Source organism: Pseudopodoces humilis, chromosome 2 (assembly GCF_049639895.1).
Source record: "Pseudopodoces humilis isolate 2021_Gansu_Grassland_sample_001 chromosome 2, ASM4963989v1, whole genome shotgun sequence".
Classification (NCBI taxonomy): domain Eukaryota; kingdom Metazoa; phylum Chordata; class Aves; order Passeriformes; family Paridae; genus Pseudopodoces; species Pseudopodoces humilis.
Genome location: NC_142201.1, coordinates 47,148,695 through 47,220,783, shown reverse-complemented (window position 1 = coordinate 47,220,783; position 72,089 = coordinate 47,148,695). Strand labels below are relative to the sequence as shown.

At 37.4% G+C, this 72,089-nt stretch overlaps 1 protein-coding gene across 3 annotated transcripts; it reads left to right on the top strand.

Annotated features, from left to right (window-relative positions):
- The first annotated feature begins 26,342 nt into the window (after window positions 1-26,342).
- Window positions 26,343-71,528, top strand: NDFIP2 (Nedd4 family interacting protein 2). Of its 3 annotated transcripts, none has more exons than XM_088052161.1 (9): window positions 26,343-26,526; window positions 44,642-44,798; window positions 46,187-46,314; window positions 50,057-50,116; window positions 52,933-53,020; window positions 61,457-61,581; window positions 64,557-64,623; window positions 67,953-68,058; window positions 69,976-71,528. In XM_088052161.1, exons 1-8 carry the CDS (start codon window positions 26,491-26,493, stop codon window positions 68,054-68,056), a joined length of 765 nt encoding a protein of 254 aa, XP_087908287.1. In that variant the 5' UTR covers window positions 26,343-26,490; the 3' UTR covers window positions 68,057-68,058; window positions 69,976-71,528. The 3 variants fall into 3 exon arrangements, with proteins under 3 accessions (XP_087908287.1, XP_087908288.1, XP_014107852.1); XM_088052162.1 differs by having other exon boundaries at window positions 69,874-70,080; XM_014252377.2 differs by lacking the exon at window positions 50,057-50,116.
- Window positions 71,529-72,089: the final 561 nt, after the last annotated feature.

Genomic DNA, 72,089 nt, shown 5'->3' with positions numbered 1-72,089 from the left:
TGAGTGGTCCAAGTTCCCTGGTTGTGACTAGCAGTTGTGTATTCCTAGCTGGAAGTGGCCATGACGCAGAAATGGAGTCATTACTATGGGATTTCTCCTCTCTGACCAAATTGGATGAACCACTTTCGCTACTTGAGCAGTGTGTGAACACAACACTAATGCTTGCATTATCAAACCCAGGAATATTCTCAAGTTTCTCAGGGAAGATGCACAGCCAGCTTCAAGGCAGAGGCAGATCGCGGCATCAATTTATAATCCATTTATGAGGGCAAGAAAGAGGTACTGAGACTAGGCAAAAAGCAGACACCCACAGTGCCTCCATGTCTGTTCTGTCTGGGATTCAAGACTGCACACGACCCCAGCAGGTCAGGCTAGACATAGACACAGAGACTTACATGGCTGTTTGGGTCTTATCCTAAGCAGAAATATTTTTTGATTTGAGGCTTTTTGTGCCACCACTTAATCCGTGTTTTTCCCTATGTTTAGCCCCTTCTTGCTGCACACACTGATTGGTGGGCTACACAGAGAATTTATGATGCCCAATTCCCAGAAGAGTTCAAAGCCAGGCTTGATGGGGCTTTGAGCAACATGATCAGTGAAAGGTGTCCCTGCCCACAGCAGGGGGAGTTGATCCAGATGGTCTTTAAAGGTCCCTTCCAGCTAAAAACTTCTATGGTTGTGTAAATATTGCATTTAGTTTTAGACTCCTTGGTACAGGAAATTGAGGTGAGTTTAATGTAAAACCGCCAGGGTGGCTGGGGCCTGTGAGAAGATACTGCAGACAAGAGCTTTTTGATCCTGAAGAAGTCATGGGTTTTGGGACCTAACAGAAACCCTCACCTAACAGTGCCTGTGGGGAGGTGAGCAAAGCAATGAAACCTTGCTCTTTCCAGTGGTGCATGGTGAGGTGAGATGACAAGCATAGAGTGAGACAGACTGGACATAAGAAATCATTTTTTCAACATGAGTACAGTCAGACAGGGAAGCAGGCTGGCCAGGGAGGTTTTGCCATCTTTGAAGGTTGTCATGATTTGACTGGCCACAACACTGAGCAACCTGGTCTGACTTCAGTGAGCAGGAGATTGGACTGGAGACTTATTGAGGTCCTTTGCAGACTGGATTATGCTGTGTGTTTATGATCTGTGTCTCTGTTAGTCACCTTGGTCTCCCTTTATAATTAACAACATTTCTAAGAAATGATTACTTGGAACTATTTATTATGAGTATTTATTTTAACTGAGAGGAATGGTACCATACAACTGTTTCTTCACTATGAAGACAGTTCAGACAGCTAACTCAGATCTAATTGTCAAGATGTTAAGTGTCCAAAACTAGGCCAGGTGGATCCCATCTGGGTGTGTATGCTCCCTGAAAGGCCCAGTTAGATTCCAGGGAGGGAAGGAAGGAGTTATTTATGTGCAGCATTACAGCAGTTAAAACACTTACTCCAAAAGAAAGATATCTGAAATCTGGACTGCATTCCTCAAATCCTTATATTTTGATCCAAGACCTCTTTGCTACCAAACTCATAAATGTGTAGAGCATGGAATTTTCTATCTCTCTGTTAATTCTGTCTGATTTTTTTCCCTTTTCCATCTCTGGCCCTTATACCTCGTACAAAGCTGTGCTTTTAGCTCCTCCCTTCTGTGGATGCATGGCTTCTTCCTGAACCAACCACAGGGCCAGCTCTGTTCCTCGGGGAATGGTATGGCTGATGCTAAACCTAGCTTCTGTTGGCACCAGAAAAATTATAAATAGCTTATTTAGGTGCTTCTGCTGGGACTTTGATTTATAACAAAGGGACACAGTCTGATTTTTAAATTGAATTATTTAAAAATATCTTTCTTCATGTAATTTGTCAATGGGCTAAAGAAATTACATTCATGCTACCACAGTATCTTGTCCTTTTTACCAGTGTAATAGTAACTCAGCATGAACTCTTTAATACATTTCGTAGGTTTATATATAGACATAAGAAACAGTGGAGTGTTTATTTATGTTACTAGTAATGTGTTGGCAACAAATGATACAATTAAGAACATCAATAAATTATCATAGGGATAAAACTGTTGATTTTTCCCCTGAAAACTCTATTCAGGTTATTTGTATGACAAAGGTCAGTAGTTTTCCATCCATTTCAATGCATGGATCTACTATACAGAAGAAAAATATCCTAAAGTTTAGCTTGCTAGAAGTACCCTTGCCATTCTTGCCTATTTTTATAAAAAAGAGTCCCATCAAGTGTCAATACCACTCTGATTTCCAGGCTTGCCTTCTTAATGTTCTGTGCTTTATGACCTCTGATTTTTCATGTATATTCATTATACCAAGGCACTTTATTTACCAAGATACTTGCTTTTCTTCTATCACTTTGCATGTTATTACTGTTTTCCTTTGTGATCCAAGCAACATCATCTTTGTTGGTAATAATTCAAAGCAAGAATGTGATACTGCATTTGAAAATGTACATCTTCCTGACACAGCTCCTCCTTCTACGTGGTATATTTTGTCTTCAAACATTAGCACCCTGAGGCACATGTGTGGCTGAACCTTGGGAATGTGTACTTCCTTTTGAAGTTTGTTTGCATTGCTAATTCACAAGAGGGTGCAAGTCAGGATTCCTGAGCACAGAAGTAAGGACTGGCTACCATTCTTTTATTCTGGCATCTCACTCACAGACACGTACATTTTGTTTCCATAATTATTGCAAACTCTAGACTTCACACATCTGAATAGATTTATTTTGTACTAGTCTATTATAGAAAACTAACTTAACATAATCTTCTCTATTATTGTTACTTGACAACATTAACGCTGTTGCTAGGTGTTCATTGGGACATCTGCTGTACACAGGAATCTTTCTTTGCTAACGTGCTTCAGTTATTTGCCTGAAGGCCACTGCAGAAGGGTCACATTTGCTCTTTAGGAACTGTAGTTATCACTTGGTAAAATTAGTTACCATTATGTCACCACAATTTTTCTTTCACATACTGGCTCTTGACCATGAATGGCCTAGGACAGATCTGGCCTAGGTTTACTTTTTTCATGCTGGTGTTGTTATGATTATCCATAATGTTGTTATGATATCCATATTTAGGATTAAAAGACTTCTCTTCCTCCTTTGTATTTTTCTTACAACTGTGGTAGGTTAAATGACTGAATGTATTTCCAGACATTTAAAGAAAAAAAAGTCAAGACTTACAGGTTATCATTGTGTTGTCTTTATTCATGATTTTTACTGAACTCAATCCAATTATTTATTTTGAACAGTCTCTAGATATGGAACTCTGCAGTTTCTCTTTCCATAAAATTGAACAAGTCAGTACATTTTTGTGAATATATGCTGAACAATCACCTACTTGAATGGCAGAAATTAAAATAAATGTTAATAAATTGTGCAAGCAATTATTTAATTTCATGCAAGCATTCTATGTTTTTCCTTAAAGACCTGATATGCCTATGCCTCACATGTAAAAAATATTATATATTAAAATAGAAAGTGACCTGTGATTGAGACACTGTCACTTAAATGCCTGTGACTATTTCAAAGAGAGAAGATGTTTAGAAACATACTTTTCAGACTTGTTAAAAACTTGATAAACAGTAAGCTGGAGTAATTAGCTAGATTTTTTGTGTGTCCATGAAGAATAAAAAATACCCCCGTGCTAGATTCTTGCTCGTTTCATTTTTTAGAAAAACAAATGCTAGTGACTGTGTTTGCCACTTAATATTGCATTTTGTGTTTTGATGAGTCGAAATAAAAAAAAAAAATTATTATGACTGTATGAGAATATGTAACCACTTTACACCCTATTCCTAATGCCTTTCTACTTTGCTAGGTAATTTTTCTGTAATTATGTTCCTGCTGTCAGTAACAGTAATATGCATTTTAAGTATTACATACTTTTTCAAATGGAATTTGAAGTCTCAAAATCCATATACAGTCCTTTGCACAGCTGAACATAAAGAATAAAAAGTGAGAAAAAAGGTTTCTGTAGTTATTATTGCATGAAATATCTTTAGTCAGATTGACAACAGTATCACCTATAAAGAAGTTTTCAGTATAATAAATATAAATTATATAACATATATAAATTAGATATTTATATGCTTTGGGAAAAATAATCTCTGGTTCAATTCTGCTTGTTTCACTGGCATAATGAAAGGATGAATTTTATCACCTGAATTATTACCTGAATGTCATCTCAGGGCAAAAAATGAAAAAAAAAAAGAAAAGAGAAGAAAAGAAAGGAAAAGAAAGGAAGAGAAGGGAAAAGAAGGGAAAAGAAAAGAAGGGAAAAGAAAAGAAGGGAAAGGAAAGGAAAGAGGCAAGGCAAAAGGCAAGGCAAGGCAAGGGAAGGTGCGGGAAGGGAAGGTGCGGGAAGGGAAGGTGCGGGAAGGGAAGGTGCGGGAAGGGAAGGTGCGGGAAGGGAAGGTGCGGGAAGGGAAGGGAAGGGAAGGGAAGGGAAGGGAAGGGAAGGGAAGGGAAGGGAAGGGAAGGGAAGGGAAGGGAAGGGAAGGGAAGGGAAGGGAAGGGAAGGGAAGGGAAGGGAAGGGAAGGGAAGGGAAGGGAAGGGAAGGGAAGGGAAGGGAAGGGAAGGGAAGGGAAGGGAAGGGAAGGGAAGGGAAGGGAAGGGAAGGGAAGGGAAGGGAAGGGAAGGGAAGGGAAGGGAAGGGAAGGGAAGGGAAGGGAAGGGAAGGGAAGGGAAGGGAAGGGAAGGGAAGGGAAGGGAAGGGAAGGGAAGGGAAGGTGCGGGAAGGGAAGGGAAGGGAAGGGAAGGGAAGGGAAGGGAAGGGAAGGGAAGGGAAGGGAAGGGAAGGGAAGGGAAGGGAAGGGAAGGGAAGGGAAGGGAAGGTGCGGGAAGGTGCGGGAAGGTGCGGGAAGGTGCGGGAAGGTGCGGGAAGGGAAGGGAAGGGAAGGGAAGGGAAGGGAAGGGAAGGGAAGGGAAGGGAAGGGAAGGGAAGGGAAGGGAAGGGAAGGGAAGGGAAGGGAAGGGAAGGGAAGGGAAGGGAAGGGAAGGGAAGGGAAGGGAAGGGAAGGGAAGGGAAGGGAAGGGAAGGGAAGGGAAGGGAAGGGAAGGGAAGGGAAGGGAAGGGAAGGGAAGGGAAGGGAAGGGAAGGGAAGGGAAGGGAAGGGAAGGGAAGGGAAGGGAAGGGAAGGTGCGGGAAGGGAAGGTGCGGGAAGGGAAGGGAAGGGAAGGGAAGGTGCGGGAAGGGAAGGGAAGGTGCGGGAAGGGAAGGGAAGGTGCGGGAAGGGAAGGTGCGGGAAGGGAAGGTGCGGGAAGGTGCGGGAAGGTGCGGGAAGGGAAGGGAAGGGAAGGGAAGGGAAGGGAAGGGAAGGGAAGGGAAGGGAAGGGAAGGGAAGGGAAGGGAAGGGAAGGGAAGGGAAGAGAAGGGAAGGGAAGGGAAGGGAAGGGAAGGGAAGGGAAGGGAAGGGAAGGGAAGGGAAGGGAAGGGAAGGGAAGGGAAGGGAAGGGAAGGGAAGGGAAGGGAAGGGAAGGGAAGGGAAACCAAAGGCCTCTCTGAAGAATGGAGAAAAAATATAGTAAATATTTTCCAGCTCCTTTTCTATCTGTGTTTGTACAGCTGATGTATTGAGGCAACTCAGCTGGAGATGTTAGCACAATAGATAGCCACTCTAATAATTGTACCAGATGCTTAAAAGCTTCTCAAAGTTCTGTTAAGATTTTTTTTTTCCTTTCTCTGAGAAAGCCTAAGGCTTTCTCAATAGGAAGCAGTGCCTTTTTACTTACTTATGGAGGAAATTGATGCCTTAATTTTAGCTTTTGTTACTATCTAGCTGCTCTCTTTTACAGTAGAACCCAAAAACAGTTTCAACATCTCATGTGTAGATAATTTTCTCCTCAAATCATACCAGAAGTAGACATTTTAGACAAAATACATTTTTTTTAACATCAAACCAGGAGGAATAACAGCTCCTTTTATGAATCCTTGTAGTTTTCATTCAAATAGAAGATAAGAAATATCCTTAATTAAATTTTGATTCAAAATTATTTAATTTAGTTTGAATCAACTTTCAGACTGTAGTTGTCAGCTATGACATAATTAGTCATGTCCTCATTGCCACTTTATGGCCATGGTAGACTTATGTAAGGCAGACCACTGTTCTCTTTCTCAGGCTTTCTAAATATAAAATAGAAGGAATCTCAAAGCAATCAGAGCTCTGAAAGAATATTGCTTTCTTAAAACATGTGATTAGACTCTGAAACAACACTTTAATGCCCATTGGGTAATGGAATTTTCCTGTCTGTAAATTTCCTTTCATATAATTCCAATGGCAGTTCCCTTCTGGTTAGTCCTTCTGTCCTTCCATGGCACAACCCCCATCAGTACCTCTTGTGCCACCCACTCATGCTGGGCAGTGCCTGGAGATATTTGAGGAACTAAGCAAATATTTCTGCTTTACAATGAAACAGAGCAATTCACTAAGGTAACTTTGTAATACTTGTCTTTGAAAAGTTCATGATGTTTTGCCTATCAAACCAAATAACTACCTTTTTTTTCTTCCTAGAAAGCTGAAACAAGCACGAAGATATACAAATACTTGTCTAATCTTTCTTCCTTTTTAAATACCTTTGGTCTTACAATGAGCATCTTCAATTTTTTTACTTTTAAACCAGCATCACAATTTGTTTTTCCTTTTCTTTATTGATTTACTATCTTGTGAAAGCTCCAAGTCTCAACTACTGTGTGACAGAGATCAGAAAAAAAAATCACAAACCCATGGAAAATAAGGTGGGAACTCACTCCTAAGAACTACACATACCAGTGGTTTTTACCATTGTTATTTATTTCCAGAAGAGGTAATCATACTGATGCCAGTGGACTACTCAGAGTAAGATATTTTTTAATACAATCAAGAGGATCATAGTCTGCCTGCCTAAAAAATACAGTGCAAGGAACAAGGAATCCACAGAGGACTGCACATCAAAGTCTAACTTTCATGGGTTGATGTGTTACCACCATATCTGAGAGAGTGAGGTGCTGAGAAACTGGAAAGAATATCCTAGTCTAGTGGGAAAGGTATTGTGGGAAGGATATAATGAGAAGGTCTTTTCTCACTCAGTATAAATGAACAAAGTGGATTAGGCTTATCTTTAGCAAACAGGAACAGTGAAATGGTAAAAAAACTCAACCAAATGAGAGGCTCTGTTTCCAGAAATCCTGAGCATCTAGGAGTTTACTAGTCATGACTAGTCTACTAGCTGTGACTGTGCTAGTAATTTCAAAATACTGGTGAGAATCCTCATGCTCTTTAATGCTTTGTATCATTAAACTGCAAGTGTGATCCCTAGGAGAAGTCTGGGCTTTTCCAGCTTTGTAACAGTTCCTAGGCATGGTTTAGGTAACAGCATGGGTAAGGGACCTTTCCCAACAGGCAATTCAGGCCACCCTGTTCAAGATAGCCTACTCACATAGCTATGGGGGTGAGGGCTGCTCCATGCCAATTGCCTTTAGTGCCAGCAAACAGTCCTTGGTACATTTGATTTCTTAATATAGCCCAGCTAGCTGATGTGGAAATTTCCAGGTGCCCGATAATTTAGAAAGTTCAACTGCTTAAGTTGAATGTATGGATTTAGGGCCTAATTATAGACCTATTTTGAAAAATACATTGGCCTGAATAGCTGAATGAGTACAGGGCAAAGAGTTCTTCCTTAATGTGGGAGGAAACTTGACGGCTAGGAGACATGCCAGACGCCACTTGCCAGCTGGATCACTCCTTCTGAGCACTATATTGGCTTTCCCCTCTGGCTGCTCAGTAAATGCCCAGAAATGCTTGTTCCATTGCCCATTTATTATAATTTAGGAACACAAAAAGACAGGTTATCGTCAGCAAATAGTTGTGAATAAAACAGCAATACTAATGACTTGACTTGGTTTGCTTATATTCCTTTACCTTCTTTGCTACAGCAGTGCATCTTCCAAGAAGTCATGTCTAAAAACTAATTGATAAACTAACATCCCTCTGGCTGCCAATATGTAAAATACATCCTCATGTCAAATGCTCAAAGTTGGAAAAAAAAATAGACTGCACAGATACTTCAGTCTTTGAAGTGCACAGCTTCTTTTGGCTTCAATGAACCATGAAAATATCAAAGGGATAACTTACAACTCAGTATTTTGATGTTTGTCAGTCCTCAGATTGCTTTACTAAGAAAAACAGTGGCATCAGTATTGTACAGCAATGCATTTCACACTTCAACTTTCTTCTTTCTGTTGTTATGACTATCTCAAATAATTAGTTCTGTTAAAAAACACAGAATCTTCAGTAGTCCTCCTGAAGTGATGACCCTTTAAAACTCAAAGTAGAAAAATTTTCAGGGAAAAGTGAAAAAATCAACTTATTTGATATGAAAATGACACTTGAGTGTATCCTTCCTTTTGAACTTATTTATTCTTTCAAGGTATTCTCAAAGAAGGGATGGAAAATGTAATGGAAAATTATGTTCTATAAATTTATGAAAAATGAAATTCACTGATCCAAATATAAATTGGTGCTTAATTTTATAATATATTGAACTGCCTTTCTTACTCAAATATCCCATCTGTAAAAACAAAACCAAAAAAAAAAAAAACTTATAAAAATCTTTTATATGAGAAAGTATTTCACAATTAATTTTTGGAACTGAAATTATCTGAAGAAAAATTATAAGCATTCCATATTTGCCCCCAGACCTTAATTTACTCTGTTCCCAAATAATTCTCAGTTAATGCTTGTAGTAATTTCAAGTGCTTTAACTTACTAATATTTATGTTTACAGGCTGGTGGCTAATATAATTTATCAGCTTACAATAATAAGTTTCATTTTGTTGCTGTTGTTGATCTCAAATTCTTTTGTCCAAATCCAATAACACCTTTTTTCCCCCACAACCTATGTAACTAATTTCATAACCAAATTATTAGCATATCTAAAAAGATGGCAGAACTCTTCTGTAGATGTGATATTCTGAAAATTTTGTCTTCTTATGAAACCATTTTTTCAGTAGTGATTCTAAAGACGCTACCATATATCCCGGAACACTCCTAAACTGATATACTGAAGAGATTTCCTTCTTTATCTGTATAGTACCTTTTTCAGTTTCCAGTACCTAATTTTGTCATTCAAGTATTTTGAGATTCCTAATTTTTCATCAAAACTCAAGGCTATTTTACAGAATGTCACAATATGCCTTCCCCCCTGAATTTTATAAAATCAATATATTTAACAGTATTTTTCATGTTTTTCTTGAGTAGCTGACAAATATAAAACATTTGATCCCCTAAGAGTAGCTTTATTTTAAATCTCCTGTTGTTGTTGCTTCTCATTTCCTTTGATTTTGGGATTGTGTAATGAAGATGGCATTAATAACAGACATGCCAAGATAGTCTTTCAAATTAATCTAATCATGCTTTCTCCAAAGTTATGTCTAACTGTTCATCTGTTCCACTGAGAAATCTTCCAGCTGCTAAACCTAGCTTGTTAAGTCTTTTTGTTATCTTTTGCATTTTATAATTAAATATTTACCAGTATTCATTTTGCTGTTCCCAACTAGTATGATTTCCTCTTGTTCATTTAAAAAAAAAATATTTCTGCCGTATTTGTTTCCAGAAAAAGCTGTTTGCTTAAGAGATAATTAAGAAGCTGACTCAAATATTCTCTCAATTTTTCTGTAACTATATTCTTTGAAATAAAAAGACATGCATTTTCATTCTCCATCAGATCTTCTCCACTTCATTGATAGTATCTTTCATATTTCCCTCTGCCCCATTCCATCTCCTTCAGAGCTATACAGCCAGTGCTTCTACCACCAGCTCCTCACTAACCTGGAGGTCCAAAACAGAGAAGGAAGCAGTCTACATAAGCAGGCTGAAATGTATGGATGGAAATCAACTGCTGATTATCTTTTTATAAAAAAATAAAATAAAATTAGGGGTATAAAATAAAGTTGATGAGGGTCAGATTAAAAAAAAAGAAAAAAAAAATACCAAACAGAAAAGGAAATACTTCTTCACACAATGTAGAAGTTTTGGCCATGTGGCACTGGAGTATTAAAATGTCACGAGAGATTGAAAAGCAATGAACAAATATATTGAAGGAAATTCTGTGGGGACTGTTAGGTACAAAGACAGTGCTTACACTTTGCAGATGACACGCTGAGCAATTATTCTGTGATGTGACATTATGTGCTTGTCTAGTTCTTACTCCTCTTTCTGAGCATCTGGCAGATTTTGGGAGCCAGATCGAGGCAGTCAACTTATCTTATTAGTATTCTGACAGACAGAAGCTAAGTGGCCACCAGCTAACATCATAATTTTTTTAAGCATCTTATGAACTCATAATTTTGAATATGTAAAGCATATCTATAAATTCTACATATCTGATACAGAAAAAAATATGAGTAATGCAAGCTACAGATATCCCGCAAATATTAAATGCTTGGGAGATAGCAGCTATTAGGCTAGTGTAATTACTATCCATGGTTTTTACTTCTTATCAATACTTAATTGCAACACAGTCAGATTCTAGGAAGGAATATTATAGAACCAAATGCAAGATTATTATACATCAAGTGCAAGGTGCTGCACTTGGCTCTGGGGCAATCCCTGGTATGAGCCCAGGCTGGGGATGAACAGATGGAGACAAACCCTGCTGAGAAGGGTTTGGGGGTGCTGGTGGCTGAGAGGCTGGACATGAGCCAGCCATGGGCACTCCCAGCCCAGAGAGCCAAAGGTGTCCTGGGCTGCATCCAGAGCAGCGTGGGCAGCAGGGCCAGGGAGGGGATTCTGCCCCTCTGCTCTGCTCTGCTGAGACCCCACCTGGAACCCTGCATCCAGCTCTGGGGTACCAGCACAGGAAGGACATGGACATGGGGGAGTGAGTCCAGAGGAGAGACACCACAATGATCAGAGGGCTGAATGAAGCAGCTCTCCTATGAGGAAAGGCTGAGAGAGTTTGGATTGTTCAGCCTGGAGAAGAGAAGGCCCAAGTGAGACCTTATTGCAGCCTTACAGTGCCTAAAGGGGACCTAAAAGAAGGCTGGAGACAGTCTTCTTACAAGGACATGCAGTGACAGGATAAGGGAGAATGGCTTCAAAATTAAAGAGGAAATGTTTAGGTTAGGTATTTGGAAGAAATGGTTTAGTGTGAGGGTGGAGAGACACTGGAACATGTTGTGCAGAGAAGCTGTGGGCACCCCATCTGTGGAAGTGTTCAAGGCCAGGTTGGATGGAGCTCTGAGCAAGTTGGTCTTGTGGAAGGTGTCCCTGCCTAGGGTAAGTGGGTTGGAACCATGTTATCTTTAAGGTCCCTTCAACCAAAACCATTCTATGTTTCTATGATATTTTATTATTAAAAAAAAAAAAAAAAAAAATCCAGGAAAACCCTACCTTCCAACAAAGTCAGATAACGGCTAGAAAAGAAACAGATAGCTCAAGTCCTGGTTGTTCTCTGTATTCTTGATCTCTTGCTCTGCCTTCTCTAGAGTTTACTGTTTATTTCATTTGTAAAATATGTGTGGAAATAGTATTAAGATTTCCTAACTGCTAGATCTGAGAAAAAGGCAGGCATAACTGGTTTTTTTTTCAGGCTATTCTTTCTCTCTACACACTTCCCATGTTTTATCTAATAGCTGCATAATTTAAAATCCCTGTTATTTTTCTGAGCATTTTTCTTATAATAATAGCACATTGTTAATTGATATAGTGGATCTATACAATATTTTACTTATCTGCTGTGCCTTTGTTGTCAGCATGTTTCTGTTTCACTTACATGATTTGTTTCTTCGAAAATTTAAACCACTCTGTCTATTTTTAAACTTTGAGAACTTGAAAAAATTATTTCAGAAAGATAATGTTATCAATTAAAAAAAAATTAATTGCCACTGTGAAAATCTTCGTTTCTTATGAGGCTGCTGTGTGGGTTTAATGAGCAGAGTGGGAAGATGGAAAATAATCAGACAGAAAAAGTACAAAAATGTTGGTTCAGTTGCTTCAACTTTCAGCTGCTATTTCAAAGCCCCTCTGGTTTCTGAGGTAGATGCCTTCAGACACCTCAAAAAGCTGAGGTATCTCCTAGGTTTCAGCCAAGCCTGTAAGGATGTCTTGATTATCCCAGGGAATTTCAGATGAGCCTCAGCTAGAGCCTCAAATGATGGGAAAAGGGTGGGAATCCTTGTTTGCTTGTTTGTTTGTCTGTTTTTAATCTAGCATTTCCAGTTGATTTGGTAACTTGTGTAGCACAACTAAGCACAGGCAGACAATGAAGGGAAATAATTGCTGTCATCCAGCCTTACTTTCCCAGGAACTGGGGCAAATCTAATCTGCCACAAGTTATTTCACAGCATTGCTTTTTTAAAATCCAGTAGTCTGTGTTCTGTTCCATGGGAAAGCAACTCTATTCTAGAAAATAGTATTTTTTAAAAAAAAGTTTTGGAGCAATGTAACAGTTTGATGACACCTGAGTTTATTTCATTTGGATTCATGAATCCTGTTTTTAAAGCTACTTCCTTACTTTGAGCATATGAAAGCAGTTAAGGACATGCAAAGTATCTGGCCCTCACAGTTCAAAGATGTTTAGTTTAGGCTTGCTTATTTTAAACATAGGAAGTTCTACTATTGTGGTAATGTTAGTGCAAAAGGCAGTATTATTTTATTTTAGACTTATTTTAAAATAAATTATAATGACTCACTGAATCAATTATTCATACTTTGCTGAAGTGACAACATGTTATTGTACTATCATACAGGAAAATATAAAACTGTATTTGTTCCTTAGCTTTGGGCACAATGGCATTTTTAAAAGATCAAATACTAATGTGTACTTTGGCACAACATCTTCAGCATTTGTGCCTCCCTCTGATAAAGTGAAATGCAAGAACTTTCATCCAACCTCTGTACAGAAAAGGACACTGCTTCAGGGGAATGCCAGACAATGTAGTAGTTCTCTGAGGTGGCCAGGGAAAACATAATTTCCCTTACAGTTAGCTGCAAGAGTAACCTTGTTTATCATCTTTCCTTAAAAGTAACCAGTTTTGCTCTCATTCAGGCGAATGAGTGTTTTTTCAGGAAAACTGCTTTTGTTACATAGAAATTTACAGGAAGGAAGTGGTCCTTCAGCAAGAGTTCATTCCTGTGCATTTATGAATTTTCTACAGCAAGGTTTACAGCAACAGCAATTTCACTACATTTACCTGCAATTCAAATAACCTTAAACTCTCATTGCTGTCAACTACATGTGTTTGTCTTTAAATCATGACAGACATTTAAATCCTCCTGTGGCCTTAGTAAACTAACTCTATGTGTTTTCATAAAATACCAAGCAAATTTATATATTTTTGTATCCATTGCCATCCTCTTGAGGAGATAACTGGTGCTGAGGGCTGCAGCATGGTGCTTCTGTTTTGCTCTCATAATGGGAAATCAGTTAGTTTGTATCATTGACTATGACTTTGAAAGAAAATTAGATTACACCTTGAAGTAGAAAGAAGAGGAAATTGTGGCAGATTTTAGCCTTTACAAGAGATACTAAACCATAAAGAAACTATTCAAAAGTCACAACTGCAGCTTTTCCTGGTTAATGTGGGCATAAATACATCATGGTTTGGAGGCAGGTACTCCAGATCTTGAACTCTGCATGACATTCAATAAGAAGTCAACATATTTATCTTTCTGAACAACCAAGCTGGAGCACTTGTCTATGAGTATTCCAGCTGTAGTGTACATAGTGCACATATTTAAGACATATTCTAGTTAGCAATGTCATGGGGACTGTGTTTGTGTCCTAAGCATTGACAGACTTCTGTACTGAAAATACAAAGAATGAAGGAAGACTAATCACCACACAGTGGTTTGGTTTTTCCCCTACTCATGCTGTTGGGAAGTAAGCCAGTCACTAACTGCCAGGGCCATCCACGGACTGACTCATTGCCATTTTTGCCTGAGTCATCTGTTTTTGTACAAACAGTATTTTTTTCCTGATAGTGGTATTTCATCTAAGTTTTTCAGATTTATGAGCTCTTACAGCCAGGCTGGGAGATGATGATCACATAAACCAATTCTAATGGGGTTTACAAATAGAGGCACTAAATATAATTATGCACTTTTAATGGCAACAGTACTACTAGTGAAATAAATTAGCAACTTGATCTATTTGATATATTCATTTGCCAGCCAGATCTGGACAAAATAGCCTCTTTATCTTGAAAAATAGAGGCTACTGGCACTGATTTCCTGAACTGCTTCACTATTATTCTCTCTGATATATGAATCACTATACTCTTTCAGTAACATATATCAGGTATAATGTTTAGATACAGCAGAATAACAAGTTACAGCAAAGATCCATCCATCCATACATACATAACAAGGACAAAAAGATATGTCTGTTAAATCTGAACCTTAGTGATAAGCAGCCTTCTCCGAACTAATAGAGGTTAATTATGTGACAGATCCCTAAAGTCTCATAAAAAAAAAAATATTTCCTATTTAAGCAGTACCTTTCTTTCTGGAGGGAAAAAAAAAAAAAAAGTAGTAAAAAAGCCTGAAAAGCAGTATTTTTTTCCCTCTCTGGTCTTATGGACATCTGTTTCAGATGGAATTAAGGGTCTTCTAGCTCATTCAGACATCTGGTGCTAAAAATATTCATGCCCTGGTATGATTCCAAATTTCTTTGTGTCTCTTGGCTTCTTTTGCTAAAAATATATGAGGAGTTTATATGAGAGGAACTTTCCTCCATCTGAGTGCTTGCTCAGAGTTATGACTATATCTCCAAAAATTGCTGAAGAAGGAAGAAAATTGAGGTTGTATAAAAACATTATAACTAGACTGAGTCAGACAAAAAAAAAAAAACAAAAAACAAACCACAAAATTTAGGCCAGCATCCTCTCCATGACACCAACCCACAATTACACATTTGACTGTAATTTTACATCGAGTTCCTCAGTGTTTCATTAATCCTTATCTAAAGTTAGCAGAGAAGCCCTTCTTATAGCCAAATGAGAAAACAGAATTAACATTTTACAGCTGAAAGAGATTCTCCATCCTGGGAGATAGCCAAAATTTGGATATCAGGTTGCTGGGTGAGGCCTGAGCAACCTAACCTTACTGGATCTGCTTTTTGCAGAATTGGCCTAGCTGACCTTCATATGTCCCATATAAGCTACATGACTCTGCTGTATTTAGCCTCCATGAATTGACTGCTAGCACCTGGCATCTCTTCAGTTGTACAATGACAATGTTAAAACATGCGGGCAGTATCTTTTTGAAGGCACATGGGATATAGCTAGATGCCTATATATGAGCTTGACAACCCACCTCTCATTACAGTCTGTGGAAATCGAATCAACAGAGTTGGTAGCTACATCAAGTTTAAGAATCTAGGCCCACAAATTAGGTCCTCCTCAAACTTCCTACTGATTTGTTGCATTTAAATTACAGCTTAGGTCACCCCTGCCAATCTGGTGCAATATAACTTATGCAGTTTATGTGGGTCACATATTTTATACAGAACTGGGAATGTACTGCTAGTCTAATTCATGTCTTGATAGTCTAATCAAAGAATTTTTATTAGTCTGAACATAATTATACTATCAATTTTAATTCCAATTATCCAAGCATTATGCCTCATCCCTATAATCACAGGGTAAAAATCTAAATACTCAAACTTTATAGTAATTGTCTCTTTCTCTGATATTATGCTTCCAGTGTCACTCTGGTGACACAGAGATCATGTCCTAAACTTGATAGCTTCTGTCTGGGAGGTCTGGGTGTGTCATGGCAAGACATCCATGGAAGATGTGTGGTGTGGAGGGTTTCTTATTTCTCTTTACTGAAAATATGATGTTGGTATTGATGGTTTCCTCCTCCTCCCTCTTGAGTCTTCTTAGTGTCATTATTATATACTTCTAACACAATTTGCTTGCTCCTTACTCAATGGTTCACAATTCCATATTACAGCAAAATCTACTATGTTTTAACATATATCAGATACCTGTTTTTTCCTCTCTTTGTCACCCATAAATTGTTTTACCCATCTGCCAAGGCACTATTCCTTTGGCAGCCAATAACTGGCTGGTCTCAATTTGTTTACTACCAGAGGTCTCTGTTACCAACCCGTGTCTCCACCATTAAGTCTCCAGTTATCATCCGATGCCTGTACATCTCTACCCTTATTTTTATTGTAGCATCATCATAGCTTACTAGAGAAAGAAAAATTACATATTGTATTTACTACTTATAAAAATATATACTGCAATAAGCCTGATACCATTCAGCTGTACAAAGCTAAGCAAAGGCTGAAACAAATCAAGTTACTGTCAGCTGGTTATCAGTCAACAGCTGTTGCAGCTAAACAAACTAACCTCAACCTTCAGGCAGGTCAAGGTGAGTCCAGATGAATCCTGGTATGTCTTAGTAACTGTGTTGTCAACTTAAAACACACAGAGCCTGCAGCCTGCTACTCATATTGGTGCTGTATGTGCTGGGCTGCAAGGCTGAAGAATCTGGACAGACAGTTCACTCTGTAGCAGATGACTCCATTTGAAGCACCCAGTCCTGCCTACAATGTCCCGAAAAGGTTTTGAATCCTGGTGACGCATTCCTTGATCTTCAAGGAGAGTGAATTATTAACATTTACTTTATCTAGTTCTAACAGTGCTAAGATAAAATAGTTTCTCAAAGTCATCCTGAAAGGCACATGCTTGGCAAAACTGTTTTGGTATGCAAATACCACGGTCTTATCTCAGATGCTTTACCTCAGCAAGAGCTGACATCAGAACAACTAGTATATTCCACATTTGGAACCAAGTTTTCTATCACTCATAAGTCTGATATCCCAATGAGCCAAACAAATGCCACACTTCCTTCATGACTGGGACATCTGTAGCAGAGTGAAAGTAGTTGAGACCAGCACATCCTGCCAACTGGATGTTTGTGTGCTGAATTGAACAACATTCTGTGTTAATTGTTGATACCTGAGTTGAAGCCCTCTTCCTGTAACACTTCCTGAGTTCTAACTACAGCTGCTACATGCAGAATCACTATTGCTGGGATTCTGGCACAAGTCCAGTTGGAAATACCAGAAAAAGATGCTGTAAAACACTGTCAGTCCCATTCAGCTCGCAAGTCCTGGCTTTGCTTCTATGTCAAATATCAAAGGCTAGGGAGTTTGGTATAATGCATGACTGAGTATGTCCCTCAGATGGAGCTGGGATATGGTAAGAGAAACTGGACCTAGGAAAGCAGCCCTAGATCTCTAAGTATTGGGTGCAAAAGACTATTTCTTAGTCCTAGTCAAACTCTCTCAAAGTATCAGCCAGCATCTTAGGCAATATGGTTTCTCCCATTTGCTGGTTTCCAAGTTTCCAAAGGTTTTTGAAAATTATTTTTCACCTGTTTCTCCTTGTCTGGTGCCTACTCTTTTTTCTGAGACTTAATATTGCCTGTGGATTTTACAGAGGCTTCCATTTTCTGTTCCCACCATCTTAATAGCAGTAATGTCAGCACATGACCCAGCACTTCTGGAAGATCTCACTGACGAGCTTTCCAAATCACATGGAAATAAGCTCACTTAATTGTTACTCAGTGTACTTACAGACTTGTGGCTGGAACATGCCATGGTCCTGATCTCCAGTGACTCATTCTCTTTTCTGTGATATGTACCTGGTTTGGGATTGTTTTTTTGGTTTTTTGTTTTATTTTTTTAATTTCTGCTTTGGCCACATTGCAGAACTAGCATGGTGGTTGATGCCCACAAGGTTTTCACCTCCAAGAGAATATGGCTGGCATGTGAACACATTTCCAGAAGCACAGGAGACTTATCTCCTGTTCAAATTCTTGAATATCCTTTCCCTCTTTCATCTTTCCTTCCTTATTTTGTGGCGAGAAAAGTTAGCCCTTAAATGTCTTTTCCCTCAACTTTCCAGGTAGAAAGGGCTAATCAAATGAGATATTTCAATGATATGAGAAAATAAAGTAAAATAAAATAATATTGAATAAAATAGCTCCAACACTGAGATAAAGTACCTTCTGCTATATTTTTGAGAAACATACCATTATTAAAGATACATTATGCACACTTTGTGGGTCACCTGTCATTTCCCTCATCTCATGCACTTCTTTTTTATATCTGAATTAGTTTAGGAGCTTTGTGTTCATCCCTGTAGGATTCCTGCTGCCTTTGTTTGATCTCTTACCAGTTGGGATGGAGCTGTCTTAAGCTTGAAGGAGGTGATATTGGAATATAAACCAACTCTCCTGGAAACTTCTTCTATCTAGGGTCAAGAGTCATATCCTATGGGACTATTCTAAGAAGTTCTCTGAAGAAGTTGGAGTTTGAGCTCCCAAAATGCAGGCTTGTGGTCCTGACTTTTGCCCTGCTTTCTCCTCTCTGGATATTCTTCCCCCTCTATCCTTCTGGATCCTGTTACCCCAGTGGTCATATGGCCACTGCAGCCAAGGCTGCTCCAACTTTCATATCCCTGACCAACTATTCCTTGCTTGTAACTATCAAGTCCAGGAAAGCACCTCTCATTGTTGGCTGAGAGACTTGGGCATGGGGAAGAGAGGCTGAGGGGAATCCCATCCATGTGTATAAATACCTTCAGGGAGGGAATGAAGAAAAGGTGGCCGTACATTTTTCAGAGGTGCCCAATGAGAAGACCAGGAGCATGTATCTTAGAATGAGATCAATTGCATCATGAAAGTGCCTTTTTTCCTCCACTTGCTATAAAAAATACCCAGATATCTGGATCCAGTGCAGACATCTGTGACAGAAACATCTAAATTTAGGTGAGCTAACTGCTCTGTAGTAGAATAAATTGGGGCAACACAGCTGACAAATATTTCAAGATAAGCGTTCTTCCTTTCAAATAGCTGAACTCACATAAGCTTGTGAAGCTCAAACTCTTACTGAACTACTTGGTTTAGAGCCCTTCTACATACTACCAGCAGCATTTAAGACTTTCAAGCATAGCGCTGCTTTCTTTGCCTCCAAACTGACAGGAATGCTGAAATATCAGGCCTGACACTACCTACACAATGGAACAAAAGCTAGCTTCAGTGGAAATCTCCGCTGAAGATTATTTCTCAACATTTATTTTTTCTTCCTACCACTGCAGCCCTAGGTCAGATCAGATGTTGATGGACACTTCCACTCAGATTCACCGAAGGAGGCATTTTTTCCAGAGAGCTACATACTTTTCAAAACATGAGTATGCAAAAGACCTGAGCAACTTTTATGTGTTTGCATATTACTAGTTCCTGAGCAGTGATTGGATAAAATTTAGGCAACTGCCTCTATCTGAAATAGCAGAGTGTATTCTGACAATGGGACACAATGTTATTTGACTGTTAACATGCTGGACCAGTGAAAAAGAACATTTTTCTCCATGTTTGAGAAATCATCTGTTGAGGTAAGAGATCATATTCTCATGCTACCTAAGCTTACATGGCTAGCTAATAGATAAAATCTATAAACATCAGAAATCCTCTGGAAGTCAATTGAAGAGTCATTTGAACCAAGAAACAGAATGCTTACTCAACAGGAAACTCGAGGCATGGGGCCTTAGCCAGAATTTAGGCTGAGTTAGCTCTGCAGCTGGCTAGGTCATGTTGACAATCTGGTGGTTAACAACATTTCTGTTATATTCTGCTCTATTTCTGTTTGTATTCTGCCTTATGTTCAAGGGAGACTAAGCTGGCATTACAAGGAGCCACTTTAACAGCTCAACAGCTCTGTAACCACTATGTGGTTTTTAATGCAGTTGCATTACAAACACAGGATAAAAGGGGAGGTTCATAATAAAAGAGGCTTATAATTTATGCAGAGCTTTGTTTTATGTAGAAAAAAATCAATTTGGTCATAAAGCCTGTTCAAGAGCTGTATATATGGGGAACATATACAATGATGAACAGACTGAAAGTTATTTAGAAAAACCCACTAACAGTACTGTGCAGGGCAGTGTCACAGCACATCTGATTTGAATGATCAACATAATTTGGATAACTGAAAAATAATTGTCATTTTATCGCTTTTTCAAATAGATTTTTATATTGCATTATAAGTGTTAGGAGAAATTCCAGCACTTCAGACTTACTGATCTAGCAGTAAATTATTGTGAATATATATCCAGCTTCCTTCTGTTCCTTTAGGACAGAGACTGTGCTTTGCAGTTAATACTTACAGCAACATTGGCACTACAAGAACATGGAGTTACTTGTGTATCTATTGTTTGCTCTTTCCTCTTCTAGTTGAATAAGAAAATAATTTTCAGATAACATCAAGGCCTGAACTGATTAGATTTTGTTTTGCATACAGCCAATTTAATATCCAAGTAGCTTTCAAATAAATGGATTAACAAATATTTGAATAATCTTTTTCCTAAGGAATACATGCTAAAACTGTTTTCTACTTAATCATGCCTTATTGATATTACAAAAATGACAAATATTGCCAAGATCAGAATAGAAATATCTTGTCCAAATAAGACTTCATAACAGCATTAGATTTCTTCTTGTAGCTTGCATCTTTATTGACTTCTGATGCACTAAGCCTACAGATGTCTGTATTTTCTACCATTTCCTCCATTTTTTCCCCAAAAAGATTTCAAAGGTTTGGGGATTGTTTTGTTGTTCATTGTTTTTCAGCTGAAGGTATTTTCTCACATATTTCCCACATTCCTTCACAGTTTGATGTGCATTTATATTCTTTATTCTGTATTTCAAATTTACTGTCTCTGATTTTATTGACTCTGACTTTTGCACATTCCATTCAATCTCAATTGTTAAATGAAAACTTCAAAGCCAGAGGGGCATTTTTTTTTTATTTGTTAAACATTATGTATTTACATAACAGGACATGTTGGCAACTGTCAACATCAGGTTTTTAACATCAGATCTGTAGCTGAAAACACACTGAAAAGCTAGGCCATATGAATTGTAGAAAATTATGTTTGTTTCTCGGCTTTTGACATTTGTGGTGTGTTTAGGTAGTGTCCACCATCAGTGTTCATAACACAAAAATATTTAAAGTATTATATTTTATTACCAGGGATTAAAAACAAATAGTTACAAACTCACAGATTTTTACAAAATAATCTAATTTTAAAATTAACAACTTCAAACTGGCACTTACGTGTCTGTTCCTGTGATTGTTCTTTAAACTAACTTCTCTCAAGTACACGTGCCTCTCCAAAGAGGTGGGACTTGGTAGATCCTTCTTACTCAGTGTTAGACCCTCCTCTGTTACCTGTGTGAAACACCAGCAGCCTTTGCATTCATTCTTCATTCTTAATGCATCACATCATATGGAAATGAGACTTTAAAGAAGAATCTGCTCGGAGAGACAAGCACACATTGCTTCAGCCTTTGTTTATGGACTCTGTACTGTTTGCTCTAGGCTCACAGATTACTGCACAGAAGTGGCTAAGCAATCGCCTCGCAATGGCAGCTCATTAGGCTCTTTTTTTCTCCTTGCAAAGCCATTGAGCTGTACTGAAGAAGCTGTACTACTGCTAATGTAAGCATTGGCTCTCTGAACTTGTCTGAAGCCTTTTTGAAAGATGATGTTCCTTCACTTCTGTGGTGTCCGGCTTTAACTGTGCTTGTAGTTAGCAAAGGTAATTAATGTAGGTTATAAGGGAGACAACAGAGATGTAGGGATCTAACCCTGCTATGAGCTTAGACAAAGTACAATTGTGGCATGCACAGCCATGAGGAGCTTTTTAGAATATATCTGAGCTAGTTCAGTACTGTCTCCATGACTTAGCAGGAAATAGCTGCAGCAGAAAAGAGATCCTTGCAGGCTGCAAAATCTGTCCTAGACCAAGACAAATATTTGAGATATTTCCCAGTCTGAGCTCTGTGTTGCAGTAGTGACTTTTAAACCTGGTTCAGACACACCTGCATGGTATTTGGACATATCCAAAGGGCAGGTTTGCAAAACTGTACACGTGTATATGCACACTGAACACAGATGATTACAGTGTAATTGAAAATCTAAATTCGGCTACAAAAATCTTAAAAGTAGCCCAGTGTTCCTACTAATGGTGGCTGTGGCATTGCCTGTGTTGCCTAAAAAAAGGAGAAGAAAAGAAAACCAAGCCAAAGTTCTGCTGTTTCTTTCTAAGAAATTCAGTCCCAATGATTTGTTTAAACCAACTTCCTGCTTAAAGTAACTATCTAAGCCCATACAGAGATTGGAAATTTTGTGCAGTTTACGTAAAAAGGAACACAGAATTAAAACCAAATAGTTTATAAAAGGAGTTTGAAAATACAGAGGAAAATAGATATGGTCAATAAATTCACAGCCTGATTTAGGATTGGTCCATGAGTAAATTAAGTACTTTAATTTAATTAGATTTACATTTGGAAAAAAAAAATTCTCACTGACATTATCTATATTAGACATTTAAAAACACATGCTTAAGGTGTAAAGCAAAGCTATAAAACCTGAAATTTTACTTTTTGCCCAGGTTTTGATAGGAATGTACAGCTTTTAATTTTTAAATTCTTTATATGGTATAGCAAGTAAAATAGTAACTGCTATATTTACTTAAAATAGTACAAAATTATGTACTATAAATGTAATATAAATATTTGTATTTTAACCAATATAAGTATTTGGTTTATGTATCTTTATTACCATAAAATTAACTTAGTTCTGAAATCTACCTACTCTGAAAGTTCCATAAGAAACCTTAAAAATTTGAGTAGGCTTATACAGGTGAAGAAATGTAAAGATAAATACTGTACTTTCTTATTTGCTGGTCACTGATTGAATAATGAATGAAAAACAAGATTAAAATTGCTAACAGTCCTGGACTGCTTGCCTTCATGCAATTAATTCAGACTTGTCTGAATTCAAATGCCATCCTTCAAGACAACTTTTCACAGAACTGGGCTTGCAAGATCTGTTGTTACCAAGAAGAATATTTTCTTGGCTGATTTTCATGGTGGAACAAAGTTTAAACTGTTGTAAGTTTGCTGACTAACAGCAATTAAGTTTCTTTTTTCCTAAAAAAGGTCTGAAGCAATACTTCCTTTTAAATGTAAATTTGAAAATATTTTGATTACATGTTATTTAGAGGACTATTTCTGTCTCTTTAAATACAGCTCTTTGACAAAAAATAATATTCTGCAGGATCCAGAAAACAGTCCTAACCTATGGATGCTAACTCTGAAACAGAGAGCATGTGAAACTGCAGGCCACATAGCTTTCTCAGTCTTGCCTGAGAAAGTGGCCTGAGAATTCATAAGGAGGATTTGAAACAATCCTCAGAGACAGAAAACAGCCTTGCAGGTGCTGTTTGTCTGTTCCTTGTTTTCTGGCAAGAGAAGGTCGAGGGGTGGTGTATACCACTGACCAATGATGGTGATGTGTTAGTTTACTAGCCAGTAAGAGTTTCTTTTCTGTACCTTTCACGTCTATCGGTCTATAAAAAAGATCTGAAGCAATAAACTGAGAGAAATTCTCCTGACTGACTCCTGAGAGAGTCTGTGTCGTTCATTTCGCCGTTCCTAATAGAGCAACACTAACCATTACTGTTGTTATAGGCCCTTAAGGTTTAAGAATGTTAAAATGAAAAAATAAATCTTAAAACTAGCATTCAAGTGTTTTAGTCAACAGGACAGTCCACTTGATTTGTTCACCTAAGTAATAAAGCCCTAGAATTTCTGAAAGACGCATTTCCTACATTCAATGTATATTCTGTACAGGAGAGTACAGGAGAAATATGAACTCATGGGAGAGAGACCAGCAGAGAGCCACCAGGGTGACGAAGGGACTGGAGCATCTTTTCTGTGAAGAAAGCCTTCAAGATCTGGAGCCCTTCAGCCTGCATCAGAAATGGCTCTGAGGGGATCCCATCAATGTATATAAATACCTGAAGGGCAGGTGCATAGCAGATGGAGCCAGGTTCTTCTCAGTAGTGCTCAGTGACAGAACTATGGGCCCACACAGAAACACTGGAGGCTCCTTCTGGACATTGGAATTTATTTTTTTTTTTTACTGTGAGAGTGACCAAGAACTGACTTAAGTTTCCCCAAGAACTTGTGGAGACTCCATTCTCAGAGATATTCAAAAACTCTCTGGTCCTGGACAGCCTGCTCTAGGTATCCCTGCTTGAGCAGGGGGTGGGCCAGATGGCCTCCAGAGGTCCATTCCAACCTCAACCATTCTGTGGTTCTGTGATTTTAAGGAACCTTAGTGCTTGCAAATTGCTTTGCATTATAGGTTAATATTATGTTATGGTCAAAACCTCTGGAATCAGACAGTTAAATTAAAATATACAGATAACACTATTTTGAAAATACAAAGATCTGAAAGAAATGTGTGATCTCCCTTTTTTTTAATATTTTGATGTTCCAGAAAGAATAAGAATCAAAAGAAGGGCATATTTAAAGCCTAAATTAGTCACATGGCCTGCTTTGGTATAAGTCCCATAACTAAATTTATATTCCCAAAGTAAGTTTGGTCTCTGTATATAAGCTAAACCATCCATCCAAAATTTGTCCCTAAATATGAAGCTCCCTCTCCACACACAACTCTATTATCTCTACTGAATCTGCTCCTGCCTCTACTGACTCTTTTCCCAAGCACTGTGGAATATTTTCCAATTTTCCTATTAAATACACTTTGGTTCTTGCTTATTGTCCTTTCTTCCTTTAAAAGACATGAATTGCATGAGTTCAAAACTGAACATTACGTCTTAGTAAATGCTTACTCAACTGTATTCCAACACTTGCAGTCTCAAATTCCATTTGGCAACTCTTAACCAGTTGGAGTTTCTAGGACAGTGTATCGCAGAGCTCAGACACAACACTTAAAAAGCCATGGAGATCAGGTGACAACTTCCTGAGCTATGTCACATGCAACACTTCACAAAAAGTTTATTTTGGAGATAATTGTTGCTACAGATACAGAAGATGTCAAACTGATTCCATGAATGCTCCAATTTCCACGTCCTGTGAAATCTGGAAATATAATTAAGAGGTTTTGGAAACTGAAACACATTGCAATACTCTGTACAAACTTTCTTAAACTCAAGATGACCTTTATTAATAACTGCTCCTTTTAGGACAGAATAATTAAACATTCAATATATATAGTGAAGAAAAATGAGAAAATCCTGTTAGGAAAATAATATTAATCTGTTGCCTATATTTCTCTGCCAACTTTGTTTCCTAACTGCCGAGGCTTTTGATGTGCAACGGAGTTGTACAAGAAACAAAACAAATGCAACGAAGAGAACAGGCCGGAACTTTCCAAACATGTTTTTCTTTTCATTTGGATAGCTTTAGTAACTGCTACACGAGCAGGGTTTAAGGGCTGCAAGCAAGGTCCCAGACACACAGGCACAAAGTCTCACGCTTCCACCTCCTCCTTCCTTATAATCCTGCCTATCTTCATTCCCACCCCCATCGAGAAACCTAACTCCAACAATGGAGCTGGCTCTCCACTTCTCTGCCCTCCCACGCGCGTACTGCCGCTTCACCCCACTGCCGCAGGTCCTCACCCAGCTCACCAGTGATCACTGCCTGCACAAAAACACTGCCCCTGCTGCTCAGGTCAGCAAGCAGCTACGGAAAGGTGATGGCCTCAGCTGCAGGATAAAGTTCTGCGTGCCGGCCATTAGTGATAGCGGGAAGCCACTTTTGTGGGAGCATTTGCCTTGCAGATCAGCTACAGATCAGCTACACGCGAACACTCCTCTCCACTGCAGCCAAGAGATGCATCTACGGCTATTTGAAATTGTTGCGTGCCACAGCTACACATCTGGCACTTTGGGAACCTAGAAATGAGTCAGCCTCGTCCGATACACCTTTATGGGCGCAGGCGTTTTTAACCGGTTTTACACCAGGAGGTCATAAACATCTGAACATTTAGTTTTAGGAGGAAGAGAGAAGAGGAAAATCTCATTTCCTTGCCATGGAACGGTGCTTTGCCTTCACAGGAACAGCAGGCAAACGGGCTCAGGACTGTTAATCTCTTTAGGTAGACGCCTATACAAAATCGCTCTCCGGGTCCCCAAGATGTCTTCTGTGCCATACTGTATTTCTCATTGCCCCATGGTGATCAATAGTGATAAATATCTAGGCAAGGCCTGGGCTTGGGACGTAACAGCCCCACAGAACAGCGCTGCCGAGCGGAGAGAGGGGAAGGACGAAGCAGCCCCGATCCCGGCAGAGCGGCCCCGAGCCGAGAGCGGCGCAGAGCCGAGAGCCGCCCCGCGGGCCCGGGGGCCGCTCACACCCAGCCCCGGCAGAGCCACCGCGGCTCCAGGCGGGGCGGGGCCTGTCCTGGCCCCGCCGCCGGGGGGGCGGGCGGGGGGCGGCCGCAGCGGGGCAGGGCCGGGCCGGGCGGCGGCGGCGCCGGGCGAACGGGCAGGGGGAGGAAGGAAGAAGGAAAGAAGGAAAGGAAGGACGGACTGAGCGACGCGGCGCCGGCTCGGAGGAGCTGCGGCCGCGCCCGTGCGTGTCGGCGGGTGGCCAGGATGGATCACCACCAGCCCGTCAGCCGCTACCAAGTGGTGAGTGCGGCGTCCCCGGCGAGGCCCCGCTCGCCTCTCCCCGCCCCTCGGGCCGGCGCGGCGGGGCACGGTGCGACCGGGGCGCCCTGCCTCCGTCTCTACGTGCGGGGGTCTGGCAAGGACCGGGACCGGGGCTAAGCGCGGCCCGTCCCACGGAGGGGCTCCTACAGCCGGGCCTTGCTCGGGCGGCGGGGGCTGCCCCCCCTCGGCCCCCGGCTGCCCCGGCCTCGGAGGGGGCTGTTGGTCGGCCAGTTCGGAAAGCCACCTTTGCCCGCCCCCGTCTCTGCTCCCGCGGCGGCCGGTGCCGGGCCGGGCTCGGCGGGTTTTCCCGGGCGCCTCCCCCTGCCGGGAGCGCGGCCGAGGAGGAGAGCGGGGCGCGCCGCGGCAGTGCGGAGCAGCCGGGGGAGGAAGGGGCAGGGGTCCTTGTCTTCGCTAAGTACGTGCCGCTTTCAGAGCCAACCTCTGAAAGCTTGGGATTTCTAGAAGCTAGTAGCTGTCTGGCACAGGGATAGAGTGCAAGGCCTGTGTGAAGATGAGAGGGAGGGAAGTGTGAAATGCAGGGAGGAGACTGACCTTCAGTGTGTGTGTATGTGCATATGCATATGCACGAGCACTCTCTTCTCAAGAGCGGTCTGTAGCTTTGTGGGTCACTGAGACCAATTTTTCTTTAGTTACTGAACTTAACCACAGAAGCAATCACTTAGGATACAAAGATTTTCATCCTGCCCGAATTGATTGTTTCTCGCAGTCATGAGTTTAATGTCAGTTACATAAATCTTTCAGTCACTAGCTTAAGGTCAATTATACTCAAAATATATACGCTTTTCTGACTGTTTGGTGTAAAAATGACTTAGGTGCAGTCAGTCACCCCAAAAGTTTAAATTTTATCCTTAAGTTCCTTGTACTTTATAGCTTTGCTATGAAAGTAAAGATAAGAAAGTCTGAAATCTTTGTTGCTCTCTGTGATTCAAATTTCTACTGCAATCTTCTAGCTAAGTCCTGAATTATTTATCTTAGTGTTTGTGTTTTACCGAGTAGTGAAAACAATGTCCACAGAAGTAATCACACTTAATGTCTGTGCATATGTAAATACTGGTATTTATATTCAGATTGTTCCCAGGTTATGTTTTAAGAAAAAATAATAGGAAACACTTCTATTATATTTGGAATATTTATTGTGATAGTCTTAGAGGATTTAAATTTCTGTCTGCTTTTGGGCACTTAGGTGCAGGGATTGTCATAGGGGTGATGAACACACCATGCACCCTGTGACATATGCCTTCTAGGATGGTAGTTGGTCACCAACTGCTTTATGGGTCAGTGATTTCTAGCATACGTCTTTTCTGGCACTGTGCTTCCATAACTTGAAATCAGTAGAAGTCCTAAAGTCATTCCTTCTTCTCTGCAACAGAGAAGGAAAATGCTGGGAGAGCATTTTCTTGAGAGCCTACAAACTGTCTTCCTTGAGGCCTGAGGTGACCTGGGCATGTTTTAAAAGGCCTTGAATACATGTTCTTAGAGGTCAGGCAGGTAGAAGGGAGACTTTAATTTAGTTACTCAAAGGAGTACAAAAAAAACACATGAAGAACTAATTTGTCTCTGTAATATTTTTATCTTATGCTTGTTAAGAACTTCCAGTGATGATGCTGATGCCCATCTTTGGATAAACACTCTTTGGTGTGGCCTCCCAAAAGTGCTTATCTTAATGTTTAACTCCATGAGTTGGCCTCCTCAGTTTGTTATGTATATTAAATTGTGTAGTCATTTTTTGCTGTGCTCCAGAGTTTAAAATACAGCCTTACTGATTACTGCCCCATAGGAAGGAGTGTATTGTTTTAGTTTCTTTGTTTTATCTGACTGCTGAAGACTGAGATTTTTGTAATGTTGTTTACTTACTGTTTTGGGTCAGAGAAAGGAAGGAACAAGGCAATTGCAGATATACTTAATTAGCAGCTGATTATTCAAGCATGTGATCTTAAGTGTTGTGATGTATTTGCTTACATAATGGCTGTGATAGGTACTGAGCAATAGATCATCGCAGATTTTATGGTAGTGTCCTAGTTTTTGAAGACAAAATGTAGGAAAAAAGATGACTTAATATGGCTAATACCACATTTTATAAATATTTTATGAATTTAATTTATGAAATCTGGCCAGTTCTGCTGTGTTCACTGTATTGTTGTTTTTTTTTTTCTTTCTCCCATGATTAATAATAAATACCTTTTAGCCCTGTTTGTACCCATTCTGCCTTTACTTCTAGCTGATCTGCTTGACTCTATTCAGGTCAAGTTCTCTTGTAAATAGAAAGATTTCCAGGTGTGTATTATTATCGAAATAATTACTGACTTGTGTTTCTGTTCCTGGCATAGCACTTCAATGAAGTTGAAGGAGCTTTCTCTTTTTATTTGTGGTTTCTTCTAAGTAAGTTAAACTAAAAGGCTTTAGACTGGCGGGCAATTTAGAGTTTTAGCACAAAAAGCCAGTTCTATGACTTCTTATGAAAAAGAAAATGTCTCATCATAAAGCTAATCCTCAGCGTTTCTTATTTTTATCTTTGTTGGAAATATCTCTTAAGCTTCTTTCTGTATCTTGTTCTTCTTTTTGTGTCTGCATTTTATTTACAAAGCAGTTTAAAAGTGTTCAAACTGGGCAGCTGTTAAAAGCCTGTACTTGGAATTGCAGCAAAGTAAGTGTTGTGAGCAAAGAGCAGGCAGTACGTCAGCATTACGTAATTATCTGCCGCGGGCATGTGTCATTTGTATTGCTTTCTGGCACTCCTGTTTTGTCTCTCTTCGTAGGGCAAAAAGACAAATAATTGATGGGTAAGAATTTGTCATGCTTCCCTGCAGGAGTATGACATTAGAAGGAAATTAGCCAACCTTTGTTGTCTTGCTTTACTTCCTTTTTTCTTTTCCTTAGTCACTTGAATGACTGCATTCCTGTTGGTAAATGTGTCTTAATGTGTACATTTGATATTTATTGCAGGTATAAGTCAGTTCAGCTGTATCATTTACTTATTGCTGTATTTTTTCTATTTCTTCCCCTATTCTGCTCTTTGTTGGATAAGGCATCAAGGTTAGGAAAATTATAATAAAAATTCTTCAGTAATCATTCTTCTGATTGTTTTTACCTTCTAGTTCTTTGTCATCTGACCTTAATAGCATTGCTATCTTGTCTGAAATGTCTGCTTCTAGTCCAGCCTGTTTGCAGAAAAAGTGATTGCTTTGTGAGTCTGTACTGAAACAAAGAGGAGGAAATGCAGCTGTTTTCTGCAGCACATAAAACTGAGAGAGCAACTAAGCATTAAAGCTCGAGATTGCCTTTTTTTACTTGGAAACATCGCTTTCCAGATAACTGAGTCATGAGGGAAGACTTCACGTGCATGTGAGTGATTTAGGCATGGAAATTGTATTGAAGGCTTCAGGACTTGCAAGCTGTTCTGCTCATGAATTATAATAACCAGTCTTACTTGATTAAAGTTTTGGGTAAGCAGTTTGAGGTCAGGTAGTCTTGAGTCTTTGACTTAGGGTTTGGTCAGAGCTAAATTGGTAAATGGTAAAATGGGAAGGTAACAAACCAATTTGGGTGGAGCCAAAGGCAGCTCTCCACAGGGATGTCAGTTCAGCTGTTACTGAACTTGCCATGCCACTGTAGCACTTGGTTTTGGTGGGGTTTATCAGTGATGGTTGAGGCAAGACTGATGGCAGCCTACTGTTGTGCAGCACTATAAATAAATTGTCTTTTTTAAAGGCATGTTAGTCTTGTATGAGTGGAAGTTGTGTGTGTTTATAGAAATGAGCCTAAGGGATGAAAATTCTACACTATAGCAAAATACAAACTCGGATAAGGCTTTATTTTCTGTATCAGTTACCTTCATTGTTGCTGACTCTTTACTCTCCCAATGTTACTTGGCTAAAAACCTTGTTCAAAGTCAAGTTGTCTTTGTAACTCTCATGAAAGTCAACCTACACAGGAAATGAGAACAAAGAAAAATCTCCTCCTCCTTTCTTTTCTGGGGACTGAGCCTAGTAGTGATTGACAAATAAACTCCCAAATGTAGGTAATTCTATGGCTTTGATGCAAGACTGCTAGCTTATATCTATATATCTACTGTATTTTCTACAGTATTTATTGTCTTATGAAAACTCTTATGTAATTGGTGTTACTGAGCAGCTCAAGCTAGCTTAGGGAAATTCTGTTGCTTTCCACAAATATGGGGTGATGTTGTAACTGGAAGATAAAATTCTGCATCTGAGAAAAGATGCATTACCTAATAAGTGTTACAGTTGTTTGCCTGTGACAGTTGCACAGATACTTTCAGTGATAAGAACCTCAATCATAAGAAGACACAATTTTTTATTACACTGACTTTTTACACATGAAACACCCAGTTTAGACTTTTAATGGCTTAGAAAAGCAAATGAGGATCTCCTGAAATTAGGTAAATAATGCTTTCAGACAAGGATCTGTCATTGCATCTTAGTTGTTTTTTGGACTTAGTTGTTGTTTTTAATATTAGCCATTTAAAATTTTTATTTTTGTAGCACTTAACCTGTTACAATTTTCTCTATTAAACAGTAGTTTCTCTCTTGAAGGAATATTTTTAATATTTTTGTAAACATTTTTTTTTGCTATTTTTAATGAAGAATCCTACTACAAACAAGAAAAAATTTAACTGAGATATTTGCAGATACGGTAGGGATGCAGTTAATACTTAAAGGACTACATTTTACTTTTTTTTCTTTTTTTTTACTTTTTGGTTAAATTTATAAGTACTTTTTCACTTTATTCAAACAAAATAAACTTCAAATCTCTCTAGATGTTGCACCTACGTAAAGGTGCTGAGGTACAAGACAGGTACAATACTTTTTGTATAAATTTAAAGCAAGGGTGTTTAACTGTGTATTACCATTAGTCCTTGATTTTTGAATCTCTTGGAGGGTGACAGGCATAACACCCTGTTCTGCAGCTGATTAATTGGAGGAAACCCTGGCTTACTGATACACCAGGAATATCAGTGGTTACAGTAACTTTCTGGGTTTTTATGTAGGCAGTTTCCTTTCTTTTTGGTGTGGGCACAGAATGACCTAAGCAATTTTGCATGTGAATTTGCTTAGTTTCATAAGCTTTACCATATTGGGGGGGGGGGGGGGAAAGTAAAACCAGCAAAATGTACCTGGGTTGCTCCACTCAGCTTTTTCACCAAAGATCTTGGTAGGCCAGAATCTAAGGTTGGATCTGTGCAAAGGTAGTACAAGAGGAGAGGTTGGCAACAGAACTGACCTTTCTAATGGCAGCGAGATCTTGGTGTGGCTGAGCCCTTCCAGTTGTGAAACTGGGGGATTTTTGGGTTCTTGAAAGATGCATGAAGCCCGAAGAAAGAGGTACCTGATCTGTGCAGTGACATGAAGTCAAGTAATATAAAAAGGCAGCTTCAGACTGTGGCATGCATGTCACATCTAGTAAGTCTTCTAATCCTATTAGGAAAGTCCAGTAACATGAATTAAATGACTTCAAATAGCAGAGTTCTGAGCAGGAGTCAGCTGTGTTATGGCCAAACTATATGTTCTTTCCTTGGTACTTAAAAAAAGAGAAATTAAGCCTTCTCTCAGCTCATTTGTATCTAAAAAATGTGGTAGGGACTACATCGAGATAATCTCAGAAATCAAGCACTGCATTAATACAAAATGCGAGTAATAGTCTTCTAGATGGGGAAAACGAGTTACTTTTGACAAATGGCTAATTACAGGCATATTTTGAAACTTTCCTTCCTGTGACAGTGTTGACAAAACAAGGAAAATGTGGCAACTGGTAATGTCACACCTAACTTTGTGAGAACTCGGTTTCAGAGGTTTCAGTATTTTCTAAATAGCCTCAAATCTCCTAGATTTCTAGCTGTTTTGAAAACGGGAATTAACATATACCAGTACACTCAAATCAGAGAAGCCATTTTCAAATGAAGAAAAGCAATCTGAAGAGATTGAGTAAAAAAAGAAGGAAAAAATTTGCAACTTGTTAAGTTGGAGAGGCACTGCCAACTTTTCCTACTGAAACTGAACTAATGCAGAGCCAAGACTGTGGGTTTGAGCTGCCTCAGGCTTAGGTCTCCCACTTCCTGGGCAAGTACTGTCACAAGTAACTGATTTTAGTAAATTGGGCACCCCCTTCACCAGCTGTGTTTTTAAATGAGAATGACTAACTTTTTCTGGTTTGTGCTTAAGTCTTGTCAGGCACAGCCTGCACTCAGAGCATGTCTGATTTACAGTGAAAGTGAAAAATATATTTCCATTTTAACATTTAACTGTTTATTCCACTTAAGTATTGTTTCTATTACCATAGGCTAAGATTAGCCTAAAACTAAGATAGTCTAATTTATTCCTTAACCACTCCATAGCTAAAACATTAGATATTATGTCCCCCAACCTCATCCATGGTTGTGCCTCCAGCTGTGTTTGGAATACACAGAACAATTAAAAAACAAGTCCACCAGATTTTGAGTGGTGTAGACACAATAATATCTGCAATAAGCTATATATTGCTTTATTTTTCTTTGTAAACCCATCTTTCTTTTTCTTTAGTTGCTAGGTACTTGTCAAAGATTTGTCACCTTCTTACTTGTAAAATGTGGGCTTCCTGTAAAAAAATGGAGAAAAAGTTGGTGTCCCTACTATCGCAGGGTAACTCAACATATTCACAAACGTGGTTTGTCTATTTTAGCTTTGAACACTATTTGAACACTGTTGAAAGTAATCCTATAAATGTTTACTGATTGATCTTGTAGGGGAGGTCAGAATCATGTCCTTGGTAAGGGTGTATACGTAGCTGAAGATATTGAGCATGCTTTTGCTTTTCCCTGGTTGATCTGAAAAGGTTATGTAGAGCAGACTTGAGGAAAGGTTATTGGAAAGAGGATACTTATAGTAGCAGTTGTTTCCTTCCTGCAGGAAAGAAGTTTAGGGTTATTTTGAAGTGGTGCAAACTCGTGGTTAAACATTGCTTTGGTAATGGTTAGTGTAATTAACATATATCTTTGAGGAATAAGTGATACGTTTGGTAAAACGTGAAACAATTGGGATAGGGGTCTTGGGTGATACTGAGGCACATTGTCCATTTTGATCATGGTACTTCCGAATCAATTGTCATATCTTGAAATTTAACAGTCCTTAAGGTATTTTTTAAGGAATGTACTGAAGCATTAAGGCTCTTAACTGAATCTCCAGAGTTGTGGTCATAAAATTGACTTGCATCAAATGCATGGAACAAATGGTTAGGAAAAGGACTTGCACAAGCTGTTTTCTCTTTAAAATCTGTTCCAAATTATAGAATGAGTGCATAATTCAAATAGAGGAGCTGGCCACTAAAACCCTGCAGTGCTAGGCCACAGCTGATGTTGAGCAGTGTAGTTATCTTGCTTTCTTGTGTGCCTCAATATCTAATTTTCTTTATTGTTTTGTTTGTTTTGGTTTTTTTCCTTTCCTCCTGAAAGTACTTTCTATGGTTTAGAAAGCACTGATCTTGTCATGTTCTGATGTCTTCCAAAGAGGTGAACTTCTTGGACTACTGCTTTTTTGTTTTGTTTAGCTGCCTTACAATTACCCAACCTGCTGGAAAGTGCCTGCTTTCAACTGTCCAGAGAATTGTCCCTTGTGCCACATACTTTATAGGATTGCTTTAAAATGCTCAGTCAGGAGTCTAAGAGTAGCTTTGAAAAAATTCCCAATTACCTGTTGAGAACTAAACGTGCTTTTTTTTTAAAGGCAGGACCTTGAATGTTTATAAGTGTTGTACAAGTTGCAAATCAAAATGGAAATCTTTTCAGTGGGCCTGTTCTTGCATTTCACAAGTAGGTGTGTTCAGCTGGTGTTGTGTGTTTTTTTTAAGCTGTTGAAATTTGTCAGTATTATCTCTGTAAGTTGAAGAGCTCAACTACTCTGTTTCCAGTTACTAAGAAAATGGGTTATACTGGAAAAGTCAAGCATAACTGACCTGCTAATAAGAATAGAGTTTGCTCTTATTGATTAATAGTATCCTCTGATTTATATTTTATTTAATTAATGATTTCATTCTGGGCTACTGAGTCATATTTTTGAGTCGGAAACTGTTCTGCTGGGCTGACTTTATTTAAGTACACATGCAATAAAATTCCTGGGTTGTCAATAGACTTAAGAGTTTTTAAGTTTTTCATATTTTTTTAGAAGAATTTTCAATGACACTTATGCATGATACAGGAGACACAAACGGGTCCTTTTTTTCTTACTTCTTTCAAATCAGGGGCTTGAGGTGAAACTATGCTGCTTCTGCAGTTCAATTTCCATAATACATTTCCAGGAAGAAGCTCTTCTTCATCTTTGTTACTTGCTTGTAAAGTTTGTCATGTTAGCTTTCTCTTGCATTGTATTCAAGAATTTTTTGTGCTTGAGCTTTCCCATTGCACTTTAACTGAATGTATAACATTTAGAGTAATATTCAGCTTTTTCAGTCAACATTGAATTTTGGAGCCCAAGTGAATGGCTGCAATGCATAGGCTAAAATGGAAACTGGAACTAATTGTTGAATATTGAGTCTGCTCTTGGTCATGTTTCCTAATTTTACAGGCTTTCCTCTTCCCTCTACTTTTACAGTTTATGTGCTGTGTATGTGCTGTGTGACTTAAGAATGACCAGGATCTACTTTCTGTACTGACTCTATAAAGCTGCTGCTGAGTAAAAACATATCACCACCTGAGACTGGTGGTTTGCTGAAGTATTGGTTAGTGGCAGCTACAAACAAATCCTGACACAACACTGTCCATCATTAGGGAATATAGGGAGAATGAACAGCAAGTATCATTGTATGAAACACAGGACCTGCCTGTGTGTTGGATGCTGTCTGCAGTTTTGGGAGGTACAATGGGAGCTACAGAAAGGAAGGGGAAGCGGACTTCTTAAAAGTGGTATGAAATAGATGGTGGGAATTGGAAGTGACCAGCACTTACAGAGTCACCAAGGCAGTGGGTAAAGCAGTTGTGGAGTTGTTATTCACCAAATTGTGTAATATTAAGATTGTAGAGTGCTCCCAGAGGTTTGATTTAGAAAAGAAAGTCCACAAGGAGAAGCAAACATATGCAGTTTGTTGATACACAGGATTATACAGGCAGATTATATACAGCAGATTCAAGAAAACAAACTCACGTGCATCAAATCCCTAACAGATGTGATTGGAATAGGCAGAGATGTGCACTTTACCAGCTGTAATGGAACTGCTGTGCATATTGAGGAGTCTGAGGAAAATGGACGTCAAAGAAGTGATTAACGCTTCTGTGCTGATGATTGTGTTGGAGACAGAACGCGCCCTTAGACTCACCTCTGGTCTCAGCAATGTGCCTCTGTTTTGTTACTGAGTTTCTTCTATCTAGAAAGTGTTCAGGGAGGAAAATCTCATATTATACTTTGTTTATAGAATTTAAACCAGTTCCTCAAGCAGTTCTCAAGTTACTATTTGACAAACAGAAGGCTACATGATAGGTGATAAAGTTTTTAGTAACTTTTACATTCTGGGATAGATCAGAGTTGCAATACCTCTTTGTGTTCAAGCTTTAGAGTAAGCTTTTAACAACTTTTTTTTTTTTCTAGATTTTTTTTTATAGCACATATATTATACTATATATATGTGTGTGTGTGTATGTGAAGGTTTGAAAATCCCAGCCATTGTTGTTATCACTATTTAGAGACACCAAGTTTTTGATGGCAAATGTCTCTATTCCTATAACTATGCAATAGGAAGAATCCTAGGAAACTGCCTAATTTATAATTTTACAATAAATATGAAGCATGTATGTCTTTGAATCATAACATAATTCCAGTATTCAAAATTATTGTGGCATAATTCTCTTGTAGAATTTTTTTCAAAAAGTGGAGAGAAATTGATATATTTTAAACAATAAGACCATATTTCTCGTATCATTAGTCTTAGGACATTTACTTTTCCAGAAGAGTTCACACATTTACACCAAGTACGTTCTCATATTCACTAATGGCTCTACTTTTACTGTTAATGGGAGGGATTGAAAGGAATATATCTCAATAGAAACCACAGGGAATGAATGCAGATGTGTATGTTGTGCTATTAAATGTGTAATTAATTGGTTAAATCTGAATTGCAATCCATGTAAAAAGAACGAGCATGTAAAATGTTATATGTGAGGCACTCATTGGGATGGACAGAGAGACTTACCTATATAGACCTATCTACACACACATTATAATGTCTTTATTTTCTTTTCCTTCACAAAGTCCTGATTGCCATTGTTGTACTTGGTTTGTGGTTTTTTTTTTTTAAGCAGATTTATAAGATTCTTTTAAAAAAACCTTGAAAAATTTAATAGCCAAAAGATCCCTAGTAAAAAAAGAGAGCTAAAATAATTTAAGTATCATTTAAAAGTGATACTTAAAACTGAAAATAAAGTGTGAAACACTTTCACTTGCTACAGATTATTTTTGTGCAAAGAAATTCGCTGTGGTAGAAAAGCCATTCTTTTGGCACTCATTTTTCAACAACATTCAGTATAAATCTCTAGATTCCTTTCAGTCGAAGTTTGCCTCCAGAGGTTCTGCGTTTCCATGGTATCTAATCCCTGTTTAACAGACACACTTGGTATTTCTATACAGCTGTGGAATGGCAGCAGTGGACTTCAGTTAGCTTTTTTTCTTCTAGTGCTGATTTTACACCTTTGACCTTCTGACATATTAACTACTGTTGGAAACTTTCTGCAGAGATGTCTCATGAAAAAAAACCAAACAAAAAAACAAACCAGCCCGCTTCATTATCATGAAGGGATATTGCTAGATCTGGGTGTTAGAGAGTTGATGCTTGCCAAGTGATGGGATGGTGAGGAAAAGAAAATTATGTGCATCTGTTCTGTGCAGTCAGGAATTCTAATCAGATTTGATCACTTAGTTTTGAATACATGAAAGCAAAAAGTAGCTAAAAAATTCTATACTGCTGCATTTTACTGAAGCGCCTTATAAGCTTAATTGCTTAGTAGTGCAGTGTTTATTAAACTGAAGTTTCACCAGTCTTTAGAGGATGGTGTTTCTCTGGAGTGCTGTGGCCAGGATTATATTGCAGCAGAGCATGCATTTGGTAGAGAACTGGAAATAATTGCTTTCCTGCTACCTGGTCTGCATGGGTTCATGGGAGATTGCTGTTAAAATACACATTTGAAGATAAAGACATGTTGTCAACTACCTTATTTGTGCAGGATAAAAAACTGATATTGAGGAGAAAGCTAGCAAGTTAAAATATGATGTGGTTTGTTAGGCATATTTTCTCAAGAATCCTTGTATTCTAGAAAATTGTGAAGTATTTCTTTCAAAAAGCTGTTGTGGATATGTTTTTTCCAAATGCGCAATAAAATGAAAACACTTATTGTGCAGAAAGATTTATTTAGCTCTTCTGCTCTTAAAATTATTTTCTGAGTGTAATTACAGATTATTGGTTTTAGTTTCGATTTTTCAGTGGCTGCTAGTGACCTAAATCAGAGCTGATTGATCTTAGCACTTGCCCTCAGCAAGTTTGCGGATGACACCAAGCTGTGTGGTGTGGCTGACATGCTGGAGGGAAGGGATGCCACCCAGAAGGACCTTGACAGGCTTGAGAGGTGGGTGTATGCAAACATCATGAATTTCAACAAGGTCCAGTGTATAAGGTCCTGAGCCTGGGCTGGGGCAATCCCAAGCACAAAATCCTCAGCCATGGGCACTGCCAGCCCAGAGAGCCAAACGTGTCCCGGGCTGCATCCAGAGCAGTGTGGGCAGCAGGGCCAGGGAGGGGATTCTGCCCCTCTGCTCTGCTCTGCTGAGACCCCACCTGGAACCCTGCATCCAGCTCTGGGGTGCCAGCACAGGAAGGACATGGACCTGGGGGAGTGAGTCCAGAGGAGAGACACCAAAATGATCAGAGGGCTGAATGAAGCAGCTCTCCTATGAGGAAAGGCTGAGAGAGTTTGGATTGTTCAGCCTGGAGAAGAGAAGGCCTCAAGTGAGACCTTATGGCAGCCTTACAGTGCCTAAAGGGGCTGTGCAAGAAAGCCAGAGAGGGCCTTCTTACGTGGATGTGCAGTGGTCGACATGGGAGAATGGCTTCAAACTGTAGGAGGGTAAGTTTGTATTATATATTATCTTGTATTATATATAGGAAGAAATTGTTTCCTGTGAAGGGTATGAGGCACTGGAACATGTTGTGCAGAGAAGTTGTGAGCACCGCATCTGAGGAAGTGTTCAAGGCCAGGCTGGAGGGGGCTTTGAGCAACCTGGTCTGGTGGAAGGTGTCTTTGTCCATGGTAGGGGGGTTGGAACCCTGTTGTCCTAGGGCTCCCTTCTAACACATGCCATTCTATGATTCTATTCATGGTGATTGTGGTTTAATGAGATAGGTTTTATGTGTTTTTCTAAAAATAATAGCAGATAGTATGACCTGTTGATACTATTAGGTGGCATTCTGAAGAAAGAAACATGTTTTTCTAATGGGTTCAGAATCAAATTTTATTTTAAGCTCTTTTTTTTCTTTGAAAATCCTAAGATTAAGGTTTTGCTATTTACAGATAAATCTTATTTTTAGAATAGTAAAGCTCAAAAATGCAGTATTTGGTTACAAAACAAGCATTAAATTTGCAGCTTGTATTTGTTGAAGTGACGTGAGCTTTATGCAGCAAGAGATCTCTGCTTTCATGCCTCATTTGTAGAGTGGAGTTTATTGCAGGCTTACAAATCACTACCAGTAGGCAAGTATAAAAGTACTTGAATTTTTCAGCAAATGAAAGCATAAGGTGAAACACAGATGTGACAAGCTCCCAGCTAGCTTTTTGAAGAGGATAGGACTTTTTTTAACACACCGTTTGTTGCACCTATCATATTTATAATCTTACGATTTCTGTGGAATAAATACATGTGTACCAGTAGTCATTAATCTAATGCAGAAATTTCAGAGTTTTTTGTACACTGCTCTTGCAATCTTGAGTCTGTCATGCCTTTCCCTCCAATGATAGAAGCTGCAAATGGATGTTTTTGATTGACCTTTTGTCATGATCTGAAAAATTGATAATAGAGGACCAAAGTAACTTCTACCAAGTGAAGAAGATAAATCTCAGTTGGTGAGAGTTGTTGCTCTTTGTGAAGGAATCAATGTATCAGTGGACTATTTTGCATACAAAGGTTGAACTTGCATGATTTATTTGGTTGTCTCCACAGTTTTACTTGAAGCAAAGTATTAGGCCCAACATCATGGAATTTCTGTGTATTGTATTAGTTTTAATACAGCTTGGAGGAACCTATGAGCTCGTCAGTGTAAGGTCAAAGCTTCTTCAAAAATGTAACTTCATTTGAAAGGTAGAAAGAAGGACATGTTAAAAGTGCTTTGTAACTTATGATTGCTAATGAGAATTTTGTGTTGCTCTCTGGTGCCCCAGACAGAGCCATCACAGCTAAAATTTACCTAAAAGTCACGTTTTGACAAGATGATCTGGTAATAAAGGTATTAAAAGAAATAGGAAAAGAAAGCTGGCTAGTTCTTTGGGGTTTTATTTTTTAAATTTGTATGGCAGTATCCCCTGCATAATTTTGTGCTACACTCAAGAAATTATGTAAGCAGCATGAAAAAACATGTTTTTTAAAAAAAAGGATTTTTAAAATGTGTGCAATATGCTGTTAATATGCTCAAGTTGTGTTGCAATAATTTTATAATGTACCGGTTTCCATGAATCATATTGTATGAAAGGAGTAAAGAGCAGCTTTTGAAATGTAAAATCAGGTAAAAGAAACTGAGTGGTGTTTGTACAATATGACTGGAATTAGCAGCTACTTCAATACACTTTATCAGAAAGCATAATTCTAATCTTGTGTATTTTTGGTACAAAAGATAACAGGCATCTTATTATATCCTTCTCCCCTGATTGTTTTTTTTTTTTTTTTTAATGGCATAATTGAATAACTTGCTTATATTGCCACTCTTGTACAATCAGTTCATCAGAAATGAAGCGAACTCTGTTTAGCCCGGAAAGCAAACATCTGTAGGTCAGAGGCAGTTTACTATCTGCAGATAGATAAAAAGTGTTAAGTAGAGAAAGAGTTCCTCCACTTGTAGTTTTTATTTTGATAAGCCTAAACATTTAAAGTGTCTGCATCTGTCCCCTCAGTAAAAGCTTCTGTTCTAAGCACTTTCTTGTGGGTCATGTTTCTTTGTAAGCTGTCAGCTGATTTCAGATACTGCATCTGATTACTTTGGAAATAATTATACAAAATAACAGACTCAAGTAAATAAATTGTAGAAGGAATAACTGTTTACATTGTATAAAAATAATTTATTTTTAAAAGAAATTATTAATGTAGAAGTAGTAAATAAAGATAGCTGTATTTTCTACAATATTTTGGTGCTGAAAGGTCTGGCATTGATTTTAGCTTCTTCTGAAATGAAATAGTGAGTCACTGTTTTGTAGATCTTTTCTGGGAAGGAAACTGAAGATGATATAGGGTAATAAATCATATGAAGGAAACTGTTATATTTTCCTGTGCTCTTCACCCTTTTGTAGGTACCATGAGATTGAGTCATTGTCGGCGGAACAGGCGTTGCTGCTCAATTGATCTTTGAATTTTATATGTTCTATCATAGATACTTTTTGAGAATATGAGCCTGTAATGTACTGTAGTTTGAGGGCTGCAAAAGCAGGGATTGGAATACTGGCATTAACAGTTTAAGAGTAATGTGTCTAATAGCAAAGTACTCACTTTTTGTAGTGAAGCTCCATATAGTCAGCCAGATACCCCAAATACAGAGTAAAACATGAAGGTAAAAAATTTCAGTGTCACCCGCTTTTAAAATGTGAGGGAGGGAATAGGGGAAGGTACTAATTTACAGCTGTCTGTGGTTTAATAGGTCTTGGTAATTGTTTTAACCATAATCTTGACAAAAGCAGCTATGTTGCCTGCTACCAAATAATGGTTCATTGGAGGCTTGGGACGGGCTGAGATGATGAACTGTGATTTTTCCTTAGTCCTTCAGTTAAAAATTAGGTGAAAGATTCTTACTATTGGACAAAGAAGATCTTGGATACTATTTATATACTTTCAATGTTAAATGCTTCTTCAGGTGACATTTAAGTGCATAACATAAGTAAGGCCTTGAAACAGACATTTTCTGTTCCTTTCTGGGTGTTTTTAGCTTGGTTTCTATGGCAATGAAGCCTATGAAGGGTGTCGGGCCTCTTCTTCCCTTGTCTCCAAAAATAACTTCTAAATTTACCGCCAGTAGAAGCCAAAATTAAACGTGAAGGGGGAGGCTCAAAGATAGTTGGATTCCTACTGGTTTCAAGCAAGCTGGTGACTCCAGAGAGGAGAGTCAGTGCTCTGTGAAGACAAGGCAGAGTTGCTACAAGGCAAAATGATATAACCACTGCTGTCTACCCTGCTGGTGCAGGCAAAATTTCCACTTTACTGGGGCGAAGTTCTGCTGCAGCTGGGGGGTTTTGTTTTGGTGTTTTTTAACCCAGCAAAGCAGTGCTCTGAAAGGAGCTGAAGTTACTACCTTGAGGAGAGAGTAGGATACAGGACACATGAACAAGAACTAACAAAAGCTAGTTTGTGTTCATGGAGCTACTTGTGTTTATTATTCTAGCTGTAACCACTCAAGCTACTTAATCCAATTATTGTGGGTGTTTGTTTTTTTTTTTTTTTAATAAAAGGGGTGAAGATTTTTCTTTAAGTTGCTGCATTAGGATAACCTTGGTGCTTTTTAGAATTTCTGACAGTCCTCTATAATAGAAGAGAGGATAAATAGAAATACTTGGTTCCTAAATATAAGCCTTACAAAATAAAGGCACTTTGAGTGGCACTGAAGGGTTTAACAGGTCTCTTTTGTAAAGAACCCTTAGGATGGAATTTTTCCATTTCCAAATTGCAGTTGCTGTAACCATTGAATGACTCATTAACTTTGTCTTTGAAGGCAAGAAGTCTCATGTACATGTTCTTGTCTGATCTTCATGTTAACTCTATCATCTACTAAATTACTCTGCTATTAGTATATTAGAGATAATTTGGAGTAAAACAAGTTTCAAGAAAGCATGTAGAAAATGTAACATTAAATTTCTGGGGAATGGTTAAGTTTTTCAGAGTAATATACTCTGACCAATGATGTATTTGTGGATCTCTCTATCTTCAGAATAGTGACATCATTTACTGTGGTGTGGTAGGGGAAAATTGCAGTGATGGACGAGGGCGGGAGAGGAAGAATAGAAGTAACAGAGGTCCATTTAAGTTTGCTTTATTTTTTCTCCTGCTCAAAGACCAGATTGTTTTGGTGGGGTACTCAGAACTATACACACATCCCCAGTGAGGGTCAGTGTACCAGCCATTAGTTTAAGAACTATGCCAGTAGTGTTTTTGTTCTTTACACCTTACTTAATCAAATTATTTTTAAGAATGGGCTTATTTTTTTCTGTATGCATTACAGTACTAGATTTTTCTTGTGAGTTATTGTATTTAATTTAGAACCTAAATTTTTAGCTCTCAGCTTGCTTTACTGATCTGATTGACCTTTTTAGAGTTGAGTGGTTTGTATTCTCACTTGCTTTCTGTATCCCAGAATATATTAGATTGTTTTGAAGTGCTTTTGTTTTCTTTGGCTTTAACTACTCGAAATGGCTAAAAATATTTCTCATATTACTGCTACTTCTGGATCACTGATTAGGCATTAACTGACCTGATTGCTCAGGGCCCAGAAACCCTCAAAAATACCTATAATTTATATTGAAGGTGACCTCTGAGCATCAGGAAACATTTTTTTTATTTTTTCTTTTCTTTATTTTTAGTAATGTGAAGGTGACTGAGCACTGAAACAGGTTTTCCACATAGCCTGTGTAGTCTCTATCCTTGAAGGTATTCAAAAGGTGCTTGGATGTGGTCTCATACATCCAGTTTCATACATGGTGCTTCTCCTTGAGCAGGACTTGAGAGGTTGAAGTAGATGGGCTCAGAGGTCCCTTTCAACCTCAACCGTTCTGTGGATTTTGATATAATCTCCATATTAAAACAATTTTGGTGTGAGTGCTATACTGCTTAATAAGAAATACAGCATTCTTCTCAGAAGGCACTTTTCCCAGTAATCTGATTGTACTTTATCTAATAGGAAATAATTTGTTGTAGGGTGTTTGTAAAAAGTACCAATTTGAGGTTATATAATTCTTCTTTTAGATACGTTTAACTTAATCTTGTTTTTTGGTCTGGATTTTACATGTGCTTCAGTTCTTGCCTTCTAGGCATCTTATCTAGTAATTCACACTGCTGGGAACTGGCACTTTTTAAATTCTAGTACTCTTTCTTTTTTAAAGCTTGATACATTCAAAGAACTATCAAGTTAGCTAAAATAATCAAAAATGTCTTTTCTAAAAAAAGATGCTGTATCTGAATTCCACAGTTTTAATCAATATTATTCCTTCTCTGAATTCTTATTTCTGTATATGCTTTACTGTACATGTGTTTTAAAAACTGCATCTTAATCAAGAAAAAAAAAAAGAAACCAGCAACTTGAAGTTTTGTAGGGAAAGGATTGTTTCCATAGTGTAAAGAAAAGCAGAATATTTTGAGAAGTCTTAGAATTTGCATGGGGAAGCTCTTTGACAAGATGCAAGAGAATGAAAGGCCCAGTTACAGAAGTAGAAGTGTTTTAATTGTTTTTCTTCTAGATAAATACAATAAACAATATTTCTCATCTGATGGATTTTAAAATAGGTTAATACATTTTATGACTGTACCTAGGAACAAAAATATAATGGTATTAAAATATTCATATAATAGTATTTTCCCATGTGGTAAACATGGAAAACTCCAGATTTTTAAGACTCCCTGAAAATCACTGAGAAGAAAACCATTCATAGGAAGAAAAAAAGGCATGGCGGTTAAGATAATATTTAGTTGATTGCTTAAAAGACTTTAGCTGGTCTACTTGAAGTGGTCATGTGCTGTTTTGTAAATAATTTGTTTTGTTGATGAGAGTAATCCTGTCTCTTTGAACATGTCTCTGCAAGTATTAGGTTGTCATGGGAAGTATTCCCTGAATGCCTCTGAAATGTGTGTGTTTTTCTCCTAAGCTCCACAATGAGGATGACCCCCCAGAGTCTTCAGCAGCTGAGCAGCCCTCGACGTCTGCAGAGACTCCGCAGCCTCCGCAGACAGCAGCCTTACCCGAGGCAGATACTTCCCCTCCTCCTTACTGTAGCATAGCTGTGGAAGCAGCTGCAACCTCAGGTATTTTTTCTCAAATAGCAGCTTGTCAGGGATGAGCCTGTGTGAATCAGCCCTTGGTTCAAACTGGTCTGATGCTGCCATGTATTTTTTTCTTCACACACAATTTCAGTAAAAAACTGTCCTTTGATGTGCCGCCCTTTGGTTTGTTCAAAAGAAACACTCTTGTAAATTACTCTGATTATTCCAAATTGCTACACAAAATGGATGTTCATTAATTAGTTTAATAGGTTGTCTGCTTTTAGTTGATTTCCATTTTTAATCTACATCTTTGAGTAGTGCTCCATTATTAGACCTCATTAGCAATTTTCATTGCCTCTTTATAAAAAATCTTCAGACTTCTTTAGTGTGTGACATGGTTTGGTGAAAATATTGCCATGAAAAGGTTAATTTTGCTTTAAAGGTTCTTGATAAAACTTCTCATGAAAAATGAGTAATGGGTCTCTTTATTCATTTATTCACTGCTCCTTTTCTTAGGAGATTTTGACTTTTCTTGTGGATATGGGAGTTTCTGTTTAAGTAAAGTTGCATGGATTTATCTCCCATATGCCAAATAAATATTTTAGGAGTAACTGCCAAGCTAATTTTTTTAATGTTTGTTGAAAGAACAGTTTCCTGTCCCTGTTCTTTGAGACAGTGTTTGCAAGTGTAATACATAGCTGTGTGGAATTATCCCTATATATAACATCCTTGTGTTGGTGTGCTGACAAATCTGTTGACCATGTGACCTGTGCTGACAAATCTTTACCACGTAAACAGCCTTTTAACAAGCTACTGCTTGCTGTAGGAGGAAGCTCAAGGCATATTTTAAGTTCTTTTAGTTAATATTGTTTATCATTCTATTCTGTATGGTGATGTCTTACTGTTGTAACAGAAGAATGAAATCTGTGATCCATTTTGACGGAAGGAACAATTTTTAAAAGAATGTGTTGAAATTGAAATCTTGGAAAAACTGATTTTTAGAGAGCAGCTGGAATTGGCAACAAGGCTACACTAATAACCATACAGCATGACTACTACCAGACTGAAGTAACAGACTGATACTGATATTTAAAAGCTTTTTTTCTTTGAAAGATTACTGTGTATATATCTTTTGTATGACTGGATAAAAAGCATTTGGTGGGAATGCCTAACCAAATATGATTCTTTTCTTCATAAATTTATTGATTCCTTGCCAGCATCTATGTTAAGGTTTCTGCCTTGGGTAGCAGCTCAAAGTACCTTCAAGCTGTTAAAAGGTTTTCTGTCAAAAATATTTTTAAGAACTTAAAATCCAAATATCCTGTGTAAAAAAAAATATACTTTAAAGGTAAATAATTATGTGCATGTGAAAGCTAATATTATTGACATCTTTCTGGTTTAAAAATAAATAACTTCTTTATTTTGAACAGACTCACACAATGAGTTTTATCCTGTACCACCTCCATACAGTGTAGCTACCTCTCTTCCTACATATGATGAAGCAGAGAAGGCCAAAGCTGCAGCCATGGCAGCTGCTGCAGCTGAAGTTGCCCAGCGAGTAAGTGATACAGTTCTGCTGTATTTCAGTTTTGTGAAATGTGTTAGGTTAATTATTTACAACTGGGCCCATATTATGATCCATTACTATAATAATGGTGCGCTGATGATTTAAATATTTTGGATGTTTAGGTTTATATAGATAGTGTAAGTTAGTTGTGAATACTATAAAAAGCATGTCATATTCAGTCTTTTGAAAGACATAGCTGTCAAAACAGCTTTAAAAGCCAATTTTTGCCCTGCTTTAATAGTTTAACCAGTATTTTGTCAATTTTTAATTACATATCCCTTATTAATGTTATTTTGTGGAGTTATCACTAAAGTGTACTGTTTTGGATGGTAAAACCAAAAAAAATTTCTAAAGACCTTTAGAAAGGAAGGGAGAATTTCAACAGTCTGGAAGGGTCATCACCCCAAATCATGTAGACAGTTTTTAAAAGGAAAAGTTCCCATTTGATCTATGGAAACTTAAATACTGAATTTCAAAGAAGTGTTGAACTGAAAATGAAGTTCAAAGAATTTAAGTTAGTACTTAAAAAAGCCCCTATATAAGTTGTGGTAAACAATGAATAGGCATATATTCAGTGTGTCTAATTTTGTAAGAATTAACCTTATGAAGTACACAATCTTCAAAAGTTAGTGGTTAATGTTAGTTTTGTAAGCAAGTTTCTTCTTTTCTCTGAAGGTTTGGAATGTGGAAATTCTCCTACTTGGTAGTATTGAGCATAATATACTATACCCAAAAAAGGCTTCCAGTGCTTTCACTAAAAATCTCCTCCTTGAGATCAAATGTGTTTACATTTGATATAGATTTAAAATCTTGCTGGCTGCAGTGTGCTTGTGACTGGAAAAAAACCCTTTACTCACCCAGCAGGAAGCAGGTCCTTCCTTGACTGCTGCAGAGTACTCACAATGCACAAATACATAGCTAATGTTAAAATGGGTTTGTGTCACATCACCAGTGATGGTGTCACACAAATCTGTTTTACTGAATTCGGTGGGAAACCATGGAGATTTGACTTGCCAAATTTCAGCAGTGAGGGGATGATCTTCATTGTCACATTTTATCTGCTCTAACAGGAGCATGGGTTCTTTGTAGTCTGTCCTTACTGCTTGTCACATGAGTAAAACTTTCGCTGAAATACTGGTCTGAGGGAAACCCTTATTCTGAAGTTACAAATTTGGAGCATTAACAACCTGAATCCTAACTTGTGGAGTGCCTGTGACACTGCAGACAGGATATGCAGCTCTTGCAAGATTCTTGTTCTTACATCTAGAACCCTATGAAATGCAAATTTCAGCAATTTCAAGGAGTCTCCTTTGACAGCTCAGACTGAGGTTTGGCCAATTTCCAGAATAAAGCTAAGTGAAACAAACAAACAAAACTCCAAAACATAACAACTATTTTTTTTGTCTTGTCATATTAAACTTTTATTTACTCTTTCTTACAAGTTCAGGTCACTGTGACAGAAACCTATTTTTCCCTTCCTTCAACAGTCTACTTGGTTTTGGTCAAACCACAAATTTTTGAAAAATGAGTTTGCTTAGTTGATACATACAGTGTTTAAATTTTTTAAATGCATGGAGAAATGGTCTTGTATGAAAATATTTAGGCTGGCTATAGTTCTGAAGGGGATGGCACTTCAGATGTTCTGTTCTCAGAACATTCACAAATGTTCTGTATCAGAGTAGAATTACAGAACTAAAAGTAGATACACCTTATGGCTGCTCTTGACTGCTTTTGGTGAAAAAATTGGACCTGTGAAAGAGCAATTTCTGGTGTGACCTGAAGAGTTTTATTATTCTTAGCCTTCAGTTAGAAGGGAAGGGGAAGGCCACTGGATTCAGCTCTCTTCAGTGGTGGGTGGAGGAAAGAAGGACAATGACTGAGCCTCTGAACCTTACATATTATGGGAAGAGAAGTCTGGTTTTGATTGAGCAGGGAGGTAACTGGCTCTAGCTGGGATCAGAGAGGATGGGTCTAAGTCAAAATAAGAAAAGGCAAAGGTGAATGGAGGGCAATTGTATGGGCAGAGTAGAAATACTTAAATGAGAAACAGAAGGGAAAAGGATTAACTGAGATTGGTAGAAAAGGGAACCCAAGTGGGAACAAAATGCAGTGGTGGGAAAGGGACTGAAGCTGGTCTGTGAGAAAAGAAGACCAGGGAGGGAAAAGGAATCTGGAGGTAAGAGGCGAGAGAGTTGGATACAGTGATTAAGTGAGAGATAAACTTTTTCACAGTCTGCTTTGCTGGAACATACAGGAGAGCTTGAAATTCAAGAACTACGTGCTGACACCACAAGAATTTCACTTACGAAAAATCATCTAGGAGCATGCTATCAATTCCCCCAAAGCAGAGATTGACTGTAAGGTTCTAGACTTATGGCAGTACTAAATTAGAATCAGAAGCGTATCTGAAAGTCACATTCTTGCTGAATGCTGAAGAGCTCAAGTTTGACAGTAATTCTGGTCAGTTTGCTTCTGTTTTTTTGTTTTTTTTTTTTTTGTTTTTTTTTTTTAAGCAAATGTGCGCACACACACAAGCTGTGTTAGAGAAAAAGCATTAAGGTTGCAAAGCTGGGCTTTGGGGAAAAAGTAAGAAATGCTGAAGCTGAGTTTCAGTTTTGTAGATGATATTAAAATTATGTGCCAGTGCAGTTGTAATTACTGCTGTTTTAATTATCTTACCACGTGATGCTGCCACAAAATCCCTACCTTATTTAATACCTCTGGTCTTACACTGAGATAGACTAAGACTGTGTAATAAGACTGTCTTAATGTGGCAGAGGGCTGGAATAAGAAAGAAGGCTTTCGTTACAGTTTGAGTGGTGGTTTGCCATCTTTAGGGGGAGGGTTTAGCTCTGAATACACATGGAAGAACAGATAAGTAACTTAATTATGTAGCAGTAGTGCAAAGTTCAATTGTTTTTCACTTTTACAAGTGACAGCTGCAGACATTATCAGACCTGCATGTTACACACTTTGCAAAACATTGACAAATGATGTAGACGTGTAGATTTTTCACTTTTTATTTTCAGCCTTATGGAGTCAGTGCTCTTACAAATGTGAACTCTGCTGTGTTCTAAGCTTCTGGTTTCTTCCTTGTAAACAAGGATATATTGCCTCTACTGCAATGATGTGAACAGTTGGAAGAAGTTAAATGTCCTTATGTTACCTTGAGTGATGTGTGAAGCTGATCATCTTCATGGTGTACTCCAAAGTGTGCAGTGAAGGTTCAAATCTACTCATTAAGCAAAAGAGAGGAAAATGACATATAAGGGCAGCACACTTAATATGCAGCTTTCATTTTTTTCCCCCAAATCATGTACGCCACTAAAAACGATCCTTAATGTGATCATGTTAAATACTTCATCATAGGCCCTGTATTAACAGATAATATGAACAATCTAAACATTTACTGAAGCTTTCAATAATTTTATAATTCCTTGTGTAGCTTGTCTTGCAGGAATAGATTGTATATAAACATGTATTCCTTTCAAATGCTCCCAGATATCTCATTTATCAAAGAAATGGTACTAGCCCTGTGTCATCAGTAGTGATAGCATTAGTTATCCTGGCTTTTTCTTTTCAAATTCTCAAGGTCAGTTTTGAAAGGGCAATTTAAATGGACAAAAATACTGCTGACAGTTTAATGACTTTATTTGTATGTTGCAATGAATGGCTTTTACTTAATGCTTTTCAGTTGCATTTGTCTTATGTTTTTCTGTTTTTACATGCTTAGCACGCCCAGTTTAGGGAATCTAGGAGTCTGTTTGATGAAATATTCCTCAGTCGTCCAGAGGTATGGTATAGTTCTCTCTAGTTTAGACTTTGCTATGAATTTTCCTGCTGGCAAACAAAATGCTTCTAGGGTTAATTGTGCCTTTTTCCCCCACTATTAATTTCTCCCTATTGGTTTGTATGCTGAAGGTATAATTTATGGAGTTTATTAAGTAATTTAACCCTTTCCTCAGAAGTTTTTCTCTGTAATCATTGCACTGGGAAGAGTTTTATCAGTTTAGGAGTTCTTTACTTGATTAAGGTGGTTGTTTTCCTATATGCTATATTTCAGTTTGAAAAAAAGCTAAAAAACATCGAGGAGAAAAAAAGAGTCCTCTTGCAGAATACTACAGAGAGCACTATAGTTTATGGGGATTTAATAGATTCAACTTCAATAGATGTTGTGTACCATTTGATGTTCTTTTTTTTTAGAGAAATTACTCTGTGTGACATGCCATTTATGTTGATAATATAATTTTTTCTTCAGATGTTTCTCTGGTCGTAGGAGCAGTGAGTTTTCTGTTCCTACAGATGTCAGTATATTTAGAAAGCAAGAAATGCTGTCTGTCTTCCTTAACTTGGCTAAATTTGTCAAAAATCAATGGCATACTGAAAAAGTGTTGCATATCTTACAGATTTGTGTGTGTTGTGTTACATTCTTCTCATTTATAAGAAAACTATACCATATTGATAAAAATGTCATTATCTAACAGAAGTATTTTGTGAATATATGTTTAAGCATCAGTGTAGAGGACAGTTGTTCTTCATTGCCCATTTTCACTCCTCAGTGCATGGTGGCAAACAATTATATTTTGAAGAAAGACTAGGGCAATTGACACCAACCAGATTAAATGAGAGCACTGAAAGACAGGCAATATTAGTGGGACTTGAGCAGTGGTCAATTAGAGTTTTTTGTCTGCAGGACTGCTCATAAAACCTCATAATCCTAAATGATGTGGATATAGGCTGATCTAATTTCTTAGTATTCTAAGTATTTAATTTCTTAAACACTCATAACTTTTGTATGCTGGTTTTTGGAGACAGTAAAGAGAAATCAGTTTCATCTTCCTTTTTGACATGGAGTGTGATAAATTAATACTTGTTCATACTTAATTCAATTAAATTTTCATTTTTCTGAGGCAACTTTTACATGGAGTGTAATTCACTAATTGTTTCACACTGTAAATGCCAGTGTGAAGTACAGTTGCTAGCAGACAGCTTTTAAAAAGTCCAAATTGTAGCTCTTTTTAAAATGCCTTTTCAGCCCTTCCTTCCCTCCCCTTCCTCTCCTCTCCCATTCCTCTCCTCTCCCTCAGTCTTGTAGCTGCAGCAAAGTTGAGCTAAAGAGATGCTTTCTTAGTCACTTAAGATGACCATTTAGGAACACCTGAAATTATGTGGAGTTGAGTTATAGCCCCTTAGTATTGTTGTTTAACTGGCATTTTGTGCTCCTATTGGAATTGTCTGTGTGGATGGCAGTGTTTTCTAAGTAAGTTATCTGATATCATGTCTTGGTTAATTAATCTGAAGTACAGTGCACAGCTGGAATTTCATGGCTGTATTACTTAAGGGTGAAGCTGACTGCTCTGAGTTGGTAGAGCAGTCGTTTGAGCACATTTTTAACCTAATTGCCATAACCTGGTAAATTATTTTGCCCTATTGACAAAGTGGAACATGTGACAGAGCTTTAGATCTCTGTGCTTGTTTAATGCCCTTTTAGTCATTATTTCTGTACTAAATACTTGTGGGTGAAACAGCCAAGTAAATTTCACTTGATCTCTCTTGATTTCATGTTTTTATAGGTATATTTTTATGTCAGTTCAAATACATTATGGTAGTAGCAGGAAGAATTAGGAGAAGAATGTTACCTGTGCTTCTATTTAGACCATTTTACTGCTGCTACTGACAGCATTATTTAACTTGTGTCATCCTGCATTGTTTTGATGTTACTCATTTAAGTATAAAAATGGTGTTTAATTGGTCTTAGTTTTCATCAGGCTCTTTAGGAAGTGTTGTCATTGTGAAAACTTTTGTGTTTGCCTGTCTACAGCTGGAGCAATGTTTCACCTGTGTATAGAACTTCATATATAATATCTGCTAAGTTCTGTTGAAAATCTGCTGAGAAACAAAGCAACTCTCACTTTCACTATTTTAAGGTCCAGCATTTTGACACAATGGGATAAATATTTGGATCATTTTGACTTATGTCTCTGTTTGCTTTCGTTTGACTTGAAGTGCTGTGCTTTTTGAGTTTAGAGGCCCTTTAGATACTTCTAATGTGTTTGCGCCCTCTAGTGACCCTGGAGGTGTTCTTTGCTTATGTTTTGCTGTGGGTTGTAAAATTGCTTAGTGCAGTGCTGTTGCATCAGCACTTGATTTTAAGATACCAACCTTATTCTATAACTTTTATTTTATATGAAGGAAATTATTAGGAGACCTTTCCAGCAGGAAAAGTATAGAGCAATACTGTGTGATGACTTTTCAAAAAATATTTAATAGTTTGGCTACATAGCAAGATAGTTACAGTAACAAAAAGAATTATGTTGTTTTCAATTGTTGAAGTACTGATCTGAAATAATTCTAGCTTCATTTAAGATGAATAGACAAGTATGTACGTATCTTCTACAGAAACTTTTACAGAAAAATTTGGGCTCTGTCAATATAAACAACAAATAAGATTTGTTTTATAGTTATAAATTATTTTTTTAAAACTTCCTTTATGTGGACATGTTACAGAAATGTCAATTTTCTTCTAGCTTTAGAAACGTGATTAATGATTTATCCTATAGATAGTTATTCTAAACTTTTCACTAAATTATCACTAACCTGTAAATCCAGGAAGAAGAGTATCCACCACGGGATGATTTCAGTGATGCAGATCAGCTTAGAGTGGGCAATGATGGCATCTTCATGTTGGCATTTTTCAGTAAGTTATCTTGTATCCCAGACCTACTGAGGTATATCTTAATTGTACCTTTTTCCTATGGAATATAAAGGAGAGCTGTAATAATAATAAATTGCATTAATGTACTGTAATGAACAGATTTTTCTGCCTGTGCACAGATATAATGGACACTTCCTGTTCCAGATACAGCAAATATGTTGCCTTTTTTTTTGGTGGCATCTGTAACAGATAAGGGGACAAAGCAAAATCATAGTAAATGCTTGAAGGTCTTTTTCTGTACTGGAAATACTGTCATCTTCTAGTTGGACCACCAACTTCAGTTCAAGGTCAGATCACAGGAGTATGGCAATTGATTTTTAACTAAAAAAAAAAAAAATTAAGAGACAATGTGCTGTATAAAAGTTGCTGATGTTAGTGTAGTGAATTAAACAGCTGCAGGTTGATTTTTGGAACAAATCCAACCGTACTCATTTTCAGGTTGAACTAACCACTGTCATATAAAAATGCATTGTCTTCAGGTAACCTGATTTCAGCCTTCCCTTCAACCAGCCCTTCTGCAGCTCTTTGTCATGTACTGTATGTACACTGTGCATGTCTTGTAACTTGTGTACTGCATTAAGCAAAGTTAAAGTTAGCAACTAGAAGCTGTTTCTATGAGGAAGCTGTGTTAGTTTTACCAATTGCTTATTTCTTTCTAATTTCTGAGGGTTTTTTCCCTTTCTGAAACAAATGTGTTTGGCAACCTGGATGGAAGATTGGTGCTGTGGATATAGCTGTTCTGCTGAGAATTCATCAGGATTAAAGCTGATGTATTATCCACTGAAGTCTCCATTATGTCTTTCCACCTACGTTTCCTAGTAGTTCTTTCTTCTGTAATCTTTTTTTCAATATCTTTAACTGTTGCAGATGCAGGTTGCAATACTTTCACAGCTTTTTTTTGTGTATGATGCGGTGTTTTCACCTTGGGGTAAAAATATATGTGTCTGCCTCACAAAGCTATAAAGACATTTATAGAGTAGATATTGTAGTATGACCTCTTTTTGTAGTTGGAGCCTAGAAAGAGTATGTTCTTGGGGGCAAAGGGAGGTGTGACTTAATTTTTCTTTTTTGCTTTATTTTCCTCTCCCTTTTCTATGTTCTATAATTTTTGTATTTAACCTATTTAGATCCTTTATTGTGTGAAATTGTTCTTTATTTTAAATTCTGGTTCAGGCCTTCATTAGCAGTGCGCTTTGAGGCCAAGGAGATCATTTGCTTTAATATGTCTTAAGTCGTTTAAGTCACAGATGTCCAAAATTGCATTCCCAGAACCCTGTGTCCACCTTCAAGAATACAAGTATGTACTTGGATAAACTGGCAGCCTTCTCTTCCAATAGGTATTTAACGGGGTCTGATTGCATAGAGCAGCTGTTAGACATTGGACAAAAATACTCTGTAGAACATAATTTTTCATAATTGTTCTGAGATTATTTTATTGCAAACTTTGCTTACCTATGAAAGAAATGCATAAAATGAATACTTACACATTGTAAGGTATTTATGCAAGTGTGTGTTTAATTGCAATGTGTGGGTTATAAATACTGGTTACATAGGGAAATTAATAAACTTTATTTGCTGTTTGTGCTCATAGTAGGAGGAATTCATGAAAACACATGATAGTAATGAAATTACTATTACACATGAAATTACATGATAGTAATAGAAGTGTAACGTTAGGTTTTAGAAGTTTTTCTTAGGAAATTGGAGAATTAAATGAAAATTGAGCTTAACATAATGCAAGTATATGTTATATGTGGGTTGTGTATTCATGTTTGTCCAATAAGGAGAAAAAAAGTCTCCAGAAAGTTGATGTATGTAGATGTAGAAGAGCAGCAATTAAAATGAAGTTTACAGTAAGGATATCTTTTGGGTTTTTTCCCAAGAGTTGGAAATGCTGCAATTAGAGGTGGCAGATCACAGAAAGCCTCAAATTCCCTCACATAGTTAAAATATAGGAGAACTGTCTCAAGAACTGTTCTCTCGTGAAATAAGAGTGAACAAATGGCTTGTTAGATGTGTTCTCCCACCTCCTCCCTGACTATCAAGTACAGCTTTGGAAGACCTTGGGGATGGAAGAGGGGGCAGATCGCTTTGTTTTTATAACAGCAAGTTCGCATTCTTTAATTTCATTTTATTCAAGTGAAATGCAGCAAAATAAACTTTTTACTGAGCTTACCTGCGTATTGCAGTCACTTAGTGATATGTAGCCTCCATCTAGTGGTCGCTGTCCATGTTGCAGAAAATTGCTGTCTCCAGGCCATCTAGTGGCCAGATCTGTTTGTTGGGGGGTTTTGGTTGTTTTAGGAGCCTGGTGCATGTCAGTTACCAACCTGTTTTCCCGTCTAAGCTATGAAGTGTTGCTCTGTTTAGCAGAACAAAACAGAGTAAGCCAGTGCACACTAAAAAAGTGAAGTCCTTTGGCTGAAGAGGTGGATTTTATTGCTTGATCCAGAAACTTGGTGAAAAAATTTGGAAAACAATCTACTTTATTTCTAATATATGGTAAAATTGTGTTTCAGGAAATTGGTGTTGCCCTTAGTCTGTGATTATGTTGGTGAGCTAAGAATCTGCTCTCTAATGGTCAGGACTGGTGTCTGTCACCTTCTTATTTTGAAGGAAGTGTGTATATATATGAGTATATTTATTTTGCTATAAATGCAAAGTGGGAAAAAAAAATTGTTATCAGACCACTTCATGTATTTTTTTCTGTTTTGTATTTTTAAGTCAGCTCTGCCTTATACAGCATAGTAGAAATTTTCTAGAATGCCAGAGGAAGTTAGTAGGTGAGTTTCTCAGAGTATTTTTTTGTATGCACAACAAAAGGGAGGAATTTCTGAGCTGTATCTTTCCATTTTGAACACAGCTGTAATTGTGATAGGGCAAGTAAGTGTCACGAACAAATGGTTCGGTTTTCATGCTTCATCTGCTTGTAGTGGAAGTCTTTTGAATTATGTCTGGTAAACTCATACACATACATTATGTGAAGGAGGTCCTTTTGGACATTATTAAAAGGCTTATATATTAAAAGGCTTTATATTTCCTTTATATTAAAGGAATGCTTTAGAACCAACCTTTTTTCCTGTGGACCCCAAGAGGAATTGTGGAGCTTATCTGAATTCTTTAAAACCATGTAAGGGAGTTTTGTTTCCCTGCAATATAGGGAAAATGAATTCTAACTTCACAGGTAGGTTAATGAGAAGATAAAATGGAGAAAAGTGTCCAGTAGTACAACCAAAACTTAAATTCTCATGCAGAAATCTGTCCTTTTTTTAACATCTAGGCTATTTAAGCACTGTATACAACTCACAGCAATAAAATCTTGTTTTACAGGGAAGTAGAAATGTACATGGTGTCCTAGATACTATATTGAAACAGAAAATAACTGTACCAAAGTTTTATAAATGAATGTTCATATAGTTTTCAAAACTGTTAAGTGCCTCAAACAGTCAATAAAGCACACACAAGCTGGGATACCTACTTTGGGGGTTTCAAGGGGCCCAAGTTGGAAGGCAGAGTTGTAGCGCAAGCTCAGGGTGAACAACAGTGTCCTGGTGTGCGCTTCCTGAGGAGTGGTAAGCATGATTGAATTTCCCATGGGGGGCTTCCTCCGTGTAACTTTAGGAAACCTGAGTTGTGTATGTCTATATCACAAATGTTATGCAGGTTTCCCTTAGTCATGTCAGAGAAGCTGAAGAGAAGTCACTTAATTAAAATTTTAAATATTGGGAGATAGAGGAACTGTTTTGAGTTCTTATTTCTCTCTGGTCATTATGGACGGACTGACTGACCTTCATACACAATCACCTAACTTCTTTCTTACTGTAGAAACAATTTGACTTACATAGTTTTTTCTGTATGCCTTAGATATAATACAAAGCAGTTGGAATGAGGAAGCTTTGAATTGAGTAGTAAGAAAAACATAGCAACAAGAAGTAGGAACAAAATGCTAAGGAATTTTTCTGAACATTAATCACTAAGAAAAAAAATTATTGGTTTTCTGTGGAAGCTGATAGCCAACACTTCTAATGATCATCATCAGTCTGTAACTGAACCTTCAGGATGGAGCCAAGATGTATCCCCGTTAAAGAGTAGTGAAACAAATTGTACACAGGACTGGGAAGAACACTTCCTAATGGTGCATGAAGATCTGGAGAGGATTATTTATTACTGCAGTATGCTTAGTAAGTCTAGGCCAGGTAGAAAACATTAAGCTCTTGTGTGTTTGCTAAATATTAAAATAGTAAGTAAATGAACAAACAAATTGTGGAATAAAGGCTATAACTGAGCATAAGTTGCTTTTTGTGTATGTAGTTGCCATGATAATCTCATTACAGGCTTAAGCCATGGCTAAAATTTGGAACATAAGGCTTCAGATCAGTTTTACTGGCTTCTTTTCATGATACTGAATATAAGCTTAAAACAAGTGATTGATGTGTAGTTGTGGAAGTCTAAGTAAAAAAAGATCAGCAGGTGAAGTGCTGGAGCATCTGGGGAAAAATTACAGTGTAATGCACTTGTCATTATAGTTTCATCTGGTGTATTTCAATATGTACAACTCAAAAGTCCTGTACTTTGTATTTTGGCTGGGATTATTTTACTGAAAACGTGAAGGAGAAATACAGCATAAATGTAGCGACTGCATTGCATCACCAATATTGTTTATTAAAAAAGACCTTTAGTCGAACCCTCCTCCTCCCAAAATACCAATTTCTTATGCGTTTCATTATGAGTTTTGTTGTCATGAGGAGATAATGCTAATGTTTACATTCTTTTAATGTGAATTACATTTATATAGACTTACTCTCTCTTCATCACTTCAGGAGTTAGAAAATTCAAAAATCATACTTTTATCAGTCCCACTTCTCTGAATGGTGCTAGAGTATCAAGAGTAGAAACTTAAATCATGATGCCAGTGCAGTCAGCATGAGTTCACCTAAATATCTGAAACTTATTAAAGGAAAGTTGACAGTAGTTGAATATTGGGCTTAAGTAGGAATGTGATCACTTTTGGGATAGAAAACAATTCTTATTGCACAGTGGTTTGATTTGTACTGGAGGTCTACAGGATGCACACATAACCTGGCTGCATGGAGAGAATAGGCAAGCAGAAACTGGAATTCTTTTTTAGTTAGAATCATGATGTGGTTGAAGTAGATCATTAATTGTTTTTCCCCCTCAGTTTTAGGAATGGCTTTCCTTATGTTATTGCTGTTGTGGCAGCTCCACTGTCTGTGTGGGAATGTCATGGAAGCTGATGTGGTATGAAGGATGAGGTCACCTCTTGAACAGCTGAGCGGTGTCACTGAGCACTCACAAAATGAGTGGATGCAGAAAAATAATGGAGGATAGGATTTGTCACAGCAAGGAACTTGTACAACAACTTAGTTGCCTCTAGTAGATAGAGAAGGAGGTTGGTAATTCTAGAGAAATTAGTACATAATTCCTTTTACTGTTCACTCCCCTCACTGGTCTATTTTCTGCCTCAGCTTGATGGGGGAGCTTGTGCTGTGGCTTCTCTGTGGCAACATAGGGATGAAAATTATGAACAACTGTCATTGCAATAATAAGTTGAGACAGGAATTAACTGCAGTAACTCCAATGTAGTGTAAGTTGTAAAGATCAGAGCTTGCATGGCTGATAGAAGATACACAAGGATGCATATGATGAAAAAGATAGGCAAATGAGGCTGATATTGATGTAGAGAAAGGCAATTGGAAGGAACTGTAGTCTGCTGAGAAGCTGGAGATGCAATTTTGAAAGCAAATATTTTGTTGTAACCAGTGAGACAAAGAGAATGATTTTCAAAGTAGTAGTAGGACATGGGATGTAAGAGAGAAGTCATGGGAAAGATGGGAAACATGCAGACAGTATTGTTGCCCTTCTTAAGTTTGTTAAAATGATGGAACACCAAGGCAGTGTTGGGAGAATCTCCCTAATGCATTACCTGAGTTTTAGAGAAGTGGAAGTAACATGTCCCTTCTGCTGCTGAAGACACAGATTTTTGATTAGGTCCTCACTGTACAAGTTTTCTAGCAAATGGTTAGCAATAAAGACTTAAATAAGGAGATTTTTCTTCTGTATATACTTCAGTTTTATTGGAATGCCTGAACTTGCATAATTTACAGCTTTTATAAGGTTTATGTATTTTCTGCTTGCATTGCTGCTTATGTAACTTGATGTAACAGCAGACTGATTAGACAGAAGAAAACCCTTGCTATGAACAAGACTGGAACATGCTGATGCCTTTAATTTCAAGAGTTGGGCAAATACCTTGATGTTAAATATCCATCAAATACTCATGCAGTGACAGTGGTTTCAATTTTGAATATTCCCTTAGAGTTGAAAGTAGGGTAAAATTGTTAGTGCTCCTCTTTAATTATAAAAAATATTTTTTTCCCCTCCTGTATTTATGATTGGGAAATCTCTTATTTTTCTAATGTATTTAAAAATGAGTTGAGGTACTTTAATAAAAATATATGTATTAAAATTGTACATATTCTGAACATTTCTCTAGTCCTCATAGACCATTAGAAACATGTGAATCCTGTGTCCTTTTTAAGAGACCTGTCATTAGGTACACCTAACCATAATCAAAGTCACTCTCTGCAGCTTGAGTACTGGGGTGAAGAGCAGTGAGTTCTTATGCTGAGACAGGATCAGAGAATGCACTGAATAAGGAGCTTTTGAAATCTGTTACTGTTAAAAGATGGTGGGGTTTGTAGAGCTTGCTTAAAATAGGAAAATCAAAACAGTTTATCTAGGCTCTCCTAAATGTAAATGTGGCTTGGAAAGATAGGTAAATGTTAGGGTCACAATGTTCTGTAGGGTTTTTTTTTAGTGGGGGTTGGATTGGTTTAGTTTGTTTCCTCTGCAAATGCCAGTTTGGATCAACATCTGTTCAGAGATTTAATTTTTTTAAATTTTGTTTTGATTTATTTTTTGGGTTATTTTTAGATTAGTAATTTGTATAAAAGTAAGATTTCTTTTTACCATCACCTGTTATCCATGCCTCTGACCAATGCAAGGTGCTTTCTCACTTGTATTAAATGACTGTTTTGATGTGAAGCCTTCCAAAACTTCTCTTGGAACTTCAGTTTGTTTAAAGTTGATGGAATCCCACTGCAGCTTTACAGACTAATTTTGCATTTGTGAGAATATCATTACATCTTCGTGTGGATTATTGGAAGAACTGTAAGAAGGTTTTAAAGTATACAAACAGTGGGGATTTTATAGATAGTATTTCAAAATGCTTCAATTAAATAAAATGTTTGAGCAATTTTCTGTTCCTAGTTGTGTGTTCAAACTTGAATGGAAGAGACAGACTTGTTTTTCCTCTGATGGTTTAATATCTGAATTTTATGTAGCTAAGTTTGGGATTTTAAACTTTAAGAATTTGTGGACAGGGGTTTTGTTCCCCTCTGCCCCTTTTCCATTCCTCTTTCCCTCCTCTGTAATTCTTTTATTTACTGTGGAGTTCCCTAATGTTTTCAATTTTACACTGTCATATTCTCTCCAGAATTCCTGAGTTGCCTTCTTCTACCAGTTCCTCCAGCTCTTCTGTTTGGTGGTTTTCTTTTTGGATGCTCTCACTGATTCCCAATCTGGGCCATTCCCCTAACTGTGAATTCACACACTCTGATGTAATGCATGCAACCTGAAGTCAATACAGATGATGATGATGCTGATTGCCAAGTACATATGCAGATATGAAACTTTAAGTTGTTGAACTGGGGGTTGTGTAAAAGTGTTAATTGAAGCAAGAGTGGTAGTTATGCTTAATGTCCTTTTTGTTCATTGATTTCGTAAACTTCTGTGTAAAGTTTTCAAGGCTTCTTATGTCTTGTGAATATAGATCTAAAAGAGAAGACATGAATATGGATCTAAAAGAAACCCATAAAACATTAGCTTCTTGACTTACCTTAATTTCTACACTAAGTTTTTGGAGCAAGAGTGGATACTTTTATTCTGTTCGATCCAAACTGGATAAAGCTGAATATGCAGCCTTGATGCATGCACATATGTGTGCATATAACTATATTTTTGGCTATAAAAGTTTAGCAAGGTTTTTCTTTGTTTTAATCCAAATCTTGTATGTTATAGTCCTTTTTGTGAATTTACTTTTCATGTCCAGTATAATCTTGTTAGGTGTCTATTGCAGTGTAACACTTTCTTTTATGTTGGAATTTTCTCTTGTGTAAAATAGTAGGTTCCAGCCTGTTTACCATTTGCTTTGTCATTAAGTGACTATACCATGGGGAATGTCTGGGTTCAAAGTCAATCTCTAAAAGCCTGAATTACCGGAAGGGAATTAACTGACTGTGTAAGCATGTCCTTAGTAGTTTAAAAGTGAAATTACTGTTAAGTCTGTTTGCTTAGCTATACAGATTAACAGAAGCTACTGTTTCTTTTATTTTATAGTGGCGTTTATTTTCAACTGGATTGGATTTTGTTTATCCTTCTGTATAACAAATACCATAGCTGGAAGGTATGGTGCAATCTGTGGATTTGGTCTCTCCCTGATCAAATGGATTCTCATTGTACGGGTATGTTTCTTGATTCACGCTGTACAGGCTCTGTAGAACAAACCCATAACAATTTATTCAAGGGTCTAATAAGGGAATTGAGAACCAGTATTTTTTCTTTTTTTACCTGATATTGCATTTGATGCTCACATTTTCACTAAAATAAATGCAGGATGACTCATTCCTTGTACAAGTATTTAAAAGTCTACAGAAGAAATGGAGCAAGTACCTAAAATATCACTGGTATTATAGTGTCATGTATAAAAGATGTGTAAGTGTCTTGGCCTGTTGAGAAGGGAATATAAGAAAGCATTTCTTCCTTGTGTTTTATTATTTTATTCTGTGTAAGATACATATGGGATCAGGTCCAACTTAAATATGAAGTTGGTCACATTTTTACAATCTTAAAATGCTTGATTCTTGATGTTTTCACTGCAAAACTAGATACTTTTCCAAAAGGCATATTAGCCAAATGCAAGTTACTTAATTAAGTGGATGCTGGGTGAAATGCAATGCTGCTTTCTGACTGTGAATTCTACATATCTGTGAGACACAACATTTAAAATCCTGTCCCTTTTAACAAAGAAAAAGATCTTGGATAACTTGCATATCTTTCATATTCTGCCATCAATGACTGTTTTAATTAATTTTTTTTTTCCTGTGTGTGTGTTAGTAACTTGATTTAGTCTTATCACGGTAGTAAAAAAATGGTTGAAAGATTGCATGGCCCTTCTTGGACATGATCTACATCCTTCTTAGGGCTTTTTTTTTTTTTTCCCTTAATTTCCTTTTTGCTTATTCAGAGCAGGGAAATGCTGCTGGACTAGATGTGATTCTGGTGTATTTGTTGGAATTCAGGTGCTGAGATGGAATTTATCTTAAGGGGTTTGGGATATTTTCAGCTTCCCTTAAGGCATACTAAATAGAGGGCAGAACTTGTTCATCATGTCAGTTTTATTCCTCTCTCCTGGAAAATGTGCCCAAAATGAATATAAAAATTAATATATGTCAAACTTCCTTGTAGAATTACTGTGTTCTAGACTATAATTAAATTATTGTATATAATCCATTACTAATTCAAAAATATTAGAGCTGGCCAATTCCAAGACCTCAAGGTGGGATTTTTTTCATAATGAAGATCATCATGTTCCTCTGTTGTCTCCCTTCCTAGAGACAAGAGCAGAAAGCTTATGAGGTGTTGTGTTGACAGTCATTTTAATGGTGACACACCAGTAGGCCTGTGTGCACCAAATTGTTCTGTTCCTTTCTTTCAAGATCTTCCAAAGGCTTGTGTCACTCTTTTTCACTCTGGATCAGTAGTACAAAACTTTTTAGTGTCTAAACAATCTGAATTCGCATATGCTTGATCTATATCAATTTTTACTGGGGAGAAGGAAGAGCAGGGGGAACAAAAGCACAATTTTACTATAGGGGAAATTCTGCTGCCATGGCTGACTCTACCCAAGGAGAGTAGGGGAGGAGAGTAATGCACATGGGCAAGTATTTGATTGTTGGTTTTAGTAAATCTTCTTTCCAATTAAATTAAATTACAACTATTGGAGAAGGATATTGATATTGTATTTATAAGCACACACATATAATGTTTAGACAATCGAAAATCGTGACTAACAAGTGAGATGGGATCAATGTCAATGTGTTGTCAAAATCCTTGGCATTGAGTATTTATATTGGGATAATGTAAATACCAGTTCTTTAGCTGAACTTGGCAGTTCTGTTTCTTGCTATTTTTTCTTTGATTGATGTAAGAAATTAATAGAGTATATAAGATTAAACCCTCAAAAGAGTTCATGTGACCTGACCTTATTCTGGAGAAAATATGTGGATTAATTGAAGAAAAAAGCCAGCTTTATCTAGTGTTCTTTAAATGTCTTAGATTTTCATCTGGTTGCATATGTGCCCCAGTATCTTTTGGCTGATAGGTTTTGGTTGTTTTTGTTTCGTTGGGGTTTTTTGTTTTGTTGTTTTTGTAGGGGTTCTTTTATTTGTTCAGGGTTTTTTTGTTTCCCCTCTTGTTACTGCTTGGCTGATATACTGAAATGTCCTAGAAAGGGCACATAAGAAGCACTGTCAGGATGCAGTAAACATAATGAATGATAGCAGGGTAAAAGTGTATGGAAAGTGTACAGAGCTGCTAAGTAGGTTATTTTATTCCTTCTGGCAACTCTTCACTCATCTCCCCATTTCTACTTTTTGTGTGGGTTTTGGAGACATTTGATTAGCCTTTTTATCAGTGAAGCATAAAGTCTGGAGTCTGGTAAAGGCACAGATACCTGTCTCCAGTGTGATCACACCCTGCCCTCCAGCTGCCTCCCACTTCACAGGGAGGACAAAACTGTCTGCCATGGTCACTCGCAGGAGCAGTTGAAATGGCACTTCAAGGTTCATTTAGTTGCGTTCAGCTCACTGCTGGGAACTGAATGCTGGTTTGAAAATGAAAAGACTTTAATGAGTTGGGGGTCTTTATGGGGCTGGTATTTGTGGCAGCGATTAACAGTAGGGGGTATACAGAAGGTCAAAAGCTCTTCTTTTGTGGGGTCAGCAGAACATCCCTGTCTGATAAGATTAAACTAATGTGGCTTTTCGTGTTAATATCCAAAGCAGCAGGCTGCTGTAATGTGTTTGGGATGGCAGGCACTGGGGGGAAAAAGGGAAAATCAACAAGTGGTGATTCATTATAATAAAAACCTCAGATTACTGGCAAGTAATACAAGGATGTTTTTCATATATATATATGTATTTCTATGGCTACACATTTTTTTAGAGATTTTTACTTAATTTGCTGCAAACCAACTGACACTAGAATTGTGTTATTTGTGTATTAAACTGCTGTGCAAATACTAGTTTTGCGTTTTAGTAGGAAACATTGCTTTTATTTTAACTTGCTTTGTCCTCCATGCTTTCTCTATTTGCATAGTGCATTAAATATGTGCTAGTCATCTGTCTTACTGCAGCTAAGCCTCATGTATGAATTTCAGTTTTCAGATTATTTTACTGGATATTTCAATGGACAGTACTGGCTTTGGTGGATATTTCTTGTACTTGGTAAGTGGCAGTTGAATTAATTTCTGTTTTGATGTGGAAGTACTCAAAGATGAATCATGTTATTGTAAATCAGAGTTTAGTAACATGTTTAGCTATGTGCTTTTCCTTAGCTGCTGATAGTTTTGTATGGTATTTTAATTTTCCTAGTATTCATGAAGTTATTGGTTACCATAGTGGTGTTGTTGTGTGAACTGTGGACTATTCAAATACTCTTCAGCTCAAAAAATTTTGTTCTGCTTATGAGATTGTGTAGAACAGACTTGTAATTTGTGCTTTTTAATTTGTGCTTCTACTGATCTAGGAGTGCAGTACTGTGTAATGAAACTTTGGCTTTATGTAGAGAATGTATTGAAAAGTCAGTGATAAGTAGTATTTACGTGTAGAAACCTACGTGTCAAGTATTAAATTTTAAGAAATGTGACTAAACCCAGGAAGTTGAAATCTGCTGACTTGTGCACAGGTCACTAAATGTCCTTTGAGTCCTTTGAAATGCAAACTGCATCAGCAGTTGCTCGGTAGGATGAGAGAATGGCTTCATGCTTGCTGATCACAGTGGTCCCATGATGTCAGCTTTCTCTTAAGAGTCTGCCTGCTCATGTTCAAAGTCTTATGCACATCAAATTCTTCTCTTCTGTTTCTTTTTAATGAGGATGTACCAAACTCCAACCACTATAACTTTTCTCCAACTATAATCCGTAATGATTTTGTAATACGAATATGGCATCTGGAATGGTTTTCTTTTACGGAAGTGAATGCTGTTATGCATTTTAATTTCTGTTTCCAGCTTTGGAAGCACGGTAAACTGTTGCTGGTTCAGTAGGTGGCACTCTTCCCTTTGAGTCAATTGATTTAAGTGGCTAAGAGCAGATGTTAGAATGAAATGTTGAGTAAGTTAATAAAAAACACCAATTCTGAGATCTTCACTGTTAGTGACTCGCTATTTATCTTGCAAGAAATACCAAAAGTCTTAAACAACATTACCTAAAAATTTCTCTCTCTGCCTTTAGTGGTGTTCAAGGGCATTCATCAGACTTTCTAATGCCCACCTTGCTCTGCTATTGTGCACTTCGTTGCTTGGAATACATAAAAGCTGCAAATGTTTAACACATCAGAGCATTGGTCCCTTGAATATTTTCGTGTTGTTTGAGGTTATTGTATTGAAGTAGGTGAAATGACTCTTTGCAGGGACAAACAGACATTGAAGTGAAATGACTCTGCAGGCACAAACATCTCCAAATAAGTTTTTAATTAAAACCAAGCACTGTGGTGCCTGAGATTGAGGTTCGACACCTTTTTTCACTAGGATGAAAATAGTATTCTTCCCCTAGAACTCCCCCCATCCCCACATGTCTTTGGAAAAAGCTGTAGTTTTTCCTTTTACTAGTCTTTTATGTTCAGGAAGTAGCTCACTTTAATTTGACAAAGCCTTATTTTTGGTCTGAAGTGTTTGAGAATTTTTTATTTTTTCTTTGAATCACCAGGTTTATAATATGCTTTGGAATAAAAAGCACTGAGGCATACAGCAATCAGCATTCCCTTGTTTTATGTATGTTTTGCATGAAATATGCCAACAATTTTTTTAAAGTGATAAACTGGCTATATGGTATTGCTAGAACACCATGGAAGGATTCTACCTAAAAAAGCTACTTAGCAAGACATGGAGGAGTATTATCATGTCATGGGAGCACTGCCAACGAGATCTGTGTTTCTTTGTTTTGGATAACCTTTTGTTAGAGCACACAAAGTAGTATGTCCAGTATCTCTCCAGAAGGGAATGAGTTTGAGTTTTTCTTTTCCATAGCCCTTTGACATCCTTCAGCCCACCTACTTCCATCTCCTCTCTTCTGGTGTTCGATCTGTTACTGCTTGCCTTCCTTCTTTCAACATCTGGAAAAATTGCTTATGTGTCACGGAAAAGCAAAGTGGTCTACTTCCAAAGAGCTGTCATGTACAGTGAAAAAATTGGAGAGAGACAATTCTAAATTTTAAATTTAAATGTTAGCCAGTGTTTCTTATTGAGGAGCACAATGGAAAGTGTTTTTTCTTTCTTCCTTTAACAGAGAAATGTAAAATATGGGTTGAGCTTTGACTGGTTTTCCAACATGTATAATGCAAAAAATGTCATCAAGCACCTAAAGAGCTGCCTGCTGTCATTTTGCTCTTTCAGCTTCTTTTCAGTTGAAAGGGAGGCTATGTCTGGTGGCCTTTGGGTAGCAGGTTTTGTTGTAGACTTGCAGTCAAGATCTTACTGCTTTCTTCTCTGTGTTGAATTTGCCTTAATCACAGGAATGTATCTGGCTTGGGTGAAGTTCTACTGGTTGACAGAGCATTCTCTGTTGTCTTATTTAATTTTTTTTTTTTTTTTTGCTTGCATGCATGTTCTAATGAAGCTTTGGTTTAAAAAAGCAAAAGGAAAGTTAAAAAATCACAAACAAAAATATTTTAGAGAATAAGTGATCGTTAGAAAAAATCAGGGGCTCATCCAGGACAGCAGGAAGAAAAAGTGCATCATGTAGGAAAGAAAATAATTAAATCCTTTGCTGAACTTATAAAACCTCAGTGTAGATTTTTGTTTGATCTTTTGGAATTTTAATGCACATGTGTATATTCACATAAGTGTATATCTTCAAGCTACCATTATTGCAAATGTGACTTCTCTGTGACTGTTGTGTACATCTTTTTCCTCTTAGCTGAAATATTCTTTAAAATGCAGAGAAACGTAGATAATTTAAAAGATTTTGAAATTTGGAGTTGGCAAAAACTGTAATATTGTGAGTAATATGTTGAGAAATTTCCTTTGGCAATTGTTCTTCCTCTGCTTGGGTAGGTGTTTTTTGATCGATGGTTAAATCCCAAGTCATAAGCTACTATAATTCATTATTGACTTCTCACTAGAGCAAGCCTTACTTTGTCTTTTTTTTTTCCTCCTTTAACTTGCAGTACATTTATTGTGCACATTGTTAAAGGTACATTTTGTAAACCAGGTACTCTTCTAACACATTAGTAATTTATTTTGAGAATTCTACTTGAAAATAATTTGCAAATCAGATTTTACTTTTCAGGATTTTTTTATTCTTTGTAAGTATTTTCATGCAGTCTTTTTCACAGATGACGCTTAAACTGAAAATCACTAAAATTTGTGAAAAACCTTTCATAAAATTGAATCCTTGTATCACACGATGAAAGCTAGCTTGGTTGTTGAATTTGTGAATGATAAAGACTTCAATTTACTTTGTAGGCTAGATTTTTAAAATCATTAATAAGAGTAATGTGGTATAGTATATATTTATGTTAATGGAATTAATTTAGTGCATTTACTACACTTTCAGGTCTCCTCCTGTTCTTTCGAGGCTTTGTTAATTATCTTAAAGTCAGAAATATGTCTGAAAGCATGGCAGCTGCTCACAGAACAAGATTTTTTTTCTTGTACTGAAGGTAAGCCATTTTTTAGTGCTGAGGTTATCTTTCCCAGGAAAACAGAGAAGAAAGAAATACTAAAAAATAAATAATCAAACTTCTGTCACAATGTAGAAGTTGCATAATTTTTGAGCATCTGTCCTGAATATTGAACATATATTCTTCATGGGCTTGGAGATGTGTGAAGTCTCCTACTTGAAAACAAATAATGCATCCTCATTGCCTCCAGTCTTCCCTGGAACTAATGTTCAGCAACAAAAATTAGGAGGAACATGTGGTTTTTCCTGAGAAACAGTGTCTGCTGCTGTCACGATACTGTCCTTTGTGCTGGAAAACTGACTTTAGTAGTCAACCTGTTGTCGGCAAGTTAGGAAGCACTAATCTGCCTGCATATTAAATCTGATTGACATGGGTCTGAACATGCAAACAATAGTTGAATATTGTCTCTCTTTACATGACTGGATTAAGACAGTCATGTACAAGTATGATTATTGTGTATGCAACAATGTGCTTTATGTATCCTTCAGGTAGCTGACTAATCATTCTGGCACGTATCCACTCTTTTTTTTTAATGCTATTTATCCGTTAAGTGGATTTATTGGACTTGACTATGTAACTTAAACTAGGGGTCTTTATTTGCATTCATTTTTTTTTTTATTTAAATTGCATAACAATATAAATTTAAGCCTAGAAATAAGTATTGCAGCATTTTCATTGCTCTGCACTTCACTAAAAATGCTTAAAGACTATGTTATGATATATCTGAGAAGCTATGTTTGCTTTAAAAAAAAGTCTTTTATAAATTTTCTCCAGGATTGATCACAGAATCAATTTTAATTAACCTGAAACACATTTTTGAAGCCTGAAAATGGAGGCAGTATTTGACTGAAAGAAAACCCGTGGTTGTTTTTATATAAGATGGCAAGAAATATTTTAAAACAGCTAATGCTGACTGTGCTATACAATATGCACTTGATTATGAAAAAAATCTGTTAACATAACTGTGACATAATATTTCTTTTAAATGTCTTTTTTTTTCCAAATTATGCAGTATATTAACTAACTGAGGTGTATATTTCCCTTTAGCAACCAATCAAAATTGGCAGCTACATGGCGTCATTGCCTTTTTGCAATAGTTAAATATGGCTTCTTTTCTTACTGTTGTGGTAACCTCTTCAGAGTACTGAAATTTGTAGACATGTGACTGAAAATATCTGTTAGCTTTCAGTGCATTAAAGCTTGAAAATACTTCTAATATTAATTAAAGTAAATAAAATATTTTTAATATTAATATTTAACACTTAATATTTTAAGAAGAGTTGTTAGGACTAAATGGTATTTTAGAACTGTAGTTTGAAGAGAATAGTGAAAGTGTAGGATAATCCAGCCTGAGATTCCTTGCTCTTCTGCAATTAAAATTCTGCGTTGGGACAAAACACTGTTTAACCCAGGACTTACTGAAGTTAATGAGCTGTTCTGACAGAGTTCAGTGGCTTTGAATTTTTTATTTTTGTGTAAGCACCACTGAGAGATGTGCAGGCTGCAGGCTCATAAGGTCTATGAGGTGTTTAGAAAGATGAACATGTAAATGTTATGTTTTTGAAGCATCTTAATTGCTGAAACAAGAAGTTCAAATTAATTGCTATCACATTTAAATGTCCTTGTTCTTGTGTAGACAAGTAAGCTCCTCTAGTGTGTCTCCTCTACACTGATTGTTAATTTTAATGAATAAGAACACCCCTACAGCTGGAAATAGGTGGTCTTTTGAAATCATAATAAAATAACAGTAAATCTTTGTGTTTTTTCTCCCATCCTGACACGGGGGATGGGGAGGCTGCTGTTTTGCTTGCAGTTCAGGTTTGCTGGTCACTTAGCAACGCTGCTTCTGGTGAGTCACAGCGATGAACTGAAGCACAACTTTTTCTTTATCTCCAGACTGCATCGAACAGACATTCCTTTCCTATGCTGGTGTGAAACTTCCAGACGATCTGTAACCCTCCAAGTTAATAAGATAGAAGACTACTAAAACCAGAAGACAAATTAATGAAAATATGGCTTCAAAAATGAATGACAGGATGTTTATGATCAAGTACCAGTTCTGGTCATTCTAGTAAATATTTATAATTGCTGCCTTTTGTTTTAGCACATTTGGATATGTGCTCGTTAGAAAGATGGTATTGAGGTAAAAACAAACTATCTGTAAGTATAAATTAGGTACAGACAGACTCAGTTAATCTGTGCTTGTTCTATCTGAAAGATTTGAGTGGTATCTTTTTTCACAACTTGTATGTACCACTGACTTGATGATCTGAATTTCTGAGTACAATGAAATGCATTAAATGATTCAGATTAAGCAGTTCAGATAGTTTTCTTTTATATAATTTAGATTCATCTAATGATTGTATAGAACATTTTTAAGTTTACTAAACCCCAAAGCTCTTTGTCACAAACTTAGATTTGCCAATATTACATTGAATTCAAACCAGTATACTGGTTTGTGCTAAAACTGATACACTTTGAGTCCCCTGTAAATAACTCTGCATAAATGACTGTTTTAATTGCTTCTTAGGAAATATGTCAAAATATATTTTGTAACAGCATATTATCTAAATTTTGTTTAATCTTAGAGCTATATACATATTTTTTGTTAATTGGCTATTAAAAGTTTAGTTAGTAGTAGATGTAATTTTGGAGGTTTGCATTCTTGAGGTCACTATAAATACAACATCCACATTGAGTGCTTCTCAAATAAAAATCATACAACTACTTTATAATGCTTGTTTAGAATAAATACTACTTTCATAAGAACAAACTAGTTTAAATGCAAGGTAATTTGGGAAGTAATTGAAGAAGGAAAAAGGTTTTTTTAAAGCTCTGAAAGTAGAAAACGTGTTTTACCTCGCCCTTAATTCGTTTAAGGTATACCATTTTGTTCTTATAAATATCATCTCTGTAAGGGGTACTGTCTACAGTTCATGCACATGTAGTTTCTTTTAAAGTTTGTGAAATTTATGCTTCTTCTTTAAATAGAAGAAGACATCTCTCAGTCCTTTGTACAACTGGAATCTCAGTTGCAAAAATACATTGGCTGTCGGTTGCACCTTTGAGGAAAAAGAGTACAAATAGTTTCCTCCATTTTTATTTTTAATTAGAATTCTGCTTTTTTACTACTAACATTAAAACCAGTGAGGTTTATGTTGTGTTAAGCTAGTGCTGTATTGAGTTTTGTATCTATAATGAATGTTTAAAATATGCATATATAAACATTTTCATTTTCCTAATCTTTCAGAGATAACTGATAGTGACTAAAATTTTAGGGGCACCTCTACTTCTTGGCTTTTTATGGAAAGAAGAAAGTTAAGTACTATGTTCAATATCCTATTGGGATTTCCTTCTAAACTTCTATTTGTTTCTGTGTTCTTTTGCATTCATTGTCCAGATGAAAAAGAAGCGAATAATAAAGCATTGCTTTGTTTTGCTAATTAAGACTTACTGCTTTTTGGGTTTTTTTTGTCCTTCATGATGAAAAATGCACACTGCAGTATTCATGTCAACATGGAATTACAGACAAATTACCTGGTAAAATAGGTACTAACCTACCCTCCCTGCTCTTTTTCATCTCATGTTTTATAACAAACTGTGAGGACATTTCTTTTAAGGAGTTAATGCAACCATGCAAAGCAGGCAGTATTGCTTCCTTTTCTATGCTTACCAAATTCAAGTAGACTATTTTTCAACTATATCAATTTTCCCAAATTAAGTAGCAACTTTTGGTGGAATTACTTCTGTTTGGTCCATGCATTTTATAGGAAGCTTCATACACATGCTTTGTGTACTACATTGGAAAAATTCTCATTTGGTTGGAAAAGAATAGGCAGGGTTAAAAATGCACACGTTATCCAGTCCTTTATAGTTGATGCATCAGTTTGGAAGCCTGAAATCTCATCAGCAAGAGGAAGGGAACTGGGACAGTATTTTCAAAGGCTCTGCAATCTAATCCAGATGTGTCAAATGCTGCATATTTTCCTTGCTATTTCCTGTGGGCTTGG

Bases quoted from the DNA above. Each gene is read 5' to 3' on its own strand.
- NDFIP2 (XM_088052161.1), top strand. From the start codon at position 26,491: ATGGATCACCACCAGCCCGTCAGCCGCTACCAAGTG. The intron at 44,799-46,186 runs GTATTTTTTCTC...TATTTTGAACAG, and splicing joins GGAAGCAGCTGCAACCTCAG to ACTCACACAATGAGTTTTAT. The intron at 64,624-67,952 runs GTAAGTGGCAGT...CTACACTTTCAG, and splicing joins GTGGATATTTCTTGTACTTG to GTCTCCTCCTGTTCTTTCGA.